Below are 72,089 nucleotides of genomic sequence, written 5' to 3'. Positions count from 1 at the left end.
TCTATTTTTAGTTTGTAACGAATCTCCAAACTGTGCTTCATAGTGGTTGTACTAACACACATTCCCACCAACAGCAAACAAGTGTTCTCTTTTCTCCATATTTTTGCCAGCGTTGGTTATTGCCTATCTTTTGGAGAAAAGTCACTTTAACTGTGATGAGATGGTATCTCGTAGTTTTGACCTGCATTTCTCTGATGATCAAAGATGTCGAGCACCTTGTCATGTTCCCATTGCCATTTGTATATCTTCTTTTGAGACATGTATTCAGATTCTCTGGCCATTTTAAATCACATTATTAGATTGTTTTCTTCTATTTTTGTTCGAGTTTCTTATATATTCTGGTTATTATTTCCTTGTCAGATCGGTAGTATGCAAATATTTTCTTCCATTCTGTAGGTTGTGCCTTCATATTGCTGATTGGTTCCTTTGCTGTTCAGAAGCTTCTTAACTTGAGGCCAGGCAAAGTGGGTCATGCCTGGAATTTCAGCACTTTGAGAGGCTGAGGCAGGTGGATCACTTGATTTCAAGACAAACCTGGCCAACATGGTGAAACCCGGTTGCTACTAATAATACAAGAAAATTACCTGGGCATGGGGGCACACTCCTGTAATTCCAACTACTTAGGAGGCTGAGGCATGAGAATTTCTTGAACCGGGGAGGCACAGGTTGCGGTGAGCTGAAGTAATGCCACTGCACTCCAGCCTGGGCAACAAAGCCAGATTCTGCCATTAAAAAAAAAAAAAATTAAAAAAAAAAAAAAAGAAGAAGAAAAAAAAAAGTCTTCTTAATGTCTTAATTTGATTTGGTTGCCTGCACCTGTAAGGTACTGCTCAAGAAGTCTTTGCTGACTCCAATGGACTGGAGAGTTTTTCCAGCATTTTCCTTATTGGTTCATAGTTTGAGGTCTTATATTTAAGTGTTTAATCCACTTGGATTTGATTTTAGTATATGGCAAGAGATAGAGGTCTAGTTTTATTCTTATGTATGTAGATATACAGTTTTCCCATCACCATTTATCGGAGAGACTGTCCTTTCTCCAGTGTATGTTCTTGGAGCCTTTGTCAAAAATGAGATCATTATAGATGTACAGATTTATTTCTGGGTCGTTCGTTCTGTTCTGCTGGTCTGTGTGTCTGTTTTTATGCCCATACTATGTTATTTTGGTTACTATAGCTCTTGAGTATAATTTAAAGTGAGGTATTGTTTTACCTCCAGTTTTGCTTGAGATAGTTTTGGCTATTCTGGGACTTTTGTGGATCCATATAAATTTTAGAATTGCTTCTATTTCTATGAAGAATGTCATTGGTCTTTTGAAAAGGATTGCATTAAATTTGTAGATTGCTTTGGGTAGTAGGAACATTTTAACAATATTGATTCTTTAAATCCATGAACATAGAATATCGTTCCATTTATTTTCTGTACTCTTCACCATTTTAAATTATCTTTTCGTGGGCCAGTGTCACCTGAGTTTATTCCAGATTGCTTTCTGCTATGACAGGGCAACATTGAGTTCAATGCAATGTCTCACAATTGCCTCAATCTCCTTTTCCAAAGCACTCAGAATCTCTCTCTGCACCATGCCCCTACTGCCAGAGGATGGGGGAGGGATGGCATTGGAAATTCAAGAATGTTTTTTATTTACCTCTTCAATGCCTCTTTTAGTGATATGAAGTTAAAACCGGGTACAGTGAGTGGTCACCTATTCTTGATTTTTACAAAGGCGGTTTTCTTGTGTAAACAATTGCTAAATTGGTATTCTTTCAGGGGGATGATTGGTGGAGACTTCCATTCTGCCATTTTGCTCTGTCTCCAAGAATCCCCAGTAGGATTTATCTCAGGTATGCAAGGCTGGTTCAGCCTTTGAATATCACCTAATGGAAGCCATCATACCAACTGTCTAAAACATAAAATTTGCATGATAATAAGAAGAGATACAGAAAAAGATTAGCAAAATTTAATACTCATTCATGACTAACAACTCTCAGAGAATTACAGAGTGGAGAACTTCCTCAATTTGATAGAGAATATCTACAAAATCATACAGCTGACATCATACTTAGTGATGAAAAACTGAAGCCTTTCTCACTGAGATCAGAAGTAAGGCAACAATGTATCCTCTCACTGCTCCTTTTCAATATGATATTGGAAATAGTAACTAATACAATTACATCAGAAAAGACATAAATATTTGGAATAAATTAATAAAATTATATTTGTTCACAGAAGACATGATTGCATAGGTACAAAATCTGAAAGAACTGACAAAAAAGAAACTGTCAGAACTAAGAAGCAATTATAGCAATATTGTAAGATACAGGGTTGCTTTCCTATATGCCAACAAGGAACAAGTGGAATGTGAGATTAAGAGCACAATACCATTCACACTAGCAACCAAAAAAATAAGATATAAGGTATAAGTCTAATAAGATAGATACAAGAACCATATGAGGAAAATGAAAGCACTCTCATGAGAAAATCAAAGAAAAAGTAATAAGTGGGGATATAGTTTATGTTCTTGAACTCCAATCAGAATCTCAGAAAGTCACTTACTGAATATGGACAAACTGATTCTAAAGTTTATAAGAGAAGACAAAAAGACTCAGGTTGTCCAAAACAATATTGAAGTCCAAAAAAAAAAAAAAAAAAAAAAAAGATGTAGAACTGACACTACCCAATTTCAAGGCTTAATATAAAGCTATGCTAATTAAGCCAGTGTGGTACTGGTGAAATAATAGACAAATAGATCAGTGGTACATAGCAGAGAGCCCAGAAATAGACCCATATAAACACAGTCATCTCAGCTTTGACAAAAGACCAAAGGCAAAACCGTATCAGAGGTCGCATTTTCAACAAACGGTGCTGGAATGACTAAATATCTACATGCAAAAGGAATAAATGCAGACACAAACCTCATACCCTTCCCAAAAATTTACTTAGAATAAATTATAAAGTTAAATGTACAATACAATGCTGTGAAACTTGTAGAGTATATGACATCGGAGAAAATCTAAAAGTAATCATATTTTTGTCATAAGACTATACAATCTAGCTTTTTGGTATTAAATGAAAGGAGTTCAAAACATGTCTACAAAAAGCTTGCAACCAATATTTATAGTAGCTTTATTTATAATTGCCAAAACATGGAGATAACCAAAATGCCCTTCAATAGGTGAATGGATAAATAAACTGTGATACATCTAGGTAAAGGAATAGTAGAAACATAATTACACACATTACTATGTGAATAAAAGGCTACATACTGTATGATTCCAAACATATGATATTTTAGAAAAGGAAAAACTATGGATACAGTAAAAAGATCAGCGGTTACCAGGGCACTAGGGGTGGGGATGAATAGGTAGAACATTGAAGATATTTTATGCAGTAAAGATGCTCTGTATGACCCTATAGTCATGGATATATATCTTTATATATTTGTTCAAATTCATAGCATGCACAACACCAACAGTGAAACCTAATGTAAACTACACGGACTTTGAGTGATTAGGATGTTTCAATGTAAGCTCAACAATTGTAACAAATATACCATTCCTGTGGGGGATGTTAATAATGCGGGAGGTTATACCTGTGTGAATATGTGGGTTATCTCTATACCTTCCTTTCAATTTTATTGTGAATCTAAAACTGTTCTAGAAATATAAAGTATTTAAGAAATACTAGCTTTTTTTGGTATTCGGCATGTTCATAGATAAATCTGTACATGTTTCCAACTTCCAAGAAAATCTATCCTACTATCGTAGTAAATTTTGGCCCATTTAAATTTATGATAATGTTTTGTTCTTTACCTGTTACAAAAGAGGAACCACATATTTTATATGATTTAATTTGTTTGATATCACTTGTAAAACACTCAAAAGTAATTTAGTAGAAATAAATTTTTGCTTTGGCTTAACAGAGTATATTGACACCATAATTTCTAAATTCTTCTGAGTTCTGGAATATGATCTATAGGCTACTTCACATACATCCTCAATCCCATGCATTGATGTCTTCCAAAAATAAACTAACAGTTAATGTCATGATCTCTATAAGAACTATTGTATTCTGTCTGTATATAATTTTATAAACTGCTTACCTTATATATAAAGATTAAATATTTTAACATTTTTAACGGAAAGATTCATTTTTCTTTTCTTTTCTTTTCTTTTTTTTTTTTTTTTTTTTGGGATGGAGTTTTGCTCTTGTTGCCCAGGCTGGAGTGCAATGGCATGATCGTGACTGATTGCAACCTCCGCCTCCGGGGTTCAATCAATTCTCGTGCCTCAGTCTCCCAAGTAGCTGGGATTATAGGTGCACACCACCACGCCTGGGTATTTTTTGTATTTTTAGTAGAAAAATGGAGTTTCACCATATTGGTCAGGCTGGTCTCAAACTCCTGACCTCAGGTGATCCACTCGCTTTAGCCTCTTAAAGTGCTGGGATTACAGGCATGAGCCACCACTCCCAGTAGAAGATCCATTTATCCACAGAGGTCAAAGGAGACTTCTCTTCTTTACCACATACTATATATTGAAGGTGAAAGCTATCGAAATGGAGGAGCTACAGTTATCAAAGTCCATAAGACAATTATAACTTTAACAAACAAATATAATACAAATAATTGTAAAATTTATTGTCCTTCAATCAACAAAACTGCAAAATATATCCAGTCAATCACAATAATCCACTTTTCCCAATTGCACATATTTCCTCAGTTTTTTCATTTGTCATAAACATAATACATAGTAGTTATACATGGGATTATACATGGGGAACCACTTTTATCCTTGTCTTTAAACATGAACTATTCCATGTCCCTTACTTCATGCTGACCTACTTTTAATTCCAAGAGTATACTATGTCAAAAATGACTATAAAAACTCTTATTCTCTTAGATAAGAAAGAACAATTTGTAGGAGGATCCTTGAAAGAATTAGAACTAGTTTTTAAAATCATTTTTGTTTTGTTTTTGGTTGGCCTACAAGGGCCAGTGTGTCAAGAAAATGTGTCTCTGTGGAATGAGAAAAAGTTCATCTGAATCCAATGAAACAAGGAACTCAAATGAAATTGTAGCATGCTTCTGGAGTTAATTCACAGATAACAAAGATAATGGCATCGAAATCTTGGGTTCTAGTTAGGTATTAATAAAATAGTATTGAACACTTTACTTTCTAAATAGAATCTTTTCAAGACGTTCATATTTTTCTTCTTCGAACCTTTTGCTCGTTGCATGATTTAGCTAAGACTCTTGGCTTATTTTGCCTGTTGTTTTAATTTCTAATTTTGTATAGATTATCAGATTATGTCAGCTACGCCAAAAAGAAACAACAAAATGTGCTTAGTAGTATTTATTTTTAAAAATGTAAAATATTTAAAACTTTTGTTTTTAACAGAATTATTAATATATAATACACATAGCATCAAAGTCACCATTTTAAAAACTAAGTGATTTTTAGTATATTCAAAGTTGTACGAACATCAATAAAATATAATTTTAGAAGATTTTGGTAATCACAGAAAAAAACTTTATATCTGTTAGCAGTCAATCCTCATTTTCCCCTTCCCCTGGTCTCTGGAAACCACTAATATACTTTCTGTCTTTACGATGTGCTTATTCTAGACATTTCAAAAAATGAAATTGTACAATATGTGATGTTTTATAGCTCACTTCTTTCACTTGTTGTAACTGTTTTAAGGTTCTTCTAAATGGTAGAATGCATCGGTACCTCAATCCTTTTTATTGCCAAATAATATTATGTTGAATAGATGAAATACTTTTTGATTATCTATTCATCATTCCATGGTTATTTGTTTTCTTTCTACTTTTAGACTACTGTGAAAGTTCGATTTTCTCAATATTCTTGCTAACATTTGCTACCCTCTATCATTTTTATTATTGTCATTTTAGTGTGTGAAATAGTATATCATTGTAATTTTTATTTTATTTGCATTCCACTAAAGAATAATGACCTTAAGCATATTTTTTTGTGCTCATGAATCATTTGCATAACTTCTTGGAAGAAAATGTATATGTAAAAAGTTTGGTAATTTTTAAGTTGAGTTATCTACCTTTTAATTGTTGAGTTGTAGTATTTTTTAAAATCACAATTTTAATTGGTGATGGAAGAGGAAAGTTTAGTAGTAACAATAAATTAAGAGATCAAATATAAGAATAAAGCAAAATAACTATTATATACATATTCTGGTAAATAAACGTGGACATTAATTAATTTGCTCAATAAGTAGTTACAGAGTACCTTCTGTTTCCAAAATATTCATGTTAGCCTTGAGCTTACAGTGGTGATATGCCTTTTAGGGCTTCCATTGTTGACAAATAAGGGTAGGGATTAAAAGTATCTATTCTGTTGCTAATAATCACCTAGTAATAAACAACAGCAGCAACAACAAAAAACGTTGTCATGAGAAAGAGTATCTAATTAGGTAGATAAAACCTCTCTGTTGAGATGACATTGATCTGAGATTTTAAAAAAACAACCTTTTAAAGAGGCAGTGTAGACCATTTTGGGCATTAGCAAAAGCAACAAAAGATACTAAGGCAACAAAATGATTGATAGGGTTAAGGAATAAAACTAAGAAGGCTGGTATGGTTGTAATTTAGATTTAGTGGGGAATAGAGAAAATAAAATATTCAAAGGAAGATCATATAATGCCTCGTGTGCTATGCTTAGGAATTCAGATTTTTGTCCATTAAATTGTGTGAGAAACAATATTAAGACATTTTAAACAAAGGAATAAAATTTCCTTGTGAAAAGATCACCTTTTCTATAATTTGGCAAATGGTTAAGGGAAGAAAGAAGTAGAAGCATAGAGGTGATGAAGGAGGTTATATAATAGCCAAAGAAGAAGATGTTGCTCAAGACTCTGGTGTTAATGATAACAGCATAACCTCGGGGACAGATTTGTAAGCTATTTTGGAGGTAGAGCTCATGGACTGACTGATTAGAGGATGGTGTGAATGGTGAATAAAATGAAGTATTCTAGGCTGGTCTCGAAGTCCTGGCCTCAAGTGATCCACCCACCTTGGCCTCCCAAAGTGCTGTTATTACAGTCATGAACCCTTAAGCTTGGCATAAAATATATATTTTATATTGTATCAGAGTGATTATTAGTGATGCTTTTTACTTAATCACGGGAAGGAAGATACTTAATGTTGACTTAGTAAGGAAGGTGATTTTCTTCCATGAAACCATCTTTCAATCAAAAGCCTAATAGAAATACAAATTGGAAGACTACTTATATATTACCTAGACAGAAATATTCTAGACTAACATCTTCTTCCACAAATTTGGAGGGGTTTCTTTTTTTTTTATGCCTTCTGTTAATCATAACTCATCCAAGAAACTAAAGACAATTCTACATCAGAGAATGTAATATTCAGTATGAACTATTTAAATTATTGGCATAAATACTACTTAAATGAGGTAGGCAGTGGCCAGATTGATGTTCAAACTCTACTTCTGTAATTCCTAAATGTTTAAGTATTGTGGACCAGTTTTCTGCCCAAAGTGCCCCTGGAAAAATAACATAGTAAATGATCGAGGGGGGGAACATGGAATTCCTCAAACCTTTGTTTTCTTTAATAATCTTAAACTCTTGGCTTTAATGCCACCTGTGATACCAGCTGATATGACAAATATCACATTATATAAAAATATAATAAGAATTAAAATATCATATTATCCTCACATATCTGAACCATAATCATATTTTCCCAGATGTCAGGGAGTATCTGATGTTAGGAGTAGCTAAATTTACTCCATTTGTATCCTTCTCCTTACTTGCTAGTGACTCGACAAGCAATTTTATCAATGTCAAAGTATCCGAAATAACCAATAATTGTTGCAGTCACTGGAACAAGAGCTCTAGAGCCCTAGTTTCCATCATCACACCATCCACTGAGCTCTGTCTTGGTTACATTCCTGGTAACAAATGCTTAAAATGCCACTTAATAAGAAGAGAATTGTGCAAAATTTATACTGAGAGTATGCTAAAACAACCATAAACTGAAACCTAAATTTGCTGTTTTGTGGAAAATATGCCTGTTGTAACAAATCTTGTATTAAAAATTTGTTTCCTTGAGATCATTTTATTTTCTATCAAACCTATGAAAGACCCAAATTATATGTAAGAGAGGTTATAGATCGGATATATGGTTTAGACTTAATTCTGTAATATCTGTGCCATAAATCAATTATAGAATATTCAGAATAAATGGGGAAAAACACTTATTAAGCCGAGTTGGAAGTATTTTGCCACAGTATTCTCATCCAACCCTACTGTGTGGATTGATTAGATAATTGGATTTACCTACATCACTATTTTACAATTTACTTGATGTATCTGTGATAGTTATTTCTTCTTTCTCAGATAGTGCCATGCATTACGAACACTACAGATATTCCAGGTCCTATCTAATTTGACTTAAATTAAACTGAATAAATATTGGGCAAGATGATCAGATATATTATTCAATGTTTTTAAAAAAGCTACAAAAAAGTAAAACAGTTGGCAAACTATAAAGGAGAGTTTTCTTTTCATTCATAAATTTTTTTTTGTTCAGTCATTTTTACTGATTTGTGTCTCAGAAGCAGAGCCTATTTGCTAGAACACTTCTTGATCATAAGCAACAGAAATTCAACACTAGTTCAAGCCATATACATACACACATACTGATTTGTGTGGTTGGGATTTATTGACTTACATAACTAACTTGGAAAAAAGGAAATGATTCCCAAGTTCAGAGACTTGAAAGCCACCATGACTCTATCACTTGATTATTTGTTTCTATCTGTTGGCTGCATTCTCTTCTATTGTAGCTTTTATCTATATTGATAAGCAACTGCGCAGTGAACACGTGGTTGTTGTGAGAGGGAATATACAGCCAGTGAAACTTAACTATTATAATCATGCTATTTAATTATTAAAACTGAAGTAGTTATTTCTCCAAGCTCCATTTAAAAATAATCCTGGAATAGGACTTTAATTCACTCAGTGTCTTTGCAGTCCTGAACAAAACCTGTGGCAAAAAGAATGAAATATTAACACTGGTTTAACTTAGATGATGTGCTGACAATTTATACCCAACCGTAAGATGAAGAACAAATGCAATCATGTTAAGAAGATATCAGCTCCTATTTGACAAATGTCAAATTTGTCAAATGAGGAAAGTTGGTTTCTCTAAAGAAGAGAATCTGAAGTTTCTGGAGAACTGGTGATTGTCACTGAAACCATTGCCCTGTTACTAGAGCACAGATTGTTGGGCAATAACAATAATAAATGTCCACACAAACGGTTGGCTGTCACTAATAAAGAAAAAATATTGACAATCTCACAGAAGTTGATCACTTCAGAACACTTGATGCAAACCAAGAAAGAAAGAAAAAAAGTAAGTAAATAAATGAAGAGATAAAAGGGGCCTAAACTAGATCTCTTCCTCACAAGTATTAGTCACTTATGTTAGTAGGTAGAAAATACTTTTAACATTTCATATAATTCTTAAAATATAAAGGGATTTTATTTGCTTAGCCAAATATTTTGCTTCTGTTGTGTTTGAGATACTTCTTAGGTACTCTTTCTGGCACGGACGTCAAAATAATTTTCATACCTAGATTTAATTTGAAGTTTCTAAGTCTGCCTAAAAATACTGATTACCTAGACTCTCCACAGCACTTTTGGAAGGTGAAAGATAACTGTATTTCTTTCTTACAGATGGATGACCCAGAGGCAGAGAGTTTAAGTGTCTTTGTGAAAAAACCATATAGTCATTCATGTGTAGAAGCAAGCATTTACTGTAAGCATGGCCACTGCCTGTTTTTTTAACCATCAGCTTAACTGTCACTTGTTAAGTAGAAGAGGTAGTGATCCATGCCCTCTATTTCCTGCCATTTAATTACCTGGAATCGGATTGGACTCTGAGACCACTGCCTTGTGAATTTATTTTTAAAAGGTCATATTTGAAAGATTTTACAACACTCTGAATCATGTATAAGAACCTGTTTTGTATTTGGGATAAATCTATGTCATTAAGAGAAATAAAGCTCAGGTAATAAATGTAAGGGAATTTGTACTTGGAACATGTCTGAATGTCTTGAAATTGATTTCACCAACAAAGTAAAATATCTAAGCAAATTCTTCTTAAAAGAAAAAATATGTTAAACACATTAAAAAGAGCGTTAAATGTCCGTATTCAAAAGTGAACTTCAAACGAACTCCTTATAAAACTACAAGAGCAGACTTTTAAATTAGACTATCATTAAACAGGTGTAACAATTATATGTGCCAATACTGTAGTGTTAAGACAGTTTACATACCTACCATGAAACTAGGATACAGTAGAATGGCAGACCAATGAACTAGGAACTCTAGAGGTAACAGTGAAAGACAGCAGCATTAACAATATAGATATGGTTTTCATATCTTTGATTCAGAATTGATTCTTAACTCCAAACCCACTAATTTAAAAAGAGAGGAAAGCCATTCAACACAGGCTCCACTATAATTGCTTATTTTCTGATTATAAAAAATATTTTTGTTCATTTTAATCTGAGATATTCTCAATAATCAATGTGTTTATAAAAATGTCCATCAAGATATAGTGATTAAATTGCTAAATATAACTTTACATATTAATGGTATCATTCATATATAAAATGGTAGCAATTATATCTGAAAGTATAAAGAGTTAAAACATAATTTGATGTTAATTTAAAATAAGCATCATTTTATGTCATTAAGTTGATTAAAGTATTGATTTTGAAATTAAGAAAAAGGAACACCTATGTTCAACACTAGGATCTGCCATTTGCAAGCTGTGTTACATTGGGAAAGTTGATGAACCTCTCTGAGCCAGGTTTCTCATATGTAAAATGATAAAAAGATATGGTATTATGAAAACTGATTATGAAAATATATGTGAATAGCTTCCATAAATCATCATGTATAGCGGACATTTGTGACTCCTAACATAACGTTTTGTTCCATTTTTGAATCACAATAATTGTATATATTTATGGGGTAGAAAGTGATATTCCAAAACATGTTTACAATTTTGTAATCATCATCTCATGGTAATTAGCATATACATCACTTTATACATATTTCACCTCTTTGTTGTGAGAGTATTCAAAATTCTCTCCACTGGGTATTTGAAATATAGATCACCAATGAATGAAGTTTGAGAAAATAGGGGAATATATTATACAATGCGTAAATATTAACTACAGTCATTTTATTGTACAATGGAGTGCCAGAACTTATTTCTCCTAATTATAAAACTGTACTTCTTGATCAACCTCTTCCTATTTTCCCTTCATCCTCTGTTCTCCCCAATGTCTGGTAACTAATATTCTTTCAACTTTTATAAGATCAATTTTCTCCAGATTCCACATATGATTGAGAACATACGGTATGTGTCTTTCTGTGCCTGGCTTATTGCACTTAACATATTTTTCTAGGCTCATCCACAATGTCATGAATAACAGGATTTCATAATTTTTGGGCTGAATGGTATTATATTGTGTACATATTCCACGTTTTCTGTATCCATTCATTCACTATTGGACACTTGGGTTGAATTCATATCTTGATTGTTGTAAAAAATGCCGTAATAAACATGGAAGTGCAGGGATTTCTCTTTGACATACTGACTGCATTTTCTTTGAATATATATTCAGAAGTGGGTTTGTTGAGTCATATGATATATCAATTTTAAAATTTATGAGGAATTACTGTACTGTTATTTGTAATGGTTGCACATTCCACAGTGTATACAAGTTCTCCTTTCTCACAACCTCACCAGTATTTTTTTGGTTTTCTGTTTTGTTTTGTTTTGTTTGTCTTTTCCACAGTAGCCATTTGAACTGGGGTGATGTGATATCTCATTTTGGTTTTGATTTGCATTTTCCTTATGGTTAGTAATATTGAGAATTTTTTTGCATCCTTGTTAGCAATTTGTATGCCTTCTTTGAAGAAATGTCATTTTTTAGGTCTTTTGCCATTTTTTAAATCGGATTACATTATTTTCTTTTGCTATTGAGTTTCTTGAGTTCCCTATAAGTTATACATGTTGGCCAAGCATGGAGGCTCATGTCTGTAATCCCAGCACTTTGGGAGGCTGAGGAGGGTAGTTCACGAGGTCAAGAGATTGAGACCATCCTGGCCAACATGGTGAAACCCCATCTCTACTAAAAATACAAAAATTAGCTGGATGTGGTGGCGTGCACCTGTAGTTCCAGCTACTTGGGAGGCTGAGGCAGGAGAATTGCTTGAACCTGGGAGGCCAGAGGTTGCAGTGAGCTGAGATCACACCACTGCACTCCAGTCTGGTGACAGAGCGAGACTCCATCTCAAAATGAAATGAAATGAAATGAAATGAAATGAAATGAAATGAAATGAAATGAAATAAAAAATAAAATAAAATAAAATAAAAAACAATTATACATACTAACCTTTGTCAGATTAATAATTAGCAAATATGTTTTTCTGTTCTCTAGGTCCTTTCTTCACTCTGTTGACTTTTTTTTTTTTTCTGTGTGAAAGTTTTTAGTGTAATTTTGCTTATTTTTGCTTTTGTTATTCATGCTTTTGAGGTCTTGTCTAAAATATTTTTGCCTAGACCAATGTCATATAGCATTTGTCTTACATGTTTTTCTAGTAGTTTCATTATTTTTGGTTATACATTTAATTTTTTAATTCATTTTGAGTTTATTTTTATATATGATGAGATATATTGGTTTAATTTTACTCTTTTGCATGTATATATGCAGTCTTCCCAGTGTCATATATTGAAGAAATGGTACTTTTCCTATGTGTGTTCTTCTTACCTCTGGCAAAAATAAGGTGACTGTGAATATGTGGATTTATTTCTGGGATTTCATTCTGTTGTTCTATGTGTCTGTTTTTATGCCAATACCATGCTGCTTGGGCTACTATAGCTTTCTAGTATATTTTGAAATCAGGTATTATAATGGCTTTATCTTTGTTCTTTCTGCTTAAGATTGCTTTGAGTTCTCTTGTGGTTTTCTAAAAATTTTTCATTTTTTTTCAATTTTTGTAATATTAAATTTACATAATTTAATTTAATATTAAATTAAAATAATGTAGTTTTTTCTATTTACATAATATTACCGTTCTGATAAGAATTGCATTGAATCTGCAGATCACTTTAGGTAGTGTGAATATTTTAACAGTATTAACTTTTTCAATCCATGAACATGAGATATATTTCCATTTATTTGTGTCCTTTTCTATTTCTTCCATCAATGTTTTATAGTTTTTTCTTTGTTAAATTTATTCCTTGATAGCTTCCTTTCCTTGGTTAAATTTATTTCATGTATTTTATTACTTTTGTAGCTATTACAAATAAAATTGGTTTCCTCATTTCTTTTCAGATAGTTTGTTATTGGTGTATAAAAATGCTACTGACTTTTGAATGTTGATTTTGTGTCATCTTTATTGTATTTGCTTATTACTTCTAACAGTTTTTTTTATGGAGTCTTTAGGGTTTTTTTTAATATATAAGATTATGTCATCTGCAAACAGGCATTTTATTACTTTTTTATTTTCAATTTGGGTGTCATTTCTTTTTCTTGCCTAATTGCTCTGACTAGGACTTCCAGTATTATATTGAATAGCAATGGTAGAAGTGGGATCCTGAATCTTGTTCCAGGTCTTACAGGAAAAAGCTTTCAACTTTTCCCCCTTCAGTATGATGTAGGCTCTGGGCTTATCATATATGTTCTTTATTTATGTTGAGGGCATTTCTTATTATACCAAATGTGTTACAAGTTTTTATCATTAAAATGTACTAAATTTTGTCTATGCTTTTTCTGTGTCCATTAAAATGATCATATAATAGTTGCCCTTCATTTGTAGTGTATCATATTTACTGATATGTGTACGTTAAACCTTCCTTGCATCTCTAGGAAAAATCCCACTTAATCACAGTGAATGATCTTTTTAACATGATGTTTAATTTGAATTGCTAGCATTTTGTTGAGGATTTTGCATCTGTATTTGTTAAGGAAATCGATATGTATGCACTATTCTTTGTTGTTGTTGTTTTTGTTGTGTCTTTGTCTGGTTTTGGTATCTAGGTAATGCTGGCATTATAGAATAAATGTGGAAGACTTTCCTCCTTTTTAAATTTTGGAATAGCTTACAAAGTATTAGTAATAGTCTTTTAAAAGTTTTTCAGACTTCAGCAGTGAAGTCATCAGGTCCTGGACTTGGCTTGATGAGAAAATTTTAATTACTGCCTCAATCTCAGTACCCCTTGCTGGTTCCCACAGATTTTCTATTTCTTACGGAGTTAGTCTCAGTAGATTACATATGTGTAGAAATTTATTCATTTCTTCTAAGAAATACAGCTTGTTGGTGTATAATTGTTCACAGTAGTTTCTTATGATTCTTTGTATTTCTGTGGCGTCAGGTGTAATGTCTCCCTTTTGATTTTTTATTTCATTTATTTGAGTCTTCTTCCTTTTTTCTTAGTTAATTTAGCTAAAGTTTTACCAATTTTGTTTTTATTTTTAAAAAAGCCATTTTTTTTTTATCTTTTATATGTTTTGGTCTGTAGTTCATTTGTGCTCTAATCTTTATTATTTATTTCCTTCTATTAATTTTGTATTTAGTTTTTTCTTGCTTTTTTCCCAGTTCCTTGAGGTTTAACATTAGGTTGTTCATTTGTAATATTTCTTGTTTTTGATGTAGTCATTTGTTGCTATAAACTTCCCTCTAAGGACTTATTTTACTTTATGTCATAATTTTTGGGTTGTTGTGTTTATGTTTTTATTTATCTCAAGAAAATTTTAATTTATCTTCTAATTTCTTCATTGTCTCAGTGGATGTTTAGAAACAAGTTGTTTATTTCACATGTATTTGTACAGTTTCTAAAATTTTTCCTGCTATTAATTTCCAGTTTTATTTCATTATGACTGGAAAAGATAATTGATATTATTATGATTTTTTAAAATTTTCCAAGACTTATTGTGGCCTAATATATAATAAGTTCTGCATAGTCATCCAAGTGTATTCTAGAAAACTGTAAATTCTGAAGGTATTGAATGGAATGTTCTGCAAATATCTGCTAAGTCCATTCAGTCTGGAGTGCCTTTTAAATTCAAAGTTTTCTGTTAATTTTCTGTCAGAATAATCTGGTTATTGCTGAAAGTTGGGAGTTTAAGTACCATATTACTATTGTTGTGTATCTCTCTCTTTGATATACTAGTGTTTGCTTTATATATTTAAGTGTTCTGATGTTGGATGTATATATATATTTATGATTGTTTTCTTCTTGTTGTATTGAGTATCTTTTTGTTATATACTGACCTTGTTTGTCTTTTTTTCTAAGTTTTAACTTAATGCAATTTATCTCATAAAAATATAACTACTACTGCTATCTTTTGATTTCTATCGCATGGAATATCTTATTTCATTAATTACTTTTGGTTTATACACGCCCTTAGCGGTGAGGTGAGTCTTTTTAGGTAGCATATAGTTGAATCTGGCTTTTTAACTGTTTAACCACTTTATGTCTCTTGATTGATGAATGAGTTATTTATTCCAGTCTTTGTGGTCTGGGACTTTCGATTACCATTCTGTTTTGGTGGGCTTTTTTAGGAATTCTGAGGGGACTGACGGTTGTATGCCTTTTTAGTACTAGAGGGTGACCTTAGTCCAGGTGAGACATGTGTTGTTATGATTCTGCGGCTGATCTACAGAAAGCCTCTTTGGAGAGCAAACTCAAGTCATTGAGAACTGTGAACCATTGAGAACCATGAACTGGCTGTCTCCAGTTGTGGGAGAGCCAACTGTGCACTCAAGTCATTGAGAACTGTGAACCATGCATCTTGTGACATGGTGCCCCTATACAGACTGTTTGGTGGGACCCCTCTGGCAGAAATGGAGATCTACTGCCAACGTCTTTGGGCTGAATGCCACTAATCCTACCATCCTCTATATTCCTGGCTGGTCTCAGGTGGTCCAGCACTGCCAATATTTGTGGTGTTCCCTGAGGGCCCAACCAGGAGTTAGTCTTTCACAGAGAGATCCAGGATGGCGAGGAAGCCAATGTCAGTGCTCCAGCTCACATTACTTCAGTATAGAAATTGGGAGTCCAGAGGACTTTTAACGTGTGACATCAAAATATCTTTGTGGGAAGTGTGTGACAGTCACAGAGAATCAACCTCCTTACCACTCAACTGCATTTTTGCTGATCTTGTGAACCAAAGAAATTTCACACCTTGCTCCTGTGTTCAGATTTCCTTAGCTCTAGTGAAGATAATGTGGGGGAGCTATAGGGTTCTTGGTCCACTAAAGATTCGCGAAAAATCACTGACATGTGGTGGATTGATTAATATGAGAAAAGGCATACAAATGTATTTAACATGTACACACAGTAGTTTTCAGAATGAAGACCTAAGTTACGAATGGGTTACAGAAACGCATCTACTATCCTGAGGCCAAAGTGAGGAATGCAGACTCGGAGCATGACCAGAAACAGGTAAATCAGGTTGAGTGACGAGACAGTTTAAGAGAGAGAGAAGCTTGGCTAGCAAACATTGTATTGTATAGATGAAGCCTCTCTGAGAGAGAATAGATAATAAACGTTTCTGTTCAGACTTTTAAAGATGGCTGACTCTCAGTCTCCAGTTGTGATGGTTAATATTGAGTGTCAACTTGATTGGATAGAAGGATGCAAAGTATTTATCCTGGGTGGGTCTGTGAGGGAGTTGCCAAAGGAGATTACCATTTGAGTCAGTGGGCATGTAACGTTCCAAAAAATGTTTAGATGTGTTTTCAAAATGGGGTAATAATACTAGTGACTTTTTGGAATTCAGTTAGATTATATTAGTTGTTATTTTTTCTGAATGCCTACAACTTAATCAGTGAATCTTGGGGCACTATAATGTAGGAGACAACACAGGTTCTGGAGACAAAATGTCTTGGTTTAGTTTTCAGCCTGGTTTTCTACCAGCTCTGTGGCTTTTAAAATACTTAAACTTCCTGATGTTCAGATTTTTCTTTTCCAGAGGAATGTTAGTATTAACAATACTTAGCTCATATGTTTATCACAAAATTTAAAAATGAATTGAGATAACAAATGAATGAGACTAATATATCTAGCCCATAATAAATTTCAATAAACTTTAGTCACTACTATTGAAAAAATATAGTCCAAATAATATCTCTAGAACATCATTATCTTTACATAATAGCTTAGGTAAAGAAAATATCTCACAGACATCAAGGAAACATACATCTAAATAATAAGAGCTGTTTATTACAAATCAGCTTCAAACAGCCAGCTTCAAGCTGGAAGCATTCCCCTTGAGAACTTGAACAAGGCAAGGATGTCTATTCTCACCATTCCTATTCAACACACTATCGGAAGTCCTAGCCAGAAAAAATTAGGCAAGAAAAAGAAAGAAAGAAAAGGCATTCAAATAGAATAAGAGGAAGTCAAACTTCTCTCTTTGCATACAATATGATTCTATACCTTGAAAACGCCTCTTAATCTGATAGCCTCAACAAAGTTTTAAGATATAAAATCAATGTGCAACTACCAGGAATATTTATATAAACCAATAATATCCAAACTGAGAGCCAAATCAAGAACAGAATCCTATTTACAATAGCCACAGAAAGAATATAACATCTAGAGATAAGGCTAACTAGGTAGGTGAAAGATCTCTACAACGAGAATTACAAAACATTGCTGAAATAAATCAGAGGTGACAAAAATAAATGAAAAACCATCCATGTACATGTATAGGAAGAATCAACATTGTTAAAATGGTCACACTGCTCAAAGCAACTCAGATTCAATGCTATTACTATCAAACTACCAACACCATTTATCACAGAATTAGAAAAAATATATAAAATTCATATGGAACCAAACTAAAGTCCAAATTGCCAAAATAATAATAAGAAAAAAAAAAAAAGTTGGAGGCATCACTTGACTTCAAACTGTATTACAGGTCCACAGAAACCAAAGCAACATGGTACAGGCACACACACAAGACACATCGACCCATGGAACAGGTTGGAGAACAGAGAAATAGAGCCACATCCTACAGCTATCTAATGTTGGGAAAGTCAACAAAAACAAGCACTCGGGAAAGGAATATGAAGGAATATAAAAACTCTAAAAGAAAGCCTGGGAAATAACATTCTGGGCATAGTTTTAGTAAAGCTTTTATGAAAAAGACTCCGACAGTAATTACAACAAAAAAAAGAAATTGACAAGTGAGACCTAATTAAACTAAAGAGAATCTGCACAGCAAAAGAAACCATCCACAGAATAAACAGACAACCTACTGAATGGAAAAAAAAAATATTTGCAAACTATACATTTGACAAAGGTCTGAAATTCAGAAACTGTAAGGAACATAAACAAATTAACAAGCTAAAAAAAGAGCGATCCCATTAAAAATTGTGCAAAAGACACAAACGCTTTTCAAAAGAAGACGTACATGTGACCAACAAGCATATGAAAAATGCTCAAAATCATTAATCATTAGAGAAATGCAAATCAGAAACAAAACGAGCTATCATCTCACATCAGTCAGAATGGCTATTACTAAAATGCCTAAAAATAACAGAGGCTGGCAAGGTTGTGGAGAAAAGGGAGCACTTATGTACTGCTAGAAGAAATGTAAATTAGTTCAGCCACTATGGAAAGCAGATTGGAAAACTCAAAAAACTTAAAACAGAATTACCATTTAACGCAACAATCCCATCGCTGGTATTCCCAAAGGAATATAAGTCTTTTTACTAAAAAGACACATGCATGCATATTTTTGCTCCAACACTCCACAATAGCAAAGACATGGAATCAACCTAGATGCCTATCAACAGTGGACTGGATAAAGAAAATGTAGTACATAGACATCGTGGAATACTACATAACCATAGAGAAGAATAAAATCATATATTTTGTAACATGGATGAAACCGAAGGCCATTATCTTAAGTGAATTAATGCATAAACAGAAAAACAAATACTGCATGTTCTCACTTACATGTGTGAGGTAAACAATGCGTACACATGGACACAAAGAAGGTAATAGTAGACACCAAGACCTACTTGAGGTTGGAGGGTAGGAGAAGAGGGGGGTATCAAAAAACAACCTATCAGATACTATGTTCATTTCCTGTGTGAAGAAGCAATCTGTACACCACAACTTGGTGACGTGCAATTTATCTATTTTCTTTCCTGCATCTACTTGTTACCAAAAAGGGGTCCTTATCCAGATTCCAAAAGAGGGTTCCTGTATCTCATACAAGAAAGAATTTGGGACTAGTCCATAGAGTAAAGTGACAGCAAGTTTCTTAAGAAAGTAAAGGAATAAAGAATGACTACTGCATAGGCAGAGAAGTAGCATGGGCTGTTCAGGTGCTTACAGTTATTGTTACTTCTTAATTACATGCTAAATAAGTGGTGGATTATTCATGAGTTTTCTGGGAAATGGGTGGGCAATTACTGGAACTGAGGGTTACTGCCCATTTTAGATCATATGTGGTAATTTCTTGATATTTCCATGGAATTTGTAAACTCATGATATTGATTGGGAGTGTATTTTAGCATGCTAATGCATTATAATTAGCATATAATGAGCAGTGAGGACAAATAGAGGTCACTTTCATCACCATCTTGGTTTTGGTGGGTTTTGGCTGGCTGTTTTACTGCAAGCTGTTTTATCAACAAGGTCTTTATGACCTGTATCTTGTGCCTACCTCCTATCTCCTCCTGTGATTTACCTACCTCCTATATCATCCTTCATTCTCCTGGGAATGCAGCCTAGTAGGTCTCAGCCTTATTTTACCCCTCCCCAATTCAAGTTTAAACTGTGGTTTAAACTCCTCTGACATATTCTTCTATATAACACTTTTTATGACAATTAGACAGAACTTTTGATCATCTCCCCACCTGATAACTACAACCCATCTGTTGCTACTTCTAACTCCATAGTATATATTCAAAGTCAGCTTCACATTCTATCTGGTTAACAAAATCTACTGAGAACATGTCATCCTTAAGAATTTTACTTGATTTTTTACTGCTTTTGATCTTATTACATATTCTTTACATTTGTCATGTTTTTCCACCTTCCTTTATCAATGAATCCTCAAAAGAAAACTTTATCAATTAATTAGCTTTTTGTTGACTAATCGTTATGCAGGTAACTTCTCCCAAAAGAAATTGTAAACCTTAGAGTCCGGAGACACGAATTTTTAACTATCGTTAAGCGCATATAATGAAAAATATAGCTAGATGCAGAATGGTTACATTAGTAAGACAATGCGGGTTTCTACCACAATCACAATAGCTCACCCAGAGGTTTGTCTGAAGAAAGATGACTCTGACCATTGTTTGTGTAAGAAGACAAAATATAGAAATTCAATATTCTGCCAGATGCTTAGCAGCAACTTTAATTATTACAATTGTGGAAAGAATGACCTTGACATTGATTTTACAGTAAAAATTTAAGGGATAAGAAAAAGGTGATTTCTTGTGAGATAGTGACTAAGATAAATTTATACTCATATTTATATATATTCCACGTGAATATTTATTTGTTTTAATAGGAAATTTATTATTTTAAAACTGCTCTGAAGGTAGACATCAAAACCTATAATAAATGGAATATTTTCATTATTAACCTGAAGTGACCTCAGGATTTATATACGATTTACAGTGTGAAACACGTGTGTAAATGCTTCCAAAATTGGTGGTAAGAACTTTTACCATCAGCAAGCTTCTAAGGCACTTTTCCTTAGGTTGCCACTAATATATAGAAATGAAGTTTAAGTTTCAGCTTTTACTAGATAGAAGCAAAAATTTGAATAACAGCCTGCAGGCCAGTGCCTGCCTTTTGTATCGTCTTATCACCTTCTTTAAATCTTCCCCTTACAATAGCATCATTAATGCATTTCTTCACTTTCTCTGTTGATATGGAGGAAATCAATAATATATGATTGACAATAAAATGTCTGACCAAATATAATATCCTTTCAGGGGGCATTTATATTTAAAAGAAAGCTTAGTATTGGAAGAGCAATAATTATCAGACTATAAAGATCTGATTAAATTGAATTAAAAATTTAAATTTAGGTTTTATGCTACTTTTGAAATTTTCCTGGTAGATGTACTTTGTGGATGTGTGAAGGTGTTTTGGGTCTTTATGTGAATAACATCCTTGAGATGTTTCTAAAAATGTACAATTAGTGTAATGTTATATACTGAACATTTACAAAAGTAACATTTTATTTCAAAAGTATTTAAAAATTTTATAAAAAATATTTTAATATTTTGAAAATATGTCCTTTTGTAATATAAACTAAGATATCTAACACTGCTCAAATGTGGTAATCTTTCATTACTAAATAGAAACAACAAATAGAGTTATTGTCATTTTATGTTGAATGCTGGAAACAAGTGATGACATTTTCACTCTGCCCAATTAAACAGGGCAATTTGCTAGATGTCATTTAATGTTTTCCTAAAAAATTATGCTATAAAATGATATGAAAGGTCAAAATCAGTCTGTGGTTAATATGTTCTTTTCATCTGTGTAGTAATAAGATACAGTAAACATTACTTGTTTTCAAAAAAGTTTATTTAGAACTAAAAACAACTACTCAATAAAGGACAAAGAAAAATATTTGTTTAGTGCCTCAGAGTAGTTTAAGATCATCTGAAGTGAAATTATATTAGGTAAATGGCAGTTTTAACAAAGTTACTAATTTATAAATGTCATATTTCTTGATCAATTGACTATAATGTTACCCAGACTAATTGAATCCTTACCATGTACATTAAAAAAAAAAAAAAAAATCTAGTTGATTATACAACTATCTTTGTTTAAAAGTAGTGTTTTTATAAACTGTAATAAACATAGTCAAATAGGATTAAATATTATGCCTATCTTTAATAAAATAAAAATTGAGATATAAATATTTTATATTATTTGTAAAACAAAAATGTAACTGAGACAGGTCTCAATCAGTTTAGAAGTTTATTTTGCCCATGACACAGCCTCAGCAGGTCCTGAACAACATGTGCCCAAAGTGGTTTTACATATGTTGCATACACTGTACAAAGGATTATACATTTAGATAATGATTTGATACATTTTAGGGAGAAAGAAGTTACAGGTCCAAGACACAAATCAATATATGGAAGGTATACATTGGTTTGGTCCAGAAAGGCAGTAGTACATCTTGAAGTGGGGGTTGGGGGCTTCGTAGGTGGATTCTAAGATTTCCTGAATGGCAATTGTTTGGATGAGTTTTGCTCTACCCAATGAGTTGAAATCAGCTTGTGTTCAGGTAAGGGGGGATTGTGGAAGCCAAGATTCTTGTTATGTAGATGAAGCTTCCAGGGAGCAGGCGTCAGAGAGAATAAAAAAGAAGGTCTCTTATAAGATCTTCGCGATGCCAGACTCTCTGAAAAGTACTTACTAATGTAAGGAGATTCACTAAAGAATGTAAATTTTTATCACAAAGACAGCTTTGCAGGGCCATTTCAAAATATGTCAAAGAAAAATAGTTTAAGGTAAAATACTTTGATGTCCTTCAGGGCCTACTCTCCGTCATGTGATATCTGGCAGAGTTGGGTTGGAATTTAGTACCTTATTCCTGCAGAGTCTGCATTATCCGTCAAGACTTGTTTTAATGTTAATTCTGATGAGTTGTGTCTAAACTCCAAAGGAAAGAAGGTATAATGAGGCACATCTGACCCCCCATCCCACTTCCTCTGAAAAGGAAAAAGCCTGAACTACTTTTTCAGGTTTTCTGGGGATTCCCATGGCTGAGAGGGGGGTCTATTCAGTTGTTTGGGGTGCTTAGGATTTTATTTTTGGTTTACATGTTCCTTCAACTAATAAATGTAAATAAAAGCATATTCAGATACAGAATATATTTTCAATGTAGACCTGTCAGAATTTAATAATAATGTGAAATGAGAGACAAGAATGATTCTGAGATTTTTTGGCCAAGCAATTAAAAAAACAGAGTTACCATGACTAGCATGAATATGACCATGGGAGGAGGTTGTAATGGGAAAAGGAGTGGCAAAAGAGATTCAGATTCAGTTTTGGACAGCTTTGTACTATCGAGGAGGCAGTTTGAAATAGCAATAATAGCAATCTGCTCTTCAGGAGAAAGGTCCTAAAGAGGTAGACACTTAGAAGTTATGGAACTAGCTGAGATCACACAAGGGAGGATTTATGTTTTTTTTTAAAAAGAGGGTAAAGGGCTAAGAATTTGAATATTTTAACATGAGGTAGTTCTGTTTATGAAAATAAGCCTGCAAGAAAAATTTAAAAATAAGTGACCAGTGAGGTAGGACAAAAGCAGTAGAGTATGACCTTGGAAGTGAAGACAGTGTTTTAAAGATACAATAGTGAAATATGACAGATGCTTTCACAAGTAAGAAGACTCAGATTTGATTACCGAGTTTAGCAAATGTGGGTCATCAGTGAGGATGACAAAGCTGTTTTGCAGGGTACAAAAGCCTGAGTCAAAAAGATTCCAAGGAATGGGAGGAAAGCAATTTGAAAACATGAACATCAACAATGTTTTCATGAGCTTTACTCTAAAGCATGAAGTTCTTAACTTTAAATAGCAATTTTATAGTAAAGTCTTGTTCTTATTCTAATTTCAAAGTAATAATGATTATAAAAGATATTTTGCCATATTACAGTTGTGTAACATCATAAAATATTTGGTGGTCAAATCAGGATTGGACCTAATACTGTTTGTGATAGATTATGCAAATGCATAATTTAAATAAATGTGAATTTTTAGTTAGTGAAAGAAAAGCTCAAGTGTTTTTTCTTTATTTCTTTATCCATGTATATGAAACTCTAAAATTCATCTACGGTTCTCTTGTATGAACTCTATATTCAGGGAAATTGAGTCACAGCTGGAGGATGAAACCAGAGCAAGGTTTTTGTTCTGTTTCTTTTTGTTTCTTTTCTTTCTTTCTTTTTTTTTTTTTTTTTTTCTGGAAGAGGACATTAGCAGCTTGGATGGAAAATAACAAATTTAGAGAAATATCAAATTTGGAACAAAAACGAATAATTTGGGAGCCAGAGGTGGGAGCTATTAGAACATATTCATGAGTGTATTAGGCATTCAAGTGGAGGAGTCAGCCTCAGCAGGTGCATGGGCAGTAGTAGGAAAAATGGCAAAAGTATTGGGCAAAGATGCGGGCTCGTAGTAGCTTGTAGAATTTCTCTCCTGATTTAGTCAATTGTCTCAGTGAAATAGAAAGCAACATGAATAGGGAAGAGTGCAGAGAGGAGACTGGAAAAAAGGTTTTAGAGATTTGAAAACAGAATAAAATTAAAAAATATTATTTAAGGACAGTAGAAAAATTGAGGAACTAAATATAGTATGTCAGTAATAATGAATTTATATTGGGAAAAATCTGCAGGTCTTTTTTCTTTGTTTTTCTTTAGCTAAGTTAAGCTGCTCAGAAGTCAATGCAGAGTAGTTGAAGAGTTGACCTTCACCAAAGTTGTCTATTTTTAATCATCATTCAGTTATTCATATAATAAATATTCATTAAACACCTATCATATGCCGGTAATTTTAAATACTAGGAACACTGTTATAAACAAGATGATAAAGTCTCTGTTCTTGCAGAGATTATAAATGGTTGGGGAACAAGAGAAGTAAACATTTTAAAGTGCAATGATCAGAACACTATGCAAAAATAGATATTTACCTATTTTAGAAATGTAACTCTCATCAAACGGTTAGGGAAGATGTTCCTAAGGTAATTAAGCTCTGAGACTAAAAGACTGCATAGTCGTGTTTAGTAAAAGGTAGGGAAAGAGAATGTCATTAAACAGACAGAGGAAATAAAAATACTTTCATCTGTTTATTTATTTCCGATTTCCTCTGTAAAGTGCCATACTGGGTCTTTTCAGCTGACAAAGTATGACTATTGATTTGTTTTGAAAATGCATGTAGAAATATGAAAAACCTCCATCCAATATTTATGTTTATACAATCACTAGTATGCACTTTTTGCATATACTGTTCGATGGTATAAAAAATAATTTTGCTTTCTATATATTCACCTCCCTTCCCACACACATCCCCAAATCCTCTTAGCTACTGCTCTGCAGATGAGTAGGCCAAAGTTTCTACTTATGTGAAGTCTATAGTATAATCATGATATGGCCCCTGAAGAAATATTTGCTAGTTTCTATCTTCTTTGTTTTGCTCTTACTGCAATTTGATGTATGTCATGTTTACTAATTTATTATTAATTTATTAATTTATATTTTGTCTGCCTCCTCCCAACTATAATACAAAGAACTGAAACACGGTGTCTCTGTTTCTGACTGTATCCCCAGTGCCTGGAGCTCTCCTTCAGTTAGTGTTCTTAAGAGATATCTATTGAATGAATGAATGAAATTCCTCATATTTGATATTTGTGAATACAGCATCAGCTATAGGGAAAATTATCATTCACTTCCTAGTTAAGACGCGAAATTTGTTTTGTAGAAGAGTCCACAAGAAAAATAGAGAGGTTACACTCAATATCTGCTGTTCTGTCTGTTTAAATGGAAGAACTGTTGTATAAGAGCTGGCTCTCTCTAAAAGCTTCCTTGTGAGTTTGTGAATCCAACTTCCTTGTGAGTTTGTGAGTGTAAGTTTCCTTGTGAGTTTATGAGTTCATGAGTTTGGTTGCCTACTGTGCACCTATAAACATGTAGACAGCACTTTCTTCCAGGGATCTAAACCCACTCATTCTTAGATGGCATGACTGATGATCTATAATGTGTGCAAATAATTAAGTGGAATTTCACAGAATTGGGGCTATTAGCTTTTTCACATCAGGCTGTTGCTAATATTATCTTTGTTTCCATGATTGTACTTGATGTTATTCAGTCTAATTTTGTTACTAAGATTTCTCTTGGATTTTCTGTGCAATTTTTTTTTCTCAAAATGATACACTACTTATATTCTGACTACTAAAAGTTCTTGTGTTTTTCTGTTTTTGTTTTCGCTTTTTTTTCTAGATATGAGGATCTCACTGTGTTGCCCAGGCTAGTCTCGAACTCTGGAATCAATCAATTCCCTGCCCCCCTTCAGCCTCCACAGTGCTGGGGTTACAGGCATAAGCCACCAATGCCAGTTTGTTTGCTTTTTTTTTTTTCTTAACTCTAAGATAAAATGTTCTTTCTTGCTGTAGTTTATGTTGTTTTCCTATTGTCTTTATAAGTGACTATCCCGTGCCTTCCTTTTAACACTCTCAGATATGCAACAATAATTAGTTGTTAGTTTTTTCCTTGTACATATATGCCTTGAGAGAGAAAGCAATATATCCGGGTTTAAAGTGAATTGATAAGCCCAAGTCCTATTCTTTGTCGTTCTTTCTAGGTAAGAATGCTTCATAACAGACATTGTTTATGCTGCCTTAAAAATCTAAATATGACATCTGTAGTATGTCTGAATCTTGTAGCCACTTGAACACTTATAAAATTCTAAATTCTAGGGAAATGAAATGATCATTTAATCATCCAATAAGAAGTACAGTGAATTGGTATGAAACCGATGGATTAAAAAATAATGGATACTTGGGGGAAAAACTGTATAGAACTTACTTGCTGTGGAATATGGTGTCCATAGTCGAGTACATCATTATCGTCGTTATCATCATCATCATCATCATCATCTCAGTAAAGGATCTATGACACATTTGTCTATATGCCCTGGGCTGTGTGACATTCTAATCTGTATTGTGAGGCATAGATTTAGATGTTGCATTCTTATGCAAACATCTCTGCTGTCAGATCCTGACCAAGCAGCAAATAATAAAAAGAATGACATCAGAATGGAAATTTAGGTGCTTCTGGACCAGAATTATTTATTTGGTAAGTGTAATAACACTTTAATGGATTGTATTTGAAGCTAACATTTAAGTTTTATCTGTGTCAGTTATCTGTGCATTTTAAACTAAATCCACTATTTACAAAACTAAGTTTTCCTGAATACGCTGACAACTACACTAGCTTTCCAAAGTGCCTGGCTTTCTTTCAGGAAGTAATTTATTCACATATAGTAAATAATGAGCTCAAAAAATGCTCAAGTTTTGATAGAAGAGATATATATATATGTGTGTGTGTTTTGAAAGAATATACCTATATATTCTTTCTACCTCTAATCTACCTGATGTATGTCATTTCTACCTCTAATGGTTTTCTATTCTAAAACAAAAACTTTGCCAACACAAGCAGTAAATACATATATCTAAATAAATTTGAGGAAAATAACTAATGTGTAGAGAAACCAGAACATTTAAAAATAAAAAAGAAAGACTAGAGAAGAAAGTAATTTTACTTTCCCTAACTTCCTGTCTTTCATATTGATTTTTGAAATAAATAAAATATTTTTGAAATTAAATAAAATGTAAAGAAAGGAAGTTAGCAAAAGTAAAATTAATCACGTTAGAAATGAAGGCATCTAAAAGAGGTAATATAATAAAGATGACTATATTAGCACTTTTAGAATTTTAAAGAAATGCTCTTCGCTGAAGAACGTATTTGACCCTCCAGCTACACAGGTTTTTTCACACTTACGCCAGATGCATCAAACTGCTTTAAAGTAATGGTAAACCTATGTGAAAAATTACTCTTTAGGCCAATATTGGTCTAAAGCCCAAATTCTTGTGTTACTGCCCTGGCATATGCTCCTACTTCACTTCTTCCTTTTTTTTTTTTTTTTTTTTTTTTTTTTGAGATGAAGTCTTGCTCTGTGGTCAGGCTAGGGTACAGTGGCGGGATCTCCGCTCACTGCAACCCCCGCCTCCCGGGTTTAAGCGATTCCCCTGCCTCAGCCTCCTGAGTAACTGAGACTACAGGGGCCCGCCACCACGCCCGGCTAATTTTTTTTGTATTTTAGCAGTGACGGGGTTTCATCATATTGGCCAGGATGGTCTCGATCTCCTGACCTCGTGATCTGCCTGCCTCCGCCTCCCAAAGTGCTGGAATTACTGGCGTGAGCCACCGCGCCCAGCCCTGCTCTTCCTTTTACATCTTTGAATAGTATTTCTTTTTCAACTGCAAAACAAAGATCTTGCGGCATTTCCTGGAATATTTGAAACTTCTTTTGGCTATTCATCGTTCTCTTCTCCGACTGGGCAGAAAAAAAATTGCAGTTATTGAAATGTCACTTCAGACATTCCAGTCCTTTCACAAAGCCAGAAAAATAATTAAAGGCAAATGGTAAATAAACCCTTAAAGCTTCTAAGCCGTTATGGATCCGTCTCCACAGCTTCCAATGACTTTTGTTTGAAAGAAGCTTCAGAATAATTCCAAATCAATAATGGGCAGGGCTGCAAAGAAATGATATCTTGGATTGTATTGTTTGGCTTTTCTTACTATTTTGGAGACCCTGAAAATGAAGGACAACTAAATGTGTTCTTAGCTCCTTCTGAAAAGATGGAGTTTCATTGTTTGTTATTAAAGTGATGATATTTTGCAGGCCCGGGTCATCAGATGCAGAAAATATGTGAAATTTTCCATAATACTTTAGTCATAGTAAAAGAGAAAGGACTGATTATTAGAATTTTGTTTGTAGTCACTGCATTTGTAAATCAATTTGCCAAGTTTTTAGTTTGAATACACTTCTCACTCCAGTTAATGGCTTTCCTGATGTCATTAGAAAACTACACCTTTTTATTATAATTATTATTACCAACTAACCACCTAAATTTCAACTGGAAAACATTAACTAGAACAGATGTGGATAGCAGCTTGCTTTTCTGTGAGTACCCTAAAGTGCTGGGGTAAGGCTGCCACCTAGTGGAACAACAGCAACACTGGCGAAATAAAAGATCAGCGGGTTAATGACAATAGCTATACCCCTGTTTTCACATATCCTCAAGTGCTATAATCGACGAAAAATGAAATAATAATTAAAAAGTAGTATTACTTATTTACCCTGAAATATTAGGGAATTTGTTTTCTTTGAGGTATATGCGTGTGTTTGTAAGCAAAACAGGCAGGAATATGAAGATAATGATTATTCAAGATCATGAGGATTAAACTTGTCAAGTAAAGAGTAATTTTTTAACGAACAAATAAGAAAATAATATCTTTATTTTTGCTCTTGGTGTTTTCCTATTTTTGTCAAGGAGTAGCATTGTTTTAAGACCCTTATATACAGTTAAGTCCAAAACAGAAAAGCATTGAAGAACCTCTGCCTTCCCATCTAAATCATTACATTTCCTCATCTACCTCCCGAAGGCAATTTTGTTAAAAAATAAAGGTGTTTCTTTCAGAGTCTCAAAATAAGTATGCAAGTGTGATGCCAGTTCCTGGGGTGTAAGAAATGGTTTATTCATCCATATTCCCAGTCTATGTAGAGCTTGGAAATTAAAAGATGTTTCAGCAAATTATTGGTACACATGTTTATGTATACATGATTTGAAATATTTTCTCTAAGAGGCTTTGTAACATATGTGCATTGTAAAATATCACAGTAGCTGTACATTTTAAGTATACATAAATTATATTAAGTTAGCTATATCAGTGTGATACATATAGAGAGGATAGACAAAAGACAGTATATTTCAACCCTTTAAAAACATTACATTTCCGGATATTTTAACTGTACAATTTTATAAGCATTACATAATTACAATATGTTATAATGATGGCATAATGATCAAAGATCACAATGATTATAGTGTATAGTAAATCTTACAACAATCTTTGGAATTTTATTTCTTTTGTTAAAATTATACCTAAAAACTGAAATAAATCACGTTTTAAGATATTTGGGGGGTCAATTGCTTAGGAATGTCTAAGGTTATCTATTATTTACAATTATTTGTAAATATTGACTCTTCTAATCCTTCTTTGTATTATAATATAGAGTTATTTTAATTAAATGATAATTTTAAAGAATGGGGAAAATATCAGGCTGCTACATCTCTGTGCTACCACCACATTCAATCTTTTGTAAAATCCCCAGCTAGCGAATGCCATCTCTCATTTTAGAGACTTCTACTTTGCATATGATCACGGCCAAAACTCTTGACAAACCATTTAAGGGCTTTCATCACTTGGCTCCTACCTGCTTTGGTATCTTAAACTCCAACATTCCCCAACCTACACACAACACAAGTCAACTCGCAGAGAGCTCTGTTTTCCAGTCAAATTGTGCAACATCTCCTACTGTATTTTGTCCTCTTGTTTCCTCTTGGCCTGAGAGTGTTGCTTCCTCTGTTGGGCAAAACTCAAGCTTAGTGAAGAAAAAAAGCAAGGGATGCTATTGTCAAATGAAAAAGAAAGCAGATTCTAACCCCGATTCCTTAGAGTTACATGGCCTTTTATAAGTAATGTATCGTCATTGCATTTCAATTTCCTCAAGGTTTTGATGGTTGACTCAGCAACAGTATGCTTGTGTAAAGGGCTTGGCAGAAAATAAGTGCTCATTAAATACTACGTACTTTAGTCTCTTGACAAAATTTGTTTTCCAAGTAACTGTCTCTGTAAAACTCTCTGAACCGGTGAAGCATTTTAGCAAAATAGACCACAAATCTTTTGAGATACTTTTATTTATTATTTACTTAAATATTTGTATATGTCTTCTTTTAAAAACATAAAATTCTTAGGAGGAAGAGCCTTGAGAGTTTAATTTACTACCAAATTCCTAATGGTTAGCACATATTCGGTGCTTACAAAGATGAACCGCCCTCTCCTCCACTGCTTCATAATGAGCATGGTGCCTCTTCTCTAGGTGTAAGAAGCACCTAGAAACATATTTTGGAGCGTTAAAATTGGGAATAAATTGTACTTTTAACAAAATGAATTGTAATTCTGTAAGTACATGTTAATAGTGGATTACCATCACAAAAAGGATTGAAAGCTTTGTTTTGCCTCTCTTAAAGCTTAAATGAGGTAAATTGCAAAATTAGCGTGCAGGAACTCTGAAATCATCTCGATATACCAGATTCCTGCTCCACAGAGCTTCCAGTTTTTAATGTGCAGTAACAAATACCCTATTATTTATACAGAACAATCTTTTCACAATCTGTTCAGTTGTTTTCACATAGTTCTCATTTTAAGTCAGGCACCTTTCACTTCCCAAATCTTGTACCAATCTCTTATGTTTCCATAATTTTAAATCAGATATTCACATCTAATCTCTGCCTCTCCATTGTGAATAAATGTGAATCTGGGAAAGCCAATCCTTCAGAATGAATCCCAAGTGGCTAAGACTAAATTCAAATACAACCAAATGGCTCTTTGCTGACTAGAGGTTACACACATACTCTGAATTTCCAGAAAACCCAGCACGTCTGTTTAACTTTGGGACTTTCAGAACTCACATGACCAGCTAATCAGAGTTCATCTTCTTCCGCCAATCATGACTTTCCACGTTTAGATGCTTCATTTGGATAACTGAACCTGATTGGGAACCTGGGCTGGAACTTTTTCGGTAAAAATCAATCCCTGATTTTTTCCTCTGGAATGCACCTTCCTTTTACACCAAAGCTTTTCTTCCTGGTTAGCAAACTGTCCCCAGGAATAAACTCTTCCCTCCAAACTCTTTTTCATGGAACCCTTGTTCACACCATTAATAACTCCAGATAATATATCTAACAGAATATTTGTCCTTGTTCCAGTGTACTTTTAGTGTGTTTGTTTTCTTTTCAGGCTAAAGATCTTTATTCTGATACAGAGTCAAGTACTCTGTGCAACAGGTCTTGCCATTCCAGAGACTGGCACGAAAACAACAAACATTTTGTTTTTATTAACAATTCTTTAGCTTAATGAAGAACCCTACCAGGCTGGTAAACTAAACACGAGAAACAGCACGTTAGTGTGGTTTAAGCTTGAGTTGTGGCATAAAAACAGAATTTGAACCCCAGATTTGCAAATTACTAGCTTTCTGAATAAGTCAAATTACTTAACTTCTGCAAGCCTCAGTTTCCTCATTGATAAAATGTACATACTAATACACTGTATATTTTGACGTTATTGTTAGAATTAAATGAGCAACAACTATGTGGATTGTGTATAGTACAAAGTCTGAAGTATAGCGTGTGGTATAATTGACTACAATATAGTGTACTACTATTATTTACTATAGTAATGAATGTTTTGATAGTGTTATTGTTTAAATATCCCTAAGTCTAAGCTTATTGAACTTTTATATTGAAAAATATGATAAAATATGCTTTAAAAATTTTGATGACTATATTCACTATTTCACTTGTTTAACATTAGTAATAATAGCACTTTTTGGAAACTACTAACCAACTTTATCAACAGAAGCATATTATATTACTCTACCTTAGTAACCAACTCATGAGATAAGCAGAGCACTTATTAATATATTTTTAAAATAAAAGAGAAAAAAGGGTTTAAAAAGCTGCATATGTCATACAAAATTACAGGTAAAGAATAGAACCAAATTTTTCTGTTGTCTAGTAACTCAAGTTATTTGGTTTTAATACTACCTATGTATTTTTCTATTTAAAATAAAATTGAACATTTATTTCTCTAATTCTTGCTTACATAATTTCAATATATTAACTTATTTATTATCACAAAATGGAACTTAACAAATTAAGTATTTGTGTTCTCTCCATTTTAAGGGATGAGACTCTTTAGAAATTGAGGAAAATTACCCTAGGTCATCGATTCATTATGAAGAAAATAGAAGATTTGAGCCACATGGTCAAACGATAGAACTCCACTTTTCAGTATTTTGGTATACTGCTTATTATAAATCCATGGAAACTTTATTTCCCATGTTGGCCTTATTTGAAATTAAAAATTAAATAAAGGGACTAAAATCAGAACATTGAATCATTGCCAGTCTACAACTGAAACGAAGCAGTGATAATGCTCTAAAAATGCTCTCTTTCATTGCATGTGCAAACTATGAGTTTAGGATTGTGGTCCCATTTGAGAATTGCCAATTTACAGAGCTGTGGTATATACTTAAATAGAAATCTATATTTAAAAGTAGTTAAATATTATCTGCATTTACACAGTGGCAATTACTAACTAGTGTATAGAAATTCAAGTGCAAGTATAGGGTTATCTCAAGATAACAAAACTAGTAAATTATGTCTTCAGTCACACATTGAATTAGAAATCAAAGAATATAGTGAATACTTTGGAGGTAGTATGCATGTGTTGTTGTCTAAAAAATTTTTAAAAAATGGAAATGCTGTTTTATGAACTGAGGCCATTCTTGAAATCAAAAGAGTTACCATTTGGAGTTTGAATTATGCAATTCAAAAAAGTATTCTCTCAATACATATCTGACGGAAATGAATATGCTTTATCTAACAGTCATCAGCTCCAACTCTTATTATCTAGGGGAACTAACAGAAAGCACAAAAAAAGGCAGACAATTGTTAAATGCATATAAAAATACAGCTATTAATCAAATTAATTTAATTTTACATTTTGAGAATTTTAAGAGCTCTCTAAGAACTTTTACTTAATGCTCACAACTACCCACTAGATTATTATTATCCCTCTTTTCTAGAAAAGGAATTCTGACTTATGGAACAATATATATTTTTTTTAATGAATAAATGCAAATATAAGGATAGACATCTGGCATATAATACATGTAAGATCCAAACTGGTATCATGGCCATGCACTTTTCAACTCAAAAGTAGATCTAAAATTCCCCAGCAAAGACATCCAAAAGATGACCAAAAGCAAATAAAGTAAAGGCAGAAGTGAAAGCAGGATAAATGGTACTTTTGCCTAAAATTTTCCTTGAATACAAGTTCAATAAGAGATTAAAATATTTGTTTTAAATTTATTTATTGGTTATTTTGCATTCCTGATTGTTTATTGTGTTTTATCTAGTCATTCAGAATATTCTAAACTCCAGGTACATAACAGAATCAGATTCCCAGGGTAACAAAATGGGAACAAATGTAAGTTTTCATGGGAATATATTCACATATTTATATATTTTATAGGGATGTATATATATATTTTATGAGAATATATATGTACATATGCATGTAACAATAAGAATAAAAAAGAAAACTTTATGTAGTTTCCTATTATGAACACTTCCCTTGGAAGAAAATAAAAAAACAACTGACACACAAGGTATTTAGAAATACATTTTTAAATATTTGTTATTATCTGGAAACCTAATACTTAGTAGCATAACTAAGAAATCATGGCTCTACGTTTATATTCTGCAATGTTGATTTTGAGTTTTAAATTAAATTCAGTCAAAATTAATAAAGAGAAAAGTAAACAATGCATTCCATATATAGATAAAATAGATCATGCACGTTGTAATTAGCACGTGTCTGCATGAAGTGTGAGATGCTGATCTGATGAAGGGAAAAGATACTCATATGAAAGGAGTTAAAGACTCCCATCTTGATGCAAGAGAATCACTACACTACTTCAAATAAGGCATGATTCTTAATTTTCAAGCAGTGAAATTGAGACCAAAGAAATAAAGCAAACTCTCAGATAATTTTGTGCATTCTAAAAGGCTGTATAATGTTAATGAAGGGATAAAATTTTTATCGAATGAAAAATGACTCAAACACAGATTCTGTAGCAAGTGCTTTTTAGAATTAAAAAAATAATTAAAACTTACTGAGCCTCAGTGTGTTCATCCATATAATGGAAACTATATTAGCTTCTGTATAAGATTGTTATATAGATTAAATAGAAACAAAAGTTACACAAACTTTAAAAAGACCTACAAAGTAAAAAAAAAAAAAAAAAAAAAAAAAAAAAAAAATCAGTATTTTTTTCTGCCTTCTTTCCTAAGAATTGAGTGTGGGTATAAAAAACATTGCAAAATGCTTTCTAGAGACTGGTGAACCTTAACAGCTATTCTTCATGGTTGAAGTTATATACAATTTCTAAACGGACACAATTATATATAGTTCCTGAGTTTCCTTTTTTGAGAAAAAATCCCGTTCTGTCCCCCAGGCTGGAGTGCTGCGGCGCAATCTCAGTTCACTGGCTCACTGCAGCCTCCACCTCCTGAGTTCAAGCGATTCTCCTGTCTCAATCTCCTGTGTAGAGGGGATTACAGGCGCCCAACACCACAACTGGCTAATTTTCTATTTTTAGTAGAGACAGGGTTTCTTCTTGTTGTGTTGGTCAGGTTGGTCTCTGACTCCCGACCTCAGTGATGCATCCGCCTTGGCCTTCCAAAGTGCTGGGATTACAGGGGCTAGTCACGGCGCCCAGTCCTGAGTTGTTTTCTGAAAGAAATACTACAATGGGTCGCGTTGGCTCCTGCCTGTGTAATCTCAGCACTTTGGGAGGCCGAGGCAGGAAGATCACCTGGAAGTCAGGAGTTCAAGACCAGCCTGGCCAAAATGGTGAAACTCCCTCTCTACTAAAAATCCAAAAAAAAAAAAAAAAAAAAAAAAAAAAAATTAGCCAAGTGTGGTGGTAGGCCCCTGTATTCCCAGCTACTCCGGAGGCTGAGGCAGGGGAATCGCTTGAACTCGAGAGGTGGAGGTTGCACTGAGACAAAATTGTGCCACTGCACTCCAGCCTGAGCGACAAGAGTGAAACTCCATCACACACACACACCTCAGAAAACACCATTTTTTCCTTCCAAAGTCTGTATAGAACTTAGAGCACTTCTTCTTATGTCGAAGAAGGTTTAAGCATAGTTTAATCTTATTTTAATATCATATTTCACAATTGATTTGTGCACCAATTGTATCCTTACACACTTTCTATGTCAATTTCTAAAAAGAAGAAAATAACAATAATAATAAAACAAATACATACCAAGTAACTGAGTACTTACCCCTCTCCTAGTTTATCTCATTTAATTCTCAAACCAGTCCTACAATATTAGTATTGTAAAACTGCAATTTTCAAAATATTGAAAATCGGAACCTCATACAAATATAAAGTTAGTATGTATAAATATTCTACTCAACTCATTCGTATCAGAATCAATCATATGGTAAGGCTGGTTGAAAATACATTTGAGGGTTTGAATGGTTATAAGTATTTTAATAAAATAATCTTAGAGAGATTGGTAGGCTAGGTATGAAACTGGTTAATGTGGTTAATATCCTAGAAGCTAATAAACTGTACATTTTGAGTACCTTTCCTATTGTAACAAAAGGATTTGCATCTCTACCAAACAAAAGTTTCCAAGTTAACATGAAACTTTACTAACTCTGAGACGTTAGTAAATAGTAAGCAGGAAATGAACAGAGTACATATCCTAAATAATTAAGTAGTTCACGGATGTGCTGGCGCTCCTGCATAATCACTCGTATTTTAGCCTTATTTCTGAATGCATTTAGTCTCGCTTAACAATATTATTATATTCATCTTTCAGGTAGTTAAATTTAAGTTTTAGATGGTTTTTGTCAATTGCTCAAGTTTCATGCTTTATTAATGCTGAAGACAGGTTTTGAAACAGATTGGTTTATTCACATGTATTTGATTTTGCTCCAGAGCCTTACTCTTACCTGTAAGACGTATTTTTATAGCCTAGGTAGAACTAGAACTAATTTTCTGTGTATTTTATTTTACTCTATCCCTTAAACTCATCTTGTTCTTCCCAATCTCAATATGGTTAGCCTATGTTATACTCTCATCAACAACTAGTTATTTCCAAGATGGCTTCAATAAAATAGTACAGAGTTTTTCCATGACTTTTTTCGTGAAAAAACAGGTCTTACCTGAACTCATACGGCACTAAATTCTGACCTGAACTGACGTAAAGCTATCTAGACATTTTACTTATTTCACTTAGCATGAATTGTTTATTTTGTTTTACTGCATAACTGTTTATATTTGTGAAGAGTACTGCTTCTAACACTAATGAATATGTCATTTAAAAGAAAAATCTGGCCAGGTGCGGTGGCTCACGCCTGCAATCCCAGCACTTTGGGAGGCCGAGACGGACAGATCACGAGGTCAGGAGATTGAGACCATCCTGGCTAACACGGTGAAACCCTGTCTCTGCTAAAAAATACATTAAAAAAAAAATGAGCCGGGCGCGGTGGCGGGCGCCTGTAGTCCCAGCTACACGGGAGGCTGAGGCAGGAGAATGGTGTGAACCCGGGAAGCGGAGCTTGCAGTGAGTGGGGATCGCGCCACTGCACTCCAGCCTGGGCGATAGAGCAAGACGCCATCTCAAAATATAAATAAATAAATAAATAAATAAATAAATAAATTAATTAATTAAATAAAATAAAAATTTGACTGAAGAACACATTCAGTCTCAGGATTTCAGGTGAAAGTCCTTGCCATGGTAAAGACATTGCGGACAAGAAAACGGAATTTCCAAGTGAATTGCTCTGTGACTTTCCAATAATTCACATTCTCAGGGAGCCTTTTTCTGATCTGTCTCTCCATCTATTTTCTTTTTGTTTTCTGTCATTTACTAATAGGTAATGTTTATTGAACTGGGACACATTACTATTCTTTACAGTTATATTACACCAGTAAGAAATGTATAATGTATACTTGGTGCAGAGTAATAACTGATGGTCTGAATAAATGAAAGAATGAAAGCAGCTTGCATGATTAATCTGTTTGCATTTTTATAAAGCTTTCAATACTGGGACTTAGAATTCTTACCGTTAGCTAAAAAAAACACAATAACTAATTACTTTAAGTGATCTAAGAAACTCTTACTCTTTCAAGTATCACACACCTAAATTAATTGCTATTTCATCTCAATTCTGTCAGTGTTTTTTTTTTTGTTGTTTGTTTGTTTGTTTGTTTGTTTTAAATGACTACTGGTCACAAAATAACATGTTCTTTCCTAAAAGGTGTTATTAATGTATAGTCAACATATATATATCGAAAATATTTAATGTGTAAAATTTGCTAAGTTTTAGCATATGAATACTCATGTGAATATTATTATTTGCTGAATTTTATCAAATAAGTAACACTTGTGAATTTGCTAAGTTTTAGCATGTGAATCTACAGTGAAGCAAGCAGATCAGGTGCTTCCCATGTTTGTGTATACGTGTGGAAGGGAGGTGTGGATCATGGCCCCAATCAAGATGATGAAAATATCATCACAACAAAGATTTTTCTCTCACCCCTTAGTAATAACTACTTTCTCTTTCCTGTTTTCCTGATCCACACCTCCCTTCCACACGTATACACAAGCCTGAGAAGCACCTGATCTGCTTGCTTCACTATAGATTTATTTGCACTTTCTAGACTACCATGTCAATGGAATCATAGCTTATATACATATTTTTTCTTCTTTTTGATATTTTCTTATGTTATTGTATATATAAATAACTTTCTACTTTATTGCTTAGTAATATTTCATTGTGGGAAATAACACAGCTTCTATCAGTTTACCTAATGATAAACATACTCTATCTGCATGTATTGAAATGATTGTATCTTTTTGTTTTATTCTATCAATAGAGTAAGTGACATTAATTTACAAATGTTAAACTGATTAAGTATTTCTCAGATACATCCCACCTGGTAAAGGTGTATTATCTTTTTAATAAATTAATGGATTTATATTTTTCTTTTTAAAGAATTCTTGCATCTGTTTTCATGAGCCAGTGCTTTTTATTTTTTGCAAGTTTTGGCTTTTGTTATCTTTGTCAAGTTAATTGCTCTTATTTTTTTTTCTGAAATATTTGGTAAACTTTTCCGAAAAAGTCACCTGATTCTGAGGTTTTCTTTGTGAATATATTTTAACTACAAACTGGTTTTAGTACAAATGGAAAAAAAGATATGTATATATTATCCATTTTCTGGAATGGATTTTAGTGGTATGTGTTTTTTCTTGAAACGGGTCTATTGAATGTAACTTGCTGAATTTATTAGAATAAATTTGTTTATAATAATTCTGTATGATACTTGTAATATCTATTGTGATGACATCTGTCTCATTTCTGATATTGTAATTTGTTTTTTCTCTATTTTTGTCTGATAACTCTGACTAGTGATTTACCGTCATTTTTAAGCTTCTCAAAAACGTTAACTTTGGATGATTGTATTTTCTATTGTTTTTCTGTTTCATATTTCAATATTTTTTATTTCCTTTCTCCTGCTTATTTTGGGTTTCATCTGCTCTTCTTTCCTAGTTTACTAGATAGAAATTGAGGTTGTTGATTTGAAGCTTTTCTCTTTTTCTGACATGGGTATTTAGCAATATAATTATACCTCTAATTATTGTTAACTTATATTTCAATAATATTGACATGTCATGTTTTTACTTTCATTCAGCCCAAAAAAATTCAAATTTCTTTCTAAATTGTATATTTAACTCATGGAATATTTAGTATTGTGTTATCAAGTTCCTAAATACTAATATTTGGAGATTTTCAAAATATCATTCTACTATTAAATTCTAATTCAATTAATATGTCTGAGGGCAGAATTTGTATGATTTGCTAATTTTTATATTGACTTGAAATTTGCTTTGTAGACTCTGAAGTATTCTACCTTGGTAAATCTTTCATGAGTTATTAAAAATCATGTTATTTTTCAGTTATTGAGTAGAATGTTCTATAAAAGTTAATTAGGTCAAGTGGATTGATGTAGTTGCTCAAATCTTCTATAGCCATACTGATTTTCTGTCTACTTATTTTAAAAATCATTTAGAAATGGATATTTAATATTCTAAATATTTTTTAAATTAAAAAAATTTTCCTTGTATTTCTATAATTTTTTGCTTTATAAATTTCAAAACTTTGTTATTTGGTGCCTGGTATTTAGGATTGACACATCTTCTTGATAAATTGACTCTTTTAACACAATAAAATGACCCCATAAAATATATCCTCCATAAAATACTTTTCTCTGAAAAATACTTTTCTCTGAAAAAAAAAAATCAATATTCATTTAGTCAGCACAGCTTCCTTTTAATTAATGTAATCATAAGATATCTTTTTTATATTTTTATCTTTCATCTGTTTATATTTTATATTTAAAATCGGTTTCTCATAGGCAACATATAATTGATTCTTGAAATTTGTATCTATTGTATAATCTCTCCTTTCAATTGGGGTGTTTAGATTATTTACTTTCAGTCTTACTATTGATATGTTTGGATTTAAGTATACCAGACAATTATATAATTTGTACTTGTCTTCACCTTTCTCTGTTTGTCTTTCTCTTTCTTCCTCCTTTGGCTTGAGTATTTTATAGCTCTTTTTTATCTACTTTGTTGGATATTTAGTTAAAATTATTTTGCTAATATTAACAGTTGACTTATAATTTATCATTTATATCTTTCATGTATCATAATCCATTTTCAAGTTATGTTATAGAGTTACAGTATAAGAATCTTAAAATAACATACTTTTGCTTTCCGATTCTGACAGAGGAAAATGTATGTCAGCCACATACATTTTCCTCCTTTGATTTTCTGCTTTATAGTTAATTTAAATGTAGAAAATATCAAATTCTTCCTATTTTCCTTTTTTTCTTTTCTCATTTGAATTCTTCAGTCACAAATATATGAGGCCACTTGAGACTTTCCCAGAGCTCACTAATATTCTCTCCATTTTATTTCAATATTTTTTCTGTTCTTCTTTTTTTTTTCTGTTTTTGCAGTTTCCCTTGCTATATATATTTTCAAATTTATTAATGTACAAATTTTCTATCTATTCTTTAGCAATATATAATTTGCTGTTAATCCTACTCAGTGTATTTTCAGACATTGTAGCTTTTTTGATAATTGTTCTATTTGGATTTTTAAATGTTTAACAAATATCTAGCTTCTTAAATATATGGAATGAAGTTAGAGTAAAATAAAATACTTTACACAAATTAAATTTAGCAGAGTTTGTTTGAACAAAAAACAATTCATGATTGGGTAACACTCAGAACTAGAAACTGTTGAGAGAGAGCTGCCCTGCAGTGTGAACAAAGAACTTTTTAAAGGTCAGAAACAGAAGCAAAGTAGAAAAGTCATCAAATTAGCCAAACCTAGTCATCTGTCTTATTTGGGCATAGTGTGATGAGTTGGCTGTCTGACATTTGCTGAAATCTGACTGATTCTGATTGGCTGGAACTCAGCTGTTTGTTATACTCCTAAATTAGTTTTTGATTTATTTAAGTGCTAAATTTGATTGCAGATTGTTATGTAGAAACCCAAACTAAAGTTATAGCTCTTCATTTTATTTAGGATTTATTTAGGCTAATTTTTCTCATAATTATGGACTTGAATTTTTGTATACCTGCTAATGTTTAATGTGATGCTGGGTATTTTGAATTATAGCTTGGTTGGTACTAGATAATTCTGTATTCTCCAGAATATTATTGAGCTTAATTATCAGACCTAGTTCACACCTTTTGGAGTCTTTTCTTTAAAATCTGTTATTAGTGTACAGAGTTTTTACTCTAGTGCAAATTTTCATCAATACGGAGTATTTCAAAATACTTCTTAGACCTCTACCCAGTGTCCCAAAAATTATGAAGATTTTTACTCTGGCTGATGGCAAAAGTAACTATTCTTGGTCTGTTGAGGTGTGGGTATTGTTCTGTCTACTACTGTTGATGATGTCAGATACGTTGCTTTTAAAAAAAATGAATGCATATTTATGTTAACTAATAACCATATTTTGCTGGTTTTAGGGTTCACTTGTGTATACCACTCTTCTCTGATTTCTTACAGTAAAAGAAATTATTGGTTTAAATATAGAAAATGTATATATTTAAAGAATTATATAAATAGTAAATAAATACCATTGATTTCCAAAAAGTTGTTCCATACTTAAGAAAATATTGTCTAGTGGGTTAAAATTGAGTGTAAGAGAAGGAATTTAAAATCTTCATCTGATATATACATGTTATATCAACAGAAGATCCAAGATTAGAATAAAAGTAACCTGATTTCTCCTTCACCATTTTGTCTAAAAGTTAGACTAACTTCTTAGATCATGTATCTTGAGTGTTTTCCCAATACCAAGAAAAGGCAATCATAACAAAAAGCTAAACTATACAGCACTCTACTCTTTTGTGTGGGTGGATGATTTTAATCCTAAATAAAATGAAGAGTGAAGGCATTGAGATTATCAAAGACAGGTGATTCAAGCTTGCTTCTCAGAAACCTGAATCTTGAGAGTTGAAAGCAAAAAAGTAATTCCACAAGCTAATTTCTTTGGATCTTTTGTCTTTGTACCTATTCAATTTCTCCTTTTGTATCTGTTTACACTTACATTTATTTATTTGTTCTCATTTTGTAATTTTCCACCGTGCTTTAAATTTGTTTTGTCCTTTTCCAGTTGTTTCTTTCTCTGTGTGTCCTTTTCTTAATTAGCCATTCTCTTTATCTGGTCTTTGCAAATACTCAGCCTAAATCTGTATAATTGCATTGATTTCATCATAGAACCAATAAATATTTACCCAAAATAAGGTACTGCCTTAAACATTAGCTTCAAAAATTCAGTAGACTGAACTATTTTAGTGATAAAATTGAACTAACTGTAGTAAGCACATTTACTTTTATCTCTTTTTGCCTAAGTTAATGAACCTTCTGCTGAAATACAACTTTAATTATTGGTTTTCCAAGCATCCAAGAAATTATCATTTTAAATTAGGTTGCAAAGAAATCTTTGTTTTAAACAAGCAAGTTAGAGAAAGTAGATGTAATATTTATTCCCAAAGTAGTTTAGCTAGTCCATTTCTACAGCACGGCTGTTTTCTCCATCATAGTTAATTGGTCTAGGAAGAGAGACAATAATGGTAAATTTTTAAGTGATATTCTTTTGGAAAAATTACCTTAAAATAGATGTGATTTCAAAAATAAATTAAGGTCTTTCTCTTTTTTTAGAAGAATTCATATGAATCTGACACCATTTTAAAGCGTCATTAAAATCCATCTTCAAATATGAAAAATAATAACTAATAATTACAACTTCCACAGTGACAAGGGATGTAACCATTTAATAACAATATCTCACAAAATGTGCTTAAAAATATTCAATGAACCTTTGTTTATAAAATAAATAAAATGTTTGAATAAATGAACCAAAAACAATATAGAAAATAATCAAGACTCACTATTTGTATTTGCTATCTTGACCCTATATGCTACCCAAAAAATATATTTTAGTATCCTAGGTATTACTTGTTAGTCTGCATTAAAATTATCCCTGTAGCAATTGAATAACACATAAATAATATATATTATAATTATGTATGAAAATTTACATAATTTCTATAAATATAAACTTAATTTATATAAAATTTAATTTATATAAATATAATAATTTATGTAATTATACATAGTGTATGTGTGTACGTGTGTGTGTGTGTGTATATATATTTTTTATTTTATTTTATTTTTTTGAGAAAGAATTTCGCTCTGACCCTAGGCTGGAGTGCAGTTGCATGATCTTGGCTCACTGCAACCTCCCCCTCCCAGGTTCAAGCGATTCTCCTGCCTCAGTCTCCCAAGTAGCTGAAACTACAGGTGTGTGCCACGACGTCCAGCTAATTTTTGTACTTTTGGTAGAGACAGGGTTTCACCATTTTGGCCAGTATGGTCTAAATCTTCTGAACTTGTGATCCACCTGCCTCGGCCTCCCAAAGTGCTGGGATTACAGGCATGAGCCACCACTACTGGCCATGAATTATATTTATTTTTATGATTTCTTCAAGGTATTAAATAGAGAAGTGGAATAAATAAGGATTTTTCAAAAGTGATTACATTTCAATCAATATAGGTATATTCCTTATGCCATTTATATGCCTACTACAAGGCCAGGCAATTACTCCATTTTTGCTCCCAGATCACACTGGCAAATCTCAAGGACACCACATGATGTACAGTAAATAATACTTAAAATTTGACAGCGGACTTTTGTTCCTTTCCTATGTTTTCTTCCTAACTTGAACATTCCTTCTATTGGTCCATTTAGCTTCGGGAAATACTTGGCTCAATAGTATAAATTTCCTTTGTTTTAATTTGAAAAGCTAAATAATGATTATGCCTTGTGGTTAATCTCTAATCCCATAGAAGGATGTCCTCAGACAATTGCCTGATCGTCCCATAAAGCACATCTTGGGTATAAAGCACCATAATCCTGAACTATTCCAGGTGAATGGCACGGTAAGCATCTATCCTTTTTATCCCCGTGATTCTCTCTATGCTTGTAAACCATAAATTAAGAATGCAAGATTTGCTGTCACACTGCTTGTGTTTGAATCATAGTTCAACCAGTTGTTTGCTAGATGACCTTGGACAAGTTATAGAAAGTCAATCTTTCTGTGACTCAGTTTTCTTATCTCAAAAATGTGGATGATAACGTTGCTTATCACAAAGAGTTGTTGTAAAATTAAATTAGTTAATGCATGAACAACAACTTAGAATAGTGTATATTGCACAATAAAGTTCATATGAGCTTTTGCTATTATTATTCCTGTGGTAGGGTTTCTAGTTTATTCTAGTATATGAATATCATTATACATTATATACATTATACACATTATACACCTTTATAATTTAGCTATATGAAAACAAGGAGACACCATTCATTTCTTCCATAGAGATTCACTACAAATTATACTAGGGACATGTACTAAAACAATGTGGCATAAATACAAATGGACAATATAAAATCATGTACAATAAGCTTATCTCCAGGTGAACCCTAGATTTTACTTTGTCCTTTGGAGGTACCATACAATAAATTACCAACACAAGCAAGTATTTTCACTGGTCACTTTAAATTTAAAAGAAGAATATTGTCAACAAAAATTTTGGCACATTGCTTAACACATACTATGTGCCAAACAAATATCAGGTTTCTTTCTTTTTTGTTCTTTTACTCTGGGAATATATAAATGAAAATCATAGGTACACATTTTCCATTTAACTTGGCTCATCGTTGGCATTATTGACACTAGGCATTGTCTGCTTATTCCTCAAAATAAAAACTACAGATTAAAGGAGGATGGATAAATGAGATTTGCACATAGAAAGCAATGCAATGGAAAGTAGAGTAAAATATAAGGTAGGAAGTTTGAGGCAAAAGAAATAACCCGGGGTCATATCATCCTTCAAGAGTGCAGTTGCTGTGATATTGCACATTGAATGATGGAGGTCAGAGCTAGTGTGGCGGCAATGACAGTAATAAGGGAGAATGTTCATCATATTCATGATAATTCTGAAGTTCAGACTGGGAAGATTTGGGGAACTGAAAAATAAAATTGGTGATTTTTAATTATGTCGAATTTTTAATGATGCTTTGGTAACCAAACATAATCATTGTGAAGTCAGTTGGCCTGGAACTGAAGTTAAAATATAAAAGGAGGTCCATAATACTCATCATTTCCTACAGAAATATGGCAGAAAAAAGAAGACTCCAGAAAGAATAAGGCTTAGAATTACTGTACTGTTCAAATTATAGAATCCACTGAAAGTTGTCCTAAGAATGAAAGTGTGGTTAACAATATCCAAAGAAAAATAGAGAAAAGGTATGAATTAGCCTTGCAGAGACAGCATGTTACAAAGCTCTTGTATGTGAAATAAATTCACTTTATTTTTGGAAGATATTTTTCATAATAGGTATATGTAGTATAAAGGACTGATATACGTCTTTTGTAACTGACATTTTAAAGGAAGGCAGAAGAGATATATTTACTAATGTAAGAACTAAAAGTAAATTCAGACTTAAAATAACAACATAATTTATAAACAGTTAAATTACTCCTGGAAAGAAACATAATATCCTTATACTTTCCAGTTTTAGTTAAAGTGTTGAGTGCTGGAAGTAACTATTTAGTCAGTTCCCCGACATTATTAATTTATTACATAATCTCTGAAAGTTTCTAAATTCTAAGTACCAACACATATGTAGGCATCACATACAAGACTAAGTCAACACTGGAATAAAAAGAAGAACAAAAAAGAAAGCAGTAAGAGTGAAGTGGACAGAGAAAAAAATGCATACACCTGTGGCCCAATATCAGCCAAAGTTATTACTAATGCTCCGTGGCACCATCTAAATTGTCCATCCTCACCTTGTGGTAAAACATGTATTCTACTTTTGAGACAAAGTTTCACTCTTGTTGCCCAGGTTGGAGTGCAACGGCACAATCTTGGCTCACCACAACCTCTGCCTCCCAGGTTTAAGTGATTCTCCTGCCTCAGCCTCCCGAGTAGCTGGGATTACAGGCATGTGCCACCACGCCTGGCTAATTTTATGTTTTTAGTAGAGACGAGGTTTCTCCATATTGGTCAGGGTGGTCTTGAACTCCCAACCTCAGGTGATCTACCTGACTCGGCCTCTCAAAGTACTGGGATTACAGGCGTGAGTCACCGTGTCCAGCCTTAACACTAGCTAGCAAAAAGAGATCATGGAAATTTTGTTTTATCTTTCACTATATTGTTTATTATCAGTTTCTAGTTTTAATGGATATACATTGTACATGTCATCACCCACAGTTATTCTTATCAGCAATGAAGGGAATGCAATTGTCCTACATTATATTAATAAGTTACTCAAGTTTCAAAACGGAACTGAAATAAAAACAGTGAGTCAATTGATATTATTTCACTGGGCAATTGAATCAAACTACAAAATTGTATCATACTACTAATTTTATGTAGCAATTACAAAATCACATTAGTATGAGCATTCAAGTGAGTGCATAGTTTTTCAAAACAGTTTGAAATATAGAAAGATATTTTATTTTTATAACAAATAATTTGGATTAACATTATTTCAGAAACAATCATTTTAGGTGTTTGATGTGAAAAGGGAGAAACCAAATCAAGAATTTAACAAGTAAGAGCGGCCTACATCAATACCTAGTATATCATTGGTTTAGAAATTGAAATGAATTTTAAAGGTATAAATATGTGGCTATGCATACTTGGAAATACTCTTCAGTTATTAGCAATAAATTATACTAAGTCAATATAATCAGAGAACATGAACAAGGTTAGCAAGATATTAGGAGAAAAAAACAATAATGAGGCAGAAACTATGAAATATTCACATTCTTGCATCCAAAGTAAATGAAATTAAACAAGAATATACCTGGCAGTTGATAAATAGCAGAGCCTGGCTAATTCTAAACCATGAAGTCAACATTCTCAGTTGCTCTGGTTAATAACTCTCATCTCAGATGTGAAAACATATTGAAAAAATTCCCACTTGAATAAATAAAAGTCTCTGGGAACATTTCTAGAGGTGTTGTAGCTATAATGTTAAAGAAGAATTACACTGGAACTTTGAAGAAGTGTGAGTAGAAGATAAAAAATGAGATTACATGGTTTTGTTTACCACTTTCTATCTCATTCACAATTTTCTAACCACATGAATGCCCTTCCTTCCGTTTCAGATCTCTATACTTTTTCGTCTTTCTATTTGGAATCTCTTCCTCAGAGATTTTTGGGACTTTATAGCTGTTAGTCCAATATGTCTGAAGCACCTATGAAAAGTCTTCCTTGATAACTTCATTTAAATAAACACAAAATCACTTTCCAATCCCTTATCCTGCTTTATCTTTCTTCATAGATCACATCACTATCTTACTCTGTGTATCTAGTTATCTACCAATATCTATCATCTATTTGTGCCTATTCCACTAGATTTAATGCTCCATGAAAACAGAGATTTTGTCTAGTTCATTCATTCTTGTACTTGTAAACTTATCTCTTATATGCATATAGATTCATGATGGGGAATTTTGAAGATGATAATAAAGAGTTTTAATATACTACACTATATTATTATTTGATATTAATTATGTATACTGGTATACTAATAACATCCAACTCAAATAATTTTCAAATAAGTAAGTTTAAAAATAAAGATGGCTGGATGTAGTGGCTCACATCTGAAATCCCAGCACTTCGGGAGGCTGAGGTAGGAGGATCACTTGAGCCCAGGAGTTCAAGACCAGTCTAGGCAACACAGTGAGACTCTGACTCTACAAAAAAAAAAAAAAAAGTAGCCTGGTGGGGTGGTGCAGGCTTGTAGTCCAAGCTACTCGAGAGGCTGAGGTGGGAGGCTGAAGTTGAAGGCTGAAGTGGGAGAATTGCTTGAGCCCAGGAGATCAAGGATGCAGTGAGCTGTGATCATACCACTGCACTTAAGCCTAGGTGACATATACTGGATATACTGTTTCAAAAAAAAAAGAAAAAGAAAGAAAGAAAATTAATAAATAAACAAGATAAAAGAGATACCAAAATATTTACTATTTATTCGTAATTAGCACAAAGGCCTGTAACAATTGTAGATATTATAAACATGTTTTGTTTTCAGAGTAAGGGAAGAGCATATGTGTAGATCACATATTATCTCAGAGAAAGTGATTTCATTTGGAAGTTCTTCACTTTTAAAATTCATTAACCATATGGGTAGAGAGTCTAGGTGAACGACACCATTCTCCAGCTAGCTGCATTTCATAAAGTTAATTTACTTTAGGCAATTTAAAGAGTACACTCTAAATAGATTTGATTAAAACATTTTTAGGTAAGAACTTTCCAGGGCATCTTCTTGTTAACCATAATCTAAAGGAATTCTGCTAAAGCTATCTTTACCAGATTTTAGCAGTATCCTTCTTCCCTCCCTGCGAATATTAAGTACAGTCCTCACTGCATTAGAGGTTTCATCAAGTGCAAAAGAATGTGTTGTCATTCACTCTCTCTCTGCACGGATCGAGCAAACCAATGTTTGTCATTTCATCAAACAAGTTAACTAATTGTGCTTATCTGAATCAAGTACTTTCATCAGGATTCCAATTCTCGTCTGAGCTACCTGATTTCCATAGGAACTTTCCTAAATGAGTATTCTACAAGAGATTGGTTTTTTTTTTTTTAATTTTAAAACTAATTTGCCTAAACACGTCACAATATCATTGACTTTTGCTTAATGGTGGTCAATATCCAAATATGTTTCTTATGCAGTAGCCTAATTGCTAAGCACATTTAAGACTTTTATCTTTGTCCATTTTGTAGATGTATCCTCATTTTTTCCACTAGAATTTCATCAGCTGCAAGTTTGTCACCTTTCATAACTTTGAATTTAGGAACACCCATCGGTTAACAAAGTAGCATGTTTTGGTTTGGCTGGGATGAATTCAGACTACACAGCGAAAGCAGCAGGCTGACCATCCTAAGGCTCTATCATTGACTACAAGACAGTGAGGTACCTGGATAATCAATTGCTCCAGAAATTTTCCCGTGTCAAATACTCTTGAATATGCCATTTCCAATTTATCAATAAACTCTTCTGAGCTAGTTTATCACAACTCAGCTATTTATTTACTGTTTTTTATATTATCCAGAATTATCTGATGCTCTTCCTTGGGGAAGGCAGTCTTTTCTCTTCCCACACTAAGTAATATTTGAGCAATTTACTTTCACTAAGTATATAACAACCAGCCCCATTGGGAAGCTTTAGATCTAAGACCCCAGCAATCTCCGCTGAACACCATTATTTGATTTCCTTAGATCTAAGGCTTGTGTTCCAGATTGAAACACTTTTGAAATCATTTGTGCAAACAGATTGTAAGGCTGAGTGACTCAGCCTAAGCCATAGACTTCTGAAATCTGTAATGGTGTCTGTACTGGACTGTATTTAAATCAAATTTTTTTCTGAGGACTTTTGAATATGGCCCAATAGTATTCTAAAAAGGAATAGAATTCATCAAATCCTGTATAATCTTACCAGTCTCTGAGCTTCCCTAGTGGCAAGGTCAGTGTAATACTTTATTTCTCACAATTTAGGGAATGATTAAGTAAAAAAGAAAAAAAAGTCTAAAAATTACTAATGCAGAAAGTGACATACAGAAAGTTTGAGAAACAATGGTCTATAATTTTTATTTTTGTATATAGATATATATATTTTTTTCTGTACCACTTATTGGAAAGGCTATTCTTTCTACATTATTCAAACCTGGCAACTTTTTCAAATAGTTCCAATTGTGTGCCTATATTTGTGTGTGTGTATATGTATCTATGAATATATATTGATCTATTACTGGACTCTCTTCTGTCCCATTAATCTATATTTTCATACTTGCACCAATACTAGGGAGTATTTTAAGTCTTACACCACAGTCTTGCACCAAAATACTAGGCAGTATTTTAACTCTTGCGCCAATACTAGGCAGTATTTTAAGTCTTGCACCAATACTAGGCAGTATTTTAAGGGAGTTTAAGTCTTCCAACATTTTTCTTCTTCAAAATCCTTTATCTATTCTAGGTTTTTTGAATTTGCATATAAATATTAGAATATTTGTCATTAAAAAAAAAAAAAAAACCTGGTGAAATAATGGTTAGAAAACTCACCAATCCTTAGTACCTTGTAGAATACTGCTTTTACAGATAAGCCAAAATAAGACAATATTCAGAAAGCAATAACTGACAGTCTAACTAGTCACCATGATTAGGATTAAATGGTGAAAAAGAGATTTGTATAATCCAAAAGAAAGGTGTTATTAAGGGAAAACAGAAAAGACTGGTTCTCCTGTTTCCTTCAATATTTCATTTCCCTGAAGAATAAAATCTAGGAAAGTGTCAGGCCTGCCGCCTTCACAAATTTACCAGTGTGTAAATCATACTCTTTTAGGAAAGAACAATTATAAAATTAAAATTTTCTTGTCAGAATGATGGGAATACAGCTAGATTTTGTTAACGTTTTATATTGCTATAATGTTGCTTGTGTAAGTATTTTACATGATCTGCTTTACATAAAAGCAGATTCTCAAACTTTTAGAATTCTCCTAAGATGAAAATGATAGGCAAAACATGGTTTATTCTCTATAGGCTTAAAACATATTTCAACATTGCTATGTTGAAAAAGTATAACACATACTTAATAGGATAGACAGTGCACTGAGGAACAGTTAAAATGATCTGATAAGGTGAGCAAAATAATTTTTCGGAGAATAATGATAAATTTTCAACAAAAGCAAAACTTATGAAGGTTACCAGACATTTTATATGTCATGAAAAGTAATTTGTGATGTAACAGCCAAATGGGATAGTGAAAATTGCAAGTTTTCCTCTATATATCATAAGCTTACCAATGAAGAGAACTATATAGTAGGGAAATTATGGATCAGAACATAAAATTTATGGGAGCACAGGTAAGTTTATCAAAAATATTTAGTGATGAATTATAGATACATGAAATGTATCAAATATTCTTACCTAAGTAAACAACCAAATATATTTAAAACACAGTATTAATACCAACAAGCCCTGTTATTTAATACTGGATAAAACATTTATACTATGGAGTGATAAAATGAGTCTTTATGGAATGATGTTGGTAAAAGGTTAAATTAAACTCAAGGAACAAACTTATGGCCTGTTCTTTTACATATGCTCTGAGGACAATGTACATATTTAGTCTTTTATAGTTCAAAGAAGCACCATATTCTCAAAAATTGTATGATTTGCTAGTGTTTCAATGGTCAGTGAAATAAAAGGAGATGGAGGAATAGAACAACACTAAAATTTCCTAAATAAGTGAGATTCATAGTTACATTGAATGAGCAAGTTTTGTTGAACTTTCTTGTTTCGGGTTTTTAAACAAATTATTAGCTGCAGCCAGATACAATGCATTGTAATATAAAATATTTTGATCTGTAATTTAGAGACCAGAGTCTTATCTTTAACAGTAATTAGCTTTGCCACCACTTTTGTGATCTTGGTTTGTAAACTTTTCTCTGGGTTATGGTATCCTCCTCAATAAAATTTGAGAGCTAAAATTATATGCTACAAAGTTACATTATCAAAAATGTTTAGGGGGGAATTATAGATATATGAAATTAATTAAATATTGTTAGCTAAGTTGTTGGGAACAGGCCCCCAAATCTGGCCATAAACAGGACCCAAAACTGGCCATAAACAAAATCTCTGCAGCACTGTGACATGCTCGTGATGGCTATGACACCTACGCTGAAGACTGTGGGTTTACCAGAATGAGGGCAAGGAACACCTGCCCCTTGCCGGGTGGAAAACTGCTTAAGACATTCCTGAACCACAAATAATAGCATGAGCGATCTGTGCCTTAAGAATGTGTTCCTATTGCAGATAACTAGCCAGAGTCCATCCCTTTGTTTCCTGTTTTAGTTAATCTATCATCTATAGAAACAATGCTTATCATTGGCTTGCTGTCAATAAATATCTGGGGAAAACTCAGTTTGTGGCTTTCAGCTTTGAAGGCTGTCAGCCCCCTAATTTCCCACTCCACACTCTATATTTCTGTGTGTGTATCTTTATTTCTTCTAGCACTGCTGGGTTAGGGTCTCCATGACCAAGCTGGTCTCAGCAAGTAGTGCCCATACATGGGGCTTGAACCTAGGTTGAAGGGTCACCGGAGCAACGGTTGGAGAACATGGAACTACACTGGAAGACACCCAAGTACTCTTAAGCAATCCCCATGGTGAGTAAGAAGGGGAGCTAGGAAGCATCAGGGTAACAGTGAGACAAGTGTAGGTTCTGGTTCATTCCACCATGGAATCTTTTCATACTAATGAAAAGGAGGAAGGTGAGTATCACAAAGTAACAGAAGAGGTGACAGAGCAGATTTGCTTGCCAACTAAAGCTAAAGTGGCAAAGGAGGGAGAGGTTTGTCCCTACCCTTTTGCACCCCCTCATTATTTTGAAGAAAAAGAGTGGCCTGACCCTCTAGATCTTTCTTTTCTGGGGGACACTGAGCAAAAAATAGTTGCCCCAGTGACTGTTTGAGCAGCACCTCAAGCAACCACTCCCAGTTCTATTCAAGCAGGAATTCAGCTAGCTATATGAGAGGATGATATAGAGGCTTGGCAGTTCTCTGTTAGGATATACTCCCAAATCAACAGGAAAATATTTGAGCCTTTTCCTTTTAAATTGCTCAAAGAATTTAAACAAGCTGTTAATCAGTATGGACCAGGTTCTCCTTTTGTAATGGGACTGTTAAAGAACATTGCTGTTTCCAGCCGGATGATTCCTAATGACTGGGATGCTCTTAGACAAGCTTGCCTGACTCCTGCTCAGTTCTTACAATTTAAAACTTGGTGGGCAGAGGAAGCTTCCATTCAGGCTGCTCTCAATGCCCAGGCCCAATCTCAGATTAACATAACTGTAGACCAACATTTGGGGGTTGGCGACTGGGCCGGTTTAGATACACAAGTGGTCATGCAGGATGATGCCATAGAGCAGCTTAGAGGCGTGTGCCTTAGAGCTTGGGAAAAAACCGCTTCAGGAGGAGAACAATACCCTTCCTTTAGTGCTGTAAAACAGGGACCAAGAGAACCATATGCAGATTTTATAGCTCAGTTACAGGAATCTCTTTAAAAAGTGGTTGCAGATTCAGCTGCTCAGGATATAGTGTTGCAGTTATTAGCTTTTGCCAGTGCTAATCCCGAATGCCAGGCTGCTCTGAGGCCTATTAGACGGAAAGCACATTTAGTTGATTATATTATGGCCTGTGATGGTATCGGAGGTAATCTGCATAAGGCTACTCCGCTAGCACAGGCAATGGCAGGACTAAGAGTGGATAAAAAGAAATACTCAGTTTCCTGGAGCTTGTTTTAACTGCGTAAAGCATGGCCCTACTAAAAAAGAATGTAGAAAAAAAAAAAAAAAAAAACAAAAAACGGCGAGTCAGGCCACCAGTTGAGGGAAGAAAGGAAGCTGCTGAGCCTGGAATATGTCCAAAATTCAAAAAAGGAAAACATTGGGTTAATCAGTGTCACTATAAAGTTTTCTAAAGATAGGAACCCAATTTCAGGAAATGCCATGAGGGTCCTGTCCCAGACCCCATTCTAAACTGGGGCATTTCTGGCTCAGGCCATTTCTTCACTCCTGTACAATGCCTGTCCCCTGCCATAGCCGGTAGTGCTGCAGTAGATTTATGCTGCACCAAAGCTGTGAGCCTTCTGCCTGGGGAACCCCTGCAAAAAGTAACGACAGAAGTCTGTGCTCCCTACCCAGCAGGGATGGTAGGATTACTTCTAGGTAGGTCTAGTTTAAATTTAAAAGGAGTGCAAGTACATACAGGAGTCATTGATTCAGATTACAATGGGGTAATTCAAATTGTTGTATCTACTTCTGTTCCCTGGAAAGCAGAGCCAGAAAAGAGTATAGCACAGCTCCTGATGATGCCGTATGTAGAAATGGGGAAAAGTGAAACTAAATGAATAGGTGGATTTGGAAGCACAAATAAACATGGCAAAGCAGCTTATTGGGTGCATCAAATTACTGATAAATGTCCTACCTGCGAAATAACTATTCAGGGAAATAAATTGAAAGATTTGGTAGATATAGGAGTGGACATTTCAATCATTTCTCTGCAGCACTGGCCATCCACATGACCAATTCAACCCACTCAATTTAACATAGCTGGAGTTGGTAAAGTCCCTGAAGTATATCAAAGTAGTTACATTACATTTTGCATTGTGAAGGGCCCGATGGACAACCTGGTACTATTCAACCAATTATAACTTCTGTACCTATACATTTATGGGGAGGAGATTTATTACAACAATGGGGAGTACAAGTTATAATTCCAGAACAATTATATAGCCCTCAAAGTCAACATATGATGCATGAAATGGGGTATGTCCCTGGTATGGGAATAGGAAAAAAATTGCAAGGTTGGAAGGAACCGCTTCAAGTGGAAAGACAAAGTCCTGGCAAGGTTTAGGATATCATTTTTGATGGTGGCCATTGTTGAGCCTTCAGAACCTATATGTTTATAATGGTTAACAAATTTGGATAGAACAATGGCCACTAAGTAAAGAGAAACTGGAGGCTTTAGAGGATTCAGATGCTGAACAATTAGAAAAAGGACACATAGCCTCAACATTTTCCCCTTGGAATTTTCCAGTTTTCATAATTAAGAAAAAATCAAGTAAATGGAGAATGTTAACTGACTTAAGGGCCATTAATTCAGTTATACAACCTATAGCGGCATTACAGCCAAGATTGCCTTCTCCTGCTATAATTCTGAAAAATTTGCCTTTAATAGTCATAGATTTAAAAGACTGTTTCTTTACTATCCCCTTATCTGAGCAAGACTGTGAATGGTTTGCATTTACAATTCCTGCGGTAAACAACCTGCAGCCTGCTAAGCATTTTCATTGGAAAGTGTTGCCACAAGGCATGTTAAACAGTCCAACAATGTGCCAGACTTATGAAGGGCAAGCAATTTAACCTATTTGTAAAAAATTTTCACAGTGTTACATTATTCATTATATGGATGATATATTTTGTGCTGCCCCCACTCGAGAAATATTACTTCAATATTATGATCACTTGCAAAATTTAATTTCTCATGCTGGTTTAATTATAGCTCCTGACAAAATTCAAGCTACTACTCCTTACTCCTACTTAGGGACCTTAGTAAATGAAACTACAATAGTGCCACGGAAACTAACCGTACCTAAAGATCAATTGAAAATATTAAATGACTTTCAAAATACTAGGGGACATTAATTGGATATAACCTGCTCTAGGCATTCCTACCTATGCCATGAGTAATCTATGTTCTATCCTTAGAGGAGATCTTCATCTCACTATCCCTTGGCAATTAACAAAGGAGGCTGAGGCAGAGTTACAGCTATCTGAGAAACAGTGCATAAGACTCAAATAAATAAAACAAACCCAGAGAAGACTCTAGATTCGCTAATTTTTTTCAACTCACAATTCACCTACTGTTGCTATTGTTCAAGAGCAAGATCTTGTAGAGTAGCTTTTTCTTCCACATACTAATTCATGGACTTTGACTCATTATTTGGATCAAATCGCTGCTATGATAAGAAATGGGAGAACCTGGATTGTTAAATTACATGGATATGATCCTGGAAAAATTATTATCCATTTTAAAAAGCACAAATACAACAGGCTTTTATAAATAGTCTTACTTGGGAAACCCATTTAGCTGACTTTGTGAATATTCTCTATAACCATTTTCCAAAAATGAAACTTTTCCAATTTTTAAAATTAACTAATTGGATTCTCCCTAAAATAACTAAATTTAAACCAATGGAAGGTGTAGAAATGTCTTCACAGATGGGTCTAGTAATGGTAAAGCTTCTTGTTCTGGCTTGAAAGGTAAGGTTTTCCAGATGCCCTATGCTTCAGCTCAAAAAGTGGAGCTTGTAGCTGTAATTGAGGTATTGACTACTTTTGATGTGCTATGAATGTGATTTCTGATTCTTCACATGTGGTTCATTCCACACAATTAATTGAAAATGCTCAGCTATGATTCCACACAGATAAGCAATTGATTACTTCATTTACCCAATTGCAAACAGTAGTTAGGAGTAGAATGCACCCTTTTTTCATCACTCATATTAGGGCTCATACACATCTTCCAGGACATTTGACTGCAGGGACTGAAATGACTGATCACCTTATTGCTACTGGAATATCTAATGCTAGACACCTTCACAATTTAACCCATGTTAATGCCTCTGGTCTTAAACACAGGTAAAGTATTATGTGAAAAAAAAAAAAAAAGCTAAAGCTATTATCCACCGCTGCCCAACTTGCCAAATGGTGCATTCCTCATCTTTTACAGGAGGAGTTAATCCTGGAGGATTGGAACCTAATTCTCTTTGGCAAACGGATGGCACACATATTTCCTTGTTTGGGAGGCTAGCTTCTGTACATGCATGTGTGGGCACCTTTTCTCACTTTGTCTGGGCTATATGCCAATCAGGAGAGTCTTCTGCCTGTGTTAAACATCACCTTTTGCAGCATTTTGTGGTGATGGACATTCCAGCTTCTATTGAAACAGACAATGCCCCAGGCTATACTAGCCAAGTTCTAGCTGCATTTTTCTCTATATGGAATATTAAACACGTTACTGGTATCCCATATAATTCTCAAGGACAGGCCGTAGTGAAAAGAATGAATCTCTCACTGAAACAGCAGTTGCAAAAGCAAAATGGGGGAAACATTGATTATGGGACTTCATATATGCAATTGAATCTAGCATTATTGATTTTAAGTTTTTTGAGCCTGCGTAAAGGCCAGATGCTATCAGCAGCTGAACAGCATCTACAGAAACCAGTTTCAAAGACATAAGCAGAACAACTGGTTTGGTGGAAAGATCTGATAACAAAATGTTGGGAAATAGGTAAAATAACAACTTGGATTAGAGGTTATGCTTGTGTTTATCCAGGACTGAATCAACAGCCAATTTGGGTGCCATCAAGACACCTGAAACCTTATCATGAGCCAGATGCCGAAGAAGAGATTCTGGGAGGAACCCGAGAACCCCCAGTTGCAGCCATGCAACTGACTGATGCAACCATGCAACAAGACTGATGCTGAGGAGACCCCAACTGTCATGAGCAACACCCATCAAACACAGCCACCTACCTGGGGACAGATCAAGAAACTGTCACAGATGGTGGAAGAAAACCTGAGGAAAGAGGGAAAACCAGTCACAATTAGTAATTTAATGATAGCTATGATAGTGGTGATCACCGTTGCTGTGAGTATTCCTTTAGCAAGGGCTGACACAGAGAACAATTATACTTTTTGGACATATTTACCTTCTCCACAACTTCTACAGCCTGTAACTTGGCTGTATCCCTCCAATGGAGATATATGCTAATGATAGCTCTTAGATACTCAGTCCTACAGATGGTAGAGGCCCATCTCACCCACATGAGGAAGGAATTGTTATGAATATTTCTTTAGGATTTGAACATCTGCCTATCTGTTTGGGAAAGGTGACTAGTTGCCTACCTCTTCACTATCAATCTTGACTGGCAATAATGCCTGGATGTAAATCACTCTATTACACAGTTATACATGCTTTTTGGTCACAGTATTTACCATAATAAATCTGCTCCTATAATTGAGGTATACCATCCTCAAAAACCTATTTGTAAACAGAATTGGACCTGGCCAGAAAAAATGAACGTACTTATTTGGGAAGGTTGCATTGAAGAACAGGCAGAAGTGCTGCACAATGATTCCTATGGAATCCTTATTGATTGATCTCCTGAGGGGATGTTTAGCTTGAATTGCACCTCTCAATCTGCATGCCATGGCTACATTATGTTCAGCTGGTCTGAACAAAATGGTCAGATGGTAGAAACAGTAAGAAGTATAACAAGAGTTCCTGGAAGAATGGTTGTATAGTGGCACCTCAACCTCAAATGATATGGCTTGTTCTAGGAGCCAAACATAGAATTGGTGGAAATTATTATGTCTCTTAATTAGATTAACATTTGGGAAAGAATAAAAAAGCATCTAGAAGGACACTCTACAAACTTGTCTTTGGATATTGCAAAATCAATAATAAAAGAATAAACATTTAAGGTATCCCAGATACACCTGACCTTAATGCCAGGAACTGGAGTGCTTGAAGCTGCTGCAGATGGATTAGCAGCCGTTAACCCATCAAAATCAATAGAAACACTTGGAGGCTCTGTGATTTTAAAGATGATTGTGCTTTTAATCTGTGTTGGTCTTTATATATTCTGCAGAATGCAGATCCCAACTCCTACAAGACGTAGCTCATTGTGATAAAGCTGCCTTTGCTTTTATCATCTTGCAAAAACAAAAAGGGGGACATATTGGGAACAGACTCCCAAATCTGGCCATAAACAGGCCCCAAAACTGGTCATAAACAAAATCTCTGTAGCACTGTGACATGCTCGTGATGGCTATGACACCCACGCTGAAGGTTGTGGGTTTACCAGAATGAGGGCAAGGAACACCTGCCCCTTGCTGGGTGGAAAACTGCTTAAGGTGTTCTTGAACCACAAACAATAGCATGAGCGACCTGCACCTTAAGGACATGTTCCTGCTGCAGATAACTAGTCAGAGCCCATGCATTTTTTTCCCATTTTAGTTAATATGTAATCTATAGAAACAATGCTTGTCACTGTCTTGCTGTCAATAAATATGTGGGTAAAACTCAGTTCGTGGCTCACAGCTCTGAAGGCTGTCAGCTCCCTGATTCCCATTCCACACTCCATATTCCTGTGTGTGTGTCTTTAATTCCTCTAGCGCCCCTGGGTTGGGTCTCCAAGACCAAGCTGGTCTTGGCACTAAGTAAATAAACAGTCAAAGATATTAAAAACACAATATTGATACTGTGTTTGTAAATATCTTTGTAGGATAATAATAATAATGATTACTTAATAATAGAAATAAGCATAGAAATAAGTCATGGGTCCAGTTTTCTACTTATTAAATGTATAGTCCTGGAAAAGTAATTATTATTGTTATCTCTGTATGCCTTTTCTTATTTGGAAAATAATTTGATGAGGACCAAAGCCATTTAGGATTATTTATAAATTCTAAGGCATTAATGTCAAGTCAGGAAATGAAGACAAATTGGCCAAGACCACACAGTAAAGAAGAGGGAAATACAAAAATATGAAAGCAAAATAAATGGAACAAAAGAAAAAAGGTTTTATGTCTTCACATTTAGATATCTTAAAATATTCAAAATCAGATGACCATTTGATTATCACTTCCAATCATATATACTTTCATTAATGTATTTATAGTTTCATTAATTTAATGGGCATTCTTACAAATCACCATGTGCTATGCACTGAGATATGCACCAGAATAGCAAAACTGTATATGAGTCATCATACATACTTTGGAAGATATCATAGTATAGTAAAGAAGAAGACCTGTACATGTAAGGATTATTATATAGGTATGAAGATACTGGTTTATTACATAATAAAGTAATAACTTACACAGGTGTCCAGAGGATTTAAGAGAAATATTCACAGAAGAAAAATAATTTGATTTGGGTATTAAATGGTGACATTTCACATAACATTGCTGCATAAAAATCTACCTCAAAACTTAGTGCTTCAAAACAATGAAGAATTGTCAACAACAAACAACAATCAACAGGTATTCATATCTTAAATCTGCATTTTGGCAGTACTCAGCAAGAAAGTTTCATTTCAGCTGCATGTGGTATTAGCTGGGGCAGCTTGACTAAGTACTGAAAGAATTATCCTGAAAATGGCTCACTCACATGGCTTGAAAGCTGGTGCCTGCTGTTGGATAGATGCACAACTGTGAAGTATAATCAAGACTCTGGGTATCATGATCACCTCTTCAGGCGCACTTTTCCATATTTTAATGGGTTCCTGACAACGTGGTGGCTGGGTTTTAAGAGTGAATATCTAAAGACAGCTGGGAGATGGCCTTGTATGAACTGATGATAGAAATTACATGATACTACTTTAGATGTACTCACAGAGTTGCATAGATGCAACTGGAAGGCATATAAGCCCTAAAGGAGGACTAGAACATCTCATTTAAAAATAACATGTAAAATAAGAATGTTGGTCTATGTCAATCCTAGAAAATACAGTCTGACACAGGTTAGCTGGTTTCTGTTTTTGCTTTCTTCAGATAAAGAATAAGCAAGAAATTTCAAGTGAATAGATCATCACAGACAAAGGCATAGAATAAAGTTATTTGTAAGAAACTGGATTTATCAACAAATACCTCCAAAAATTATCAATGTTTTCATTCATTCTTGATAAAATCACATAAAGGAAAATGGAAAAACATCATAAATTAAATCTCTATTTTGTGATAACCTTATCCCTTTTAGCAGCAAATGCATATTTAATAAAATCTATTTTATTTGGCAATAAGGAGAAAATGTCATACTGATTAAAATCTCAAAGGTAAAATTGGAAAAAAAAAAAAGAAAAGTATTTACTATAGAGTAATCTGATGTCAGCAAGGATATATGACAGAATGGAACACAACATGGTTAACGAAGTGGAATATTTTAAAGTTTTAAGACTGTGATTGGACTTAGAAAGGAAACAGAAGTGATCTGACTTTCTTAAATGCACATAGGAAGAACTCGTGTCTCCAGAATACACTATATTATTTGCAGCTGCACACATTTCCCAGATAACTAATATGTGTGGGAGATATTTTGATGTTATTGTTAAGCATCTTTATCTAAGCTAGTTTTGGAAAGCATACAAATAACAGTATTAGAAGTCAATCAATTAATGGTAATTTTAAGACATTTTCTTTGGTTACTTAGGACATGGTAAAATGCTTGGAAAACAATAAAATGTTAACTAAGTGTTTTGCATTCATTTTGCTATGGAACTTATTTTTATCTCCCCTACTAACTTCTCTGTCTCTTTATTTTTCATTTCAAAAAAATTTGAAGTATCAGAAATGATTGAAATATCAGCTTAAACTTTATTTTTATTTGGCAGCCATTTTATATGACAGATCTGTCAAAGAAGAGTTTTTTTTTTTTTAAATGTGTTATGAATTTTAATAGCACTACTTCCTCTATAGTAACACACACACACACACACACACACACAAACATGCAGCACACAGACATTTTTTCAAAGGAGGGACTTTGGTATGTGTACTCAAAAAAATAGATACAAAGATCTGACTGGGTGATTTGATATGCAAGCGATTTATTGGAGAAAAGGCCTGTGAGCAATAAATGGTGAAGAGGAGTAGATAAGGTAAGGATAGCCTTTACACTTTAATGCAGATTTGACATCTATAACAGAAGAAGATGAAAGAATGAGAATAGGTAGACAGAGTCTCAGACACAATTCTAAAAATTTCAGACAGGTGAATGCAGAGACCCAGAGCCAAAGTTACAAATTATAGGAGTTTCCTGCCCCATTAGAATGAGTCCACACTACTGCTGCTGTTTTTTCAGCTATTCGCTGAAAATAGCTCAGGAAATACACAGGCTTGTAGTGAAAGCAGTTGTGGTTATGGAGGATTTGTGCAGTATCTGGAGCTGCTGGTTTATTATGCTCCACAATAGGGGATCTGAGTGATGCATGTTCATGAGTGCCATAGGAACATAGAATAAGTAGGTAAATGATATAAGTGAGACTAGAAAGAAAGTCCTCTGAAAATAGCACTATAATTCTGATATAATTTGGATATTTGTCCCTGTCCAAGTCTCATGTTGAAAGGTAATGCTTAATGTTGGAGGCGAGTCCTGGTGGGTGCTGTTTGGATCATGGAAATGGATCCCTTATGAATGCCTTGGGATATCCCCTTTGGTGATAAGTGAACTCTCACTCTGAGTTCGCATAAGATCTGATTGTTTAAAAGTGTGTGGCACTCCCTACCCCAACACCCTCTCTCTTGCTCCTGCTTTTGCCATCTGATGTGCCTGCTCCCCCTCCACCTTCTGCCATGATTGTAAGCTTCCTGAGGCCTCCCCAAAAGCAGATGCTGCTATACTTCCTATACAGTCTGAAGAATCATGAGGCAATTCAATCTTTTTTCTTTTGAATTACCTCTTCTGAAGTATTTCCTTATAGCATTGCAAGAATTGTCTAATACAAATTCTAGATCAAAATATTGGTTTCCAAGCTCAAATCTGGAGCCAGCTACCAGATATTGTTCTTTGGAACCATATCTTTGCAGAGCAAGCACAACTGAAAATAAAGAATCAAATAATAGAAAATAAAGAAGCACAAAGTATTACATTTTAGTTATGCACAATAACTGAGTTGTAGAACATTAGTAAACTCCAAACAAATTTCTGGCAGTGAATGAACACAAAGGATATCTTCCATGTTAAAAGTGACATAGGAATTAATGTTTTGAGTTCAATTAGAGAAGTTTAGAGTCATCAGGTGTAGTAGTAGATCAGTAGTTGGGAAACCTGTACCCTTCATGAATGGCAATATGGTATAGATCTGGGAAACACTGAGAGGAAGTTTGAGTAGATTTTGCCCAGCTGGCCAGAGAAAGACAAACATAATAGATTTCCTCTGAGTTCCATGGACTATTCCAGAGAAGGGAGCTTTGAATTAAAGAGATTTTGTTAAGAACAGCAAGCTTCTTCCCAGCCAGAGTAGTTTAGAGAGGCTGCATCCTAAGTACTGTAACAGTGGATAAGGCATTGGTTTTGAGGTCTCAGGTTTGAAACAATTTAAAAATCTGTCTCTCTATCTAAGGGATTTTTTTATTTTGTCATGGTGTATGTACATGTGGGTTTGTTTTCACTAATTCTAGTCAGTATCAGTGGAACATTTTAATCTCAAGACATATCTTTTGCAGCTATGAAAACTTTCAGTTTTGGAAATTTAAATTGTTATCTTCATCTTTTCTACAAATCTTATTGTAGTACAATTTTCGTGATGAGTATTTTATAGAATCTCTGAGCTTGTGTGTTTTCATATGTTTCACTGAAGTGTAATTTATATACCGTGAAAATCAACTGCACAGTATGATAGAATTTGACGATTGTATACATTTGTACAACGCATGTCCTCATCAACCTGTGGAAATTTCACTTATCACAGAAAGATTTCCTGTCTCTACAAACTTAACCACTTTTGATTTTTCCACCGTAAATCAAATCCTTTTATTAATATTTTATATAAATTGAATAAAACAGTATGTATTCTTTCCTATTTGGCTTCTGTTACCTTACATTTTTGGTATTATTGTTATGAGTGTCAGCAGTCCTTTTATTTTTTCACTACTGAGTACTATTGTTGAATACTTTTCACTTTTTGTGGATATACAACATCAAAAAATATTCATTTATTAGACATGGCATTTTTTCCAGTTTTGGACTGCAATGAACATTTCTGTATTCTTTTTGACCTTTCTCCCTGCCCCCTTTTTAATATATTATTTTGTTAATCTTGGGTATATACAAAAGAATGAATAGTAGGGTAGGTATAGTTATCTTTATGAGAAGCTAGTAAATAAACTTCAAAAGTGATTGAATAAGCTTATTCTCCCACTAGTAATGTAGGAAATTTTAGTTGCTAAACATTCCCGGCAGCAATTAATGTTGTCAGTCTTATGAATTTTTTATAACTCATCATTGTGAATTTGTTTTCACCATTTCTTCATTACTAGTGACCTTGAGCAATTCTTCTTGCACTGAATGACAATTCTTATATTTTAATTTGTAATTTTAAGGACTTTTGCTCATTTATTTTCAACCAATTTTTGTGCTTATATTCAAAGTCTCTAATAAATGTCTGTACTAGAAGGGAACAAGTTACAAAATTAAACATAATTTCTTTATAACAATTTAAAAAGCCTAAAATGCTTACAAATTTTTTTAAAAGACATGCAAGACTAACAGAGCTTTGATGAAAGAAAATCTAAATTAATGAAGAGATGTAGCATATTTAAGGATTGGAAAGCTTAATATTGTTAAAAGCTAATTCTCTACAAATTAATTGCAGATTTAGAAAAATTTCTACCAAATTTTCACTAGGGCTTATTTTGATGGAATAAATGATTTTAAGACACAAGAAAATGCAAAGGAAAATATTCAAAGTAATATTGAGAAAAAAAGATAGAATATGGAGATGTATAATATCTGATTTCAAATTGTAATGTAAAGTTATGGTAATCAAGTAATGTGGGGTTCTTTTGGTGACCATATCAATGAAACAGGATAAAAAGTTTAGAAACAATTTTTTCCCATTAAGCCCCTAGCATCAAAAAGTATTTATTTAAACTAAAATTTGGAACATTTTTCTCAATAATATTATATGTGAGTACTTGCTTCATTGAAGTTTTTCTTTCAAGTCAATGTTTTTATTCTGACTGAATCTCAATAGATTGCAAAATTATAGCACCTATTTTTTATGTTTCAATTTAGACTATAAAAAATAAGATAAAAATAAGCACAGGATACTAAGCTTTAACTCAGATTTAAGTATAATTTGATTTATTGTTATTATAATAATGAAAATAAAGATTAGTACTATAATAACTTCATTTGTTCATTTTACACATAAGTCATACTCACCAGTTTGAAATATTGACTACTTAGTGCATATAATTTAGATGATGAAAAACTCAGAATGCATTCGTAGTGTTTCTGTTCAAATTTATTTGGACATTTATTTCACCCATTATTCACCAAGCAATTAATTATAATAACAATATTAGCTAATATTGAGAGAGCTTGCAATGCAATAGATACTATAATGATTATTTTAGTGTACCTTTCACTTATTTAATTATAGAAAAAATACAATGATAGAGGAATTAATATTACCTAAATTTTATAAATAAAGAAATAAATGTTTGAAACTTAAACAACTTGACAAGTCAAAACTGAATAAATCGTTGCACTTATACTAATATTTAGAAATATTTGACACAAACCTGTTATTTTTAACCCTTGGATATTGAGGATATTTGATAGCCTTAAAATCACTTTGTCATTTTTAAATTCTCCATAAGTTAATAGACCAACATTTTAAATAGAGTGTAAATAAAATAATATCTTTATGATGTACAAATTAACTGTATGAATATTATTGTATCAAAAATATTTAAAATGTCATTGACATTTTATTTATTCTTCAATAATTTTCTTGAATGTTGGAAACATGAAAATTACATTACTAAGCACTATTGGGAATTCAAGATACGTCATTCACAAGATAAACAATCACAAATTTAGAAATAACAACGATGCCAGGTTTGGACATAGCTCATCCAATTTGTATCTTCTATTATGAGCATAGCATATTTATGTTATAATATTATTAGGGAAAAACATAAAATTCTGAGTCAATAAATGATACTCACTTTGAGTGTTAAAAAAGTATTGAAGAGCCATTTAACAGATTTATAAAGATTTTATGAAGAAATCTTATTGTGCATCTCTCCGAAAACTTTTACATGTTTTTACTGTGCTAATGGATGGATGCACGTCTGGGCAATCGAAGAGGAGAGGCTGAGTTGACACAAGGCAACAGATCAAATAGTGCAAATCTCAAGGTCAGAAGTAGAGCCTGTGTTGGAAAAGTCAACCTGAATTTATCTTGAAAGTTCCACTCAGGAAGTCTCTTGCTAGGGGGGATGGAGACTGCATTACAGCGAGCTCACAGGATCAATCCCTGGAAAACCAAAAGACTAATTAGGTGGACCCAACAAGGAAGAACGCACTAACCAACAAGATAATGTGATAAATGTCATAGCTGTTTTTTTTTTTGTTTGTTTGTTTGTTTTTTTTTTTTTTTGTAGTAAGACAACTGGCAAGCCTAGAGATAATGCAAACCTTCCTTAGCACATAACAAACATTATGTGTTAATGTGCGAATGATATGCTTAGGACATACCAAATAAGAGATTTCTGTCTCCACATTTTGTTTATCTTTTTTTTTTGATCCAAGCTTGGGAAGTTATTAATTGCAAAATGGAGGGAGTTGAGCCAAATGTCTAACAACCTCAAAAGAGCCAGTCTTAATCTAGGAAAAGAAAATTTTGTTCCAAATAATGTTTAGAGTATTAATTGTTACATTGAACTGGGTCCTGTAAACAGCTGATACTCTGTTTGTAATTTAAGTGAAGTTAGAACCATTACTTAGGTATATGCTACAATGACAGTGACATGTGCAAAAAGTCCTTCAATAAGTATTTAAGAGAAAGCGGGAGACAAAACAGATTATGTTTGGAAAGATCCCACATGGCATATGTGGAGTATAGTCTTTAGTCTTACATACATTTAATAGCCCTTCAGTTAAAGTATAATCATTGATCTAGGGCAGATTATAAACTCACTGAAGGTAAAGAACTTCCTTTATTTGTTACTCTTCTCTCAAAACATAGATCTTAAATGTAGAGAAATAAACATAACAATATTTCTATATGATTAAAATTTAGTCATTTTAACTTCTAGAATTTTGTAAATATCAGTTTTATGTAAAAAAAGAACCTGATTTTAAAACTAAGAGATGTACTTAGAAAGTTTAGAAAAACATAAATTAGCAACTATGATTTTAGAAATATTTTATTTTCTTTTAAAACAATGAATAATTTAATAATTTTATATAAATGTTGACTTCCGGCAACACTATTTTACTCTGCTTTAATTCTTTTCGAGTATTTCTTAAAATAAATTTCACATCTATTTCACATTCCTTTCTATCCTCATCCATTTTTATTCCCACTTGAATTCTCTTGACTTGCAGAATTTTTTTTTTCAGGTACAATAGGTTATAGGTCTTGAGAGTTGGCTTTTACATATGACTTGTATTTTGCAATTTGATTTGATTTTCTTCTTGTAAATGTGATGGAATGTCTAGCTGTAGTAGATTATATTAAAGCTGTAGATAATGTACTGAAAGACGAAGTTTAAGGGAAGAAGGGGTTTCCAAGCTTATGTATGACTATGTGTCTCCCCCTTTGTTGTAAAAAATGTATTGTGTGCTCCCTGTCAATAAAAATCAAAGTTTAAAGAACTGGAGTTCAGGAGGACATGCAAATGGGAGGGGGTAGTCTAGAAGGAGAGAATAGCATGAAAAAAGAAGCTAGGTACAAAATAAACCTTGGTAGTGACAACACTGGAGAAGGGATGTTGTCTGTACCATAAAGACTTTTGTCTAACATGTAAAGTCACTTGCATGCTATTCTCCTTACACATTTCTATATGATCTGAGATGTAAGCAAGCATAAAAGATCCTAGAAGGCTAAGTTGACTTTGTAGATAATGAACAAGAATGTTTTGAGGCCAAAAGTTAGAAGAAATGGTAAAGTACTCTAATGACAGTCTCTCCAAGAAATGATGGGATCCTAAACTAAGGCTGAAAAAATAACATGTATAGCAAAATAGATCAAAGGCAGAGAAGTAAGAATGCAAAAATATTACAATGGTGTCATATAATAAAGTGATATAAAAGGAAGGCAGAACATAAGTTATAGATACATGCTATATTCCCTAAAACAAATAATGGAATATGTAAATAAATAGTTACAGGAAAAAGCCAAAAAGAGAGAGAAAATGAAATCACACAATTACTCAATTAATTCAAAAGAAGGCTGGAAAAAATGGAAAAAAATAAAGAATATATGTGGAAAACATAAAAAAAAAAGAACAAAATAACATGTTTAAACTAACTGTATACATTTTCCATTACTGTATAATATATTACCATAAATGTAGTGGCTTAAGCCAACTGTGATTTATTATCTTTCAGCTTCGTTAGGTCAGAATTTCAGGCAGATTGCTGGGGGGGAATCTGTTCAGGGTTTCTCTGTACTGAAATTGTGCTATTGTCTAAAAACTGTGTTCTAATCTAGAGACTCGGTTTCCATTGTAAACTTCACATGTGGTGACAGAATGCATCATCATTTTCAATTCCTAGAGATCTTTGTCATGTTACTCCCTCCCTCTTCAAAGCCGTCAATAGACAAGAATATCCTTCATGTTCAAGTTTTTTCTTCAGAATAACCCAGTTCATTTTAAGGGAAGAAGTGATTACATCAGGATTATTCAGGAAAATCTTCCTTTCTTTAAGTAAATTGTATGATAAAATGTAACATAATCATCATATTAACAAGTGCTGTCACACTCAAAAAGACACTGTATGAGACATTAAATAGATGTTGGAATCTTGAGGCTTGTCTTAGAATTCTGCCTACCACACTAAACATTTAAACAGTATAATTAAAGGTAAATGGTATAAGCACTCAAGTTTAAACTTGGCGAAAGGAGGCCATCTTAATTTGGAACATAATGCCAAAAGTACTATGAGCAGAGGTGTTGTCAAAAACAATAGCAATTTCAGTGAGAAATAACTAGAGAAGGCCAATATCACTGCTAGTCTTGGACATCTTAATATTGGTTGGGACACACTGTACACTACATTCACTAGAAATTTAACGAGAAGATGTAAAGACTGAGACAGCCAAAGTGCAGACAATGGGTTGGGAATTTTCTGCATATATCGTGTAAACTTTTGTCCCACACTATCTATCCAAGAATATTTGTGTGTCAAACTACCTTAAGAATAAAGTCTTAGTCTCTGGTGCAGAGGGCAAGTTTTGCAGTTCAGGAAAAGTAAGACTGTATCTCCTTCTGAGAAGAGATTGAGAAGGTTTGATATCAACCTCTTACCAGAGTGAGGAGTTCCTAAGCATGGGATACATTAGCTGTGACCCATGCCTGCTGAATGCATGTTATCCCATCTGAACCTGGTTCTACCTTGGTTCCATAAGTCTTAGGGGACAATGGGATCTGATGCAAATATAAACCATGTGGTGTCTACAACTCCATGATGTCTATTATAATTTTTTATCACTGACCAAGTAGTCTTGCATTACTATGATATGTGTCTAGAGTACTATGGCAAGCCAGCTTGTGAGCTGGTAATTAGGATAAAATATCAGTTGTATCATAGTTTTTGACATAAAATGGACATTGATAAGATCACATTTATTTTGCGTGACTATATGAATTCACAGGGTGCACAAGACACAGGTCAGACAGGGCTCAACCTAGACTTATATCTCTATCTGAATGTGAATAATGACCTTGTAAATGCAACAAATAAAAGCTAGAACACATTAATAAACTTCCTGAAGTTGGATTAATTTGCCAAGCCACATACACAGATTCACAGGCAAAGAGACAAAATCCTACCTCTCATGTTTTTAAGCACAACCTCTGACTAATCATTAGCTGATAACTAAGTTGTGCTAACATAGTAGTGACCTCCATGAAGCCAACCTAAAAAAAAAAATTAAAACAGAAAGAAAAATGAGCAGAGAACTCTTTAACCTCACAATGCAGGAGAAGAACAAGTCACAGAATTCTTCTAAGACAGCCACTAAGCAAATCACTTAACAAACCAAAAAACAAAACCAAACACAGCAACAACAACAACAAAAACACAGACAAAAGGAGAGGAAGATTTTTGAGTTGCAACAGTGTGCTATCTAAAATTCCAAACTTTATGCAAACATGAATAATTTAAAAATATATACACATATGTTCTCACCTTTCTTTTGTAACTTCTTTAAAAGAAGCAATAATGCATAAAATAATAATGTAACAGTTTTTGAGTTTATAATACATATTATATATGATGGTAATAGCAAAAATAAATAGATGAAAATTATGGTATATAGGAGTAATGTGTACATATTTTAATAATACTAAGCTAGTGTCAATTATAAATATATTTTGATAAATTAAGATTCTTACTGTAATCCGTAGACCAATCAACAGGCAAATAACTTTAAAAAATGAAAAATATCAATGGGGGAATTAAAATTTTTTGTTAGAAACATTTATTTACTAAAAAAGGTGTTATATAAGAAACAGGAGTAAAAAAATGAGGCATTTAGGAAAAAAAAGCAAAATAACCTCCATTATTCTAAACATATAAATAATATCATTAGATGTAAGTGAACTAAAAAGTTTAATCAAGAGGCAGCAACTGTCAGATTCTGTAAATAAATAAGAGTCAACTACCCTCACGCACTGCATGAAGATGTTTAGGTGAAGCGTAAACTGCATAACCACAATGGTTCTATAAGATTATAACGGAAATGAAAACTTTCTATAGCCTACTGATGTTATAATGTCTTAACACAAATAATAATGTCTTAACACAAGTATATCATTAGTGTAAAGTGTACAGAGTTTATAAAGCCTACAGTAATGTCATAGGTCTTCACATTCACTCACCACTCGCTCACAGATTCACCCAGAGCAACTTAGCCCCTCAAGCTTCGTCATGGTAAATGCTCTATACAGGTGTACAATTTTTTATCATTTGTACTATATTTTTACTTTACATTTTCTACATTTGGTATGTTCAGATACACAAATACTTATCATTATGATACAATTGCCTAAAGTATAGGCAAGTATTTGTGTACCTGGACGTAGTATAGAAATAAGAAAAGGCACATTGAAGAGGATGAGAAGAATAGTTTTACATTACCTATGTCACCCCTTCCCTAATCCCACACATCAGTGCTCAGGGAAAGGAAAGGAAATTGAACACAGGATATTGTCTCAGACCCCAACACTACGCCCACCACAGTGAAATCCATTGTCAAGGATACCCCTACAAAATACTAGTCTGACTCCAGTGACCCCAGGGTCTGGACCAACCCGGGCACTGGTCTGGCCTCCACAGTCCTGGGCTTCATGTAACCACGAAACAAAAATTCATAATTATTACACAAAAGATTAAACATAAGAAATCAAACATACCACTACAGAAAAATCACCTAATCACAAAGTAAGATAGCAAAAAATGAAGAAAGAAAAAAAGAATCTACAAACAACCCTAAAACAATTGACAGAAAGGGCTGGGTGGAGGAAAGGGAGTTATTAGGTCAAAGGTTACTAAATTTCAGTTTCAAGGAATAAATTCAAGAGCTCTATTGTAGGTCCGAGCGGTGGATCACCAGCACTTTAGGAGACTGAGGCAGGTGGCTCACCTGAGGTCAGGAGTTTAAGACTAGCCCGGCCAACATGGTGAAACTCTGTCTCCACTAAAAATACAAAAAAACAAAACAACAACAACAAAAAAAAAAAAAAAAAAAAAAAAAAGAAAAAAAATTAGCTGGGCATCGTGGCAAGCGACTGTAGTCCCAACGACTTGGACGGCTGAGGCAGGAGAATCGCTGGAACCCGGGAGGCAGAGGCTGTGGTGAGCCAAGATCGTACCACAGCACTCCAGCATGGGCAACAGAGTTAACTTCCATCTCAAAAAAAAAAAAAAAAAAAAAAAAAAATCTGTTGTATAACACAGTAATAAAAGATAATTTATGTGAGGTAATGCCTATGTTAACTAGCTTGATTTAGCCATTCCACAATGTATACATACTTTAAACCATCATACTGTATGCAATAATATATATAATTTTTATTTGTAAAATACAAATAATAAATTAGATGGAAAAATTAAAAATCAAGAATGCATCATACTCCTACATAGAACAACTAAAACTATAAAACTAGAAGAATCTATGCATAGAATATTTCTGAGCTTGAGGTAGACAAACATTTCTTAGATACAGCATAAATGTGTGAATAATAAGATAAAAATTGATTATTGCATTTTATGAAAATTAAAACCTTTTGTGCTTCAGTAGACATCATTAAGAAAAAAAAAAAAAAAAAGGCCACAGACTTTTCTCATTGTTGCTACTAGATTAGCCTCAGCATGATAAACAGAATGTTTATTTTTAAAAATTTTTTATTTGAGACAATATCTTGCACTGTTGCCTAGGTTGGAGTGCAGTGGCACAATCTTGGCTCACTGCAACCTCTGCGCGCTGGGTTCAAGAGATTCTCTTGCTTCAGCCTCTCGAGTGGTTGTGATTACAGGCACGTGCCACCACACCTGGCTA

Source organism: Chlorocebus sabaeus, chromosome 7 (genome assembly GCF_047675955.1).
Source record: "Chlorocebus sabaeus isolate Y175 chromosome 7, mChlSab1.0.hap1, whole genome shotgun sequence".
NCBI classification, from domain to species: Eukaryota; Metazoa; Chordata; class Mammalia; order Primates; family Cercopithecidae; genus Chlorocebus; species Chlorocebus sabaeus.
Note: the sequence above shows the minus strand (reverse complement) of the source record.